This window comes from Podarcis bocagei (genome assembly GCF_964188305.1).
Source record: "Podarcis bocagei genome assembly, chromosome: 2".
Taxonomy (NCBI): domain Eukaryota; kingdom Metazoa; phylum Chordata; class Lepidosauria; order Squamata; family Lacertidae; genus Podarcis; species Podarcis bocagei.
The window spans coordinates 32,253-93,200 of NC_138126.1; the positions used below are offsets into that span (position 1 = coordinate 32,253).

Here is a 60,948-nt window from a genome sequence, read left to right on the forward strand (position 1 = left end):
AGGGACTTTGTTCAAAGACATGATTACATTAAAAAAAACAAAAAACCTCTCTCAAAGGTGGCTGAAGACAACCGACGGATTACAACTGGGGAATATTTCACACAGGAAACCACATCTGTTTGCATGGATTTTTGTCATATATGGATTTATAAAAGTGAAGGTGAATCTTTGATCTTTGTAAGCTTCCCTTAGGGCTCAGGGGGAGCAAGCTTGGATTGTAGAGGGACCAAATAATTATTAACTGTGAAATATATCCCACGGTATTGTCTGTTACAGAAGATTATTTGGTTTGGGAAAATATCAGTTCATTGAAAGACATGAAAGACCACTGTGTCTTCATTTTAACTAAACAAAAGAAAGGTGGAAGACAGCCCAGAGTCCTGGAAGATAAGACGGTGGAATGAGAAGGGACTGCGCCAAAAGCAGTGGATGGACAACAACAGGAAGAACAAAATTTTCCTCTTGCATGTTAATTTACATATAGTTCCATTAAATACTATGAAAGTCGCATACCAGTGGCTGTCAAGATAAGATAAAGGATTAAGATTGGTATGATATTGGGAATACATAAGAGAGAGAAAAGCAGGAACAAGAAACAAAAAAATTCTCCTGACAAGCCAAAACATGGGAAGTCTCTTTAAATTATATCATTCAGAATGTTTAACTGCTTTTATTATTTGTACAGTGGTACCTTGGTTTAAGACCAGACTAGTTTACGACCATTTTGGATTACGACCAACTCAAACCCAGAAGTGCGTGCCTCGGTTTGCGACCTTTTTTGGATATTATGAACCAAGAGTTTGGATTTGGATTTGAAGAGTTTGGATTTGATATCCCGCCTTTCACTCCCCTTCAGGAGTCTCAAAGCGGCTAACAATCTCCTTTCCCTTCCTCCCCCACAACAAACACTCTGTGAGGTGAGTGGGGCTGAGAGACTTCAAAGAAGTGTGACTGGCCCAAGGTCACCCAGCAGCTGCAGGTGGAGGAGCGGAAACGTGAACCCGGTTCCCCAGATTACGAGACTACCGCTCTTAACCACTACACCACACTGGTGTAACGGGACAAACCCCAGAAACCTGAAAAGAGGCAAACATTACTTTGATACCCAGACAAGATAAGGACATAGCAAATCCTAGAAATGTCCGACCGATTTCATTATTAAACTGTGACTATCAACTGCTTGCAGCAATATAAGCAAACAGACCTTAAAAAGTTATGAATGACTGAATGCATCCCCGGCTGGCAGTTAAAAGATAATGTTAGAAATCATAATATATCCAGCTGGCTCAGTGGAAGGAAGCAGTATTTTCCGGTTTCTGCCCTCAAGACTTTAGCCGTGACATTTTGTCCCACTGCCAGAAAAGCACCTCTAGCTCCCTCGTTTCTGTGGCAACGCTTTTTGGGATGTGGTTCTTTGCAGGCCCATTTGTATTTCAATAAAGGCCCATCTTTCCACTTGGAGACTTCCTCCTTTTTGGGGGGGTTTCTGTGGGTAACCGCCAGTCTAGGAAACTCTTTTTGAATTTATCCTACATATATGAGACTGAAACACTATAAATATTGGTAGAAACAACTCTACTGTTAAGTTCAGTTTACAGATGGGGGGGGGATATTCCAAAGCAGAGCCCATCTTTTTCACGGGATCCAACTGTTACAGAAATTATGGGGGGGCACATCTTTAAAGTTGTTAAATGTTACAAATATTATGCATACTTTCGACTTAACAGCTCAGGGATGTTACCTAGCTTAAAAATCATATAAAATCAACTCCTTTGCCATTTTCCTTCATTCCACTGCCAATTTGCTTCACTGGCCAAGGACTTGGAAACCACTCGGTCCCGCCATAATCCCTCAAGCGGGAGGTCACATATGCAAAGGAAGGTACTCATAGGTGTCAATCACTGGGCAAAGGCACTCCTGCGGACTTGCCCAGGTGGCAGACTATGCAGACCCAAGTTCTATTGTCCCTTTGTAGTAGGTGCTTAGAATGTACTTCCGAACACATAACCTGTATCCGCCTGTTGCCCCAACACATTCCTCCTAGTTGATCATGTATAACCCTCCCCTTTTCTGATGTAGGAATGATGTAGCGATGATGCTTAATGAACTGTACGCTGGGATAAGATGGAAACTTTTAAAAGTCCTTGTCACCCCATCCTCGGGATTCAAAATTCCTCTTTGAACCTGTTGCGCAATAAACTTTGGTCTACAGCTATTTGCTCCAGTTGGTGGCTGGACTCCTTCCTTTATTCTGGCTCTGCCCAACCAGCCTGGGGACTGAGCAGCCTTGCACATAGATTTTTCCATAACACTTCTTAAACTTGGGAATGTCTGCATGTGACCCCATCTCTACAGCTCACATAAACACCACGGAGAAGGTGGCCGGAGCCTGAAACGCAGGACTCAGGGATGCTTCCCCAGTTTCCCCCATGGAGACCAGGGACCCCATCTTCTTCGGAAGGGGCCTCCGAGGAGGAAGCCAGGGCAGATATAAAGTTCCTTTCCCCACTTGTTAGGAGCCCGAGCTCCATTTGGGGTTCCTCCTTCCGCACCCCAAGGTTCCACCAAGGCCTTGGGGAAGGAAACTGAGGCAGGCTCTGCTTGCTCCCCAGGGCCCTGGGCAATTTCCCTAGAGTCCCCCCACTGCCTCCTGAGACCCGCTGTAGGCTTATGCCTTTTACTTTGCCAGAGAATTGCTTACCCGCGTCCCCAGGGCCGAGAAGAGAATAAAAAAAATTCCAGGAAAGTTTCTTCTTTGGAGAAAAGAGTTTTATTGAAATTCTGTGCACAGAGTTAAGGTCTGTACTCAGAGACAGCCTGCTGGATAGTTCCTAAAAATATACTGGCTGTAAAGCAAGACACTTCAACAGACTTTCTTATACCCGCAGACTTGCTTGCTAAACACATTTTATTGCTTGCTTAAACATTTCTGTCTTTCTGCTAAGCCAAGCACTCCCTCCCACCTCCTTGTACACGTGTCTTCTTTTGCTAGCAAAGCATTTCCTTCGTATCTTCTTCTTATCTTGCATTACTTAAAAGCAGAAGTAGAGCAGGAAACATCTTGCTTGTGGTTTTTTGGTTAACAGCAGTTTCTGGCTGGGCAGGAAGCGACCTTCTGACCTGTAGCTAGCATCAGCAGTTTCAAGTAGCTGGTTTAGGCAGAAAGCGGCCTCATGACCTGTCTGTTAAGAAAGCGGCCTCATGACCTGTCTGTTTTTAGACTTTTGCAAGCTACTGCTTTTTACCCTCCTAGCAGAGTGCAGGAATTTACTATGTGTAGATAATATATGAGAGCAACAGAATAAAATATTGAGAGAAACTTTTCCCATCTCCCTTTACTCCGTCCTCTTCTTTTGAACAATCTATTACTTAGATTCGTTCTGGGGTAGGGGTCTATATTCTCTAATCACGCGAGGTCCCATCATGCGAGACATCATCTTTCCCATCATATGTTGCAGGCATTGCATTAAGCAGGGTATACAGAAGCAGAAAAGCAATAGAAGCATTATTGGGCCTATTCTTCCCACAAATACGATACCGTTCATGCCAACAGAAATACGAGAGCATCCATATGACAAGGGCGGTACATATCACTCCTATCCACCAAACCCAATATCTCCATGGTTCCTCCCACCAATATTCAGGGGGTGTGCTCATTGTTGAAGAGCCCACTGATATTTGTGCCCGACTACCTGTTGAGCCTCAAGGATGAGAGCCCACCGGTGAGCTGATGCTCCCACTATGTGGGCCAATTTTTCTACTAGCCCTGTTGGGTGGATTGAACTCTCGTGCTGTCTCCCTAGTGACCAGAGCATATGGAAGCTGAAATCCTGGGGTGGCAATTCTCACTGGCACTTGTTTAGTAATTTCAATGCACACCTGGCTAAGGCTCCCACCCTTGCAATACTTGCATTAAGATAGGTTCTGTCCCATCTATGACCTGGGTTAAGAGTAGGACCTGGTCTATCAAATGAGGTTGGTACAGTGCTCTACCTTCCAGATAACAGTTGACTACCCTCCCACAACAGCAAGAGCGGTCCAGAACTAGATAGATTTCGATCGTCTCTGCAGCTTCCCGTAAGAGCACTGTCCACGCGTGCTGGTCAGTGGTGTGGGAGAGGAGCCACAACGGGGTAGTGGGGTGTCTCAATACGGTAATCTCATCAAACCCCAGTTTCCAATAGCCAAGGAGCACGCCATCTCTTACCACCGGCAAGACGAACCAGTCGTAGCAGAGGCCAGCAGGCCAATAGGGTTGGTATGGTTCGGTAGGGTCAGGGCAAGAAGACATAGAGCAAGTCAATAAAGAAAATAAGAGAGAAAAGAGAAAGTCTTTGTAACTGTCCTTGTGATGATTAGTCGCAGGATCGCGTTGCCCGTGGCCTAACGCTTTTTTCCTGGTAGCGTCAGACACAAGGTGATGATCAACTTCAGAGGGTCAGCAGGATTTCTTTTGCAAGTCCAGACACCCTCCTTCAGATGCGTGTGATGTACCCAGGGGATCACCTCGACTACTTTCACTGCAGTTGGGGATGAGGGGGTCGCCAGACGCTGTCACTCAGAGGAACTGGTGAACCGGCTCAGCGAGACTGCCGCGGGACTGCAGGTGTACGCTCGAGGGAATACCTGGAAAGGAAGCAAACACACACAACAAACACAGGGATTGCACTTGTTCTTGGGTGATGTGATCTCCCATCTGCCCCAAACTGGCGGGGATGTCTCGGACGAAAGGGGTTGGCCTGCCATATAGAAGTTCAAAGGGTGATAGTTCTCAGTCTCTTGGTTGGCGCACAGGGCACATTTTGGGATATAGCAGCAGTTAGATATAGCAGCAGTTAGTTGAGGTAGAATATTCTCCCAAGATGTGCTTTAGCAGCTGGGCCTCCCAAATGGGTGGACTCGTGGTAGTTCTTTACAATTGTGCTGGCCAGATGTTGGGGCACAAAAACATGGCTGCCTGGTCCTTCCTGGAGCGTTGCTCCTTCTTGGCTGGTCCACTGCTGTTCATCAAGGGTGTAACGTGGTTCCACATCGTCTGGAGTGAGTTCTGGTACCAATATCAAAAGTTCTGGTGGTGCCTCTAAATTGGCTGGAGAACAAATGTCTACGTTGGGGGCGCTGCCTGCGGGCGCCCCTCCCATCCAATTCTTCACCGTGCGTAGAGATATCAGCCTCTGGAGTGATATCAGCAAGGCAGTCGTCACTGGAGGGGATCTTCAGGATGCTGAGACACAGTCCAATCTGAAGCAGCTTTCCCCACTTGAATGTGGTGGACCCAAGGGGTGGTGCCAGCGATTTTCACAGCTGTGGGTGTGGAGAGCAGATGGGCCCTTCCAGCACGGTTGCAGTGGTGCCTGGGACCAGTCTTATCCACACCTCGTCACCTGACTCAAACTGGTCACGCAAGGAGTTCGGGCCTGGGTTGAGAGAGAAAATCTCGAGAGAGAGACTGTACATAATTGTTCAATTCCACATCTTGAGCAGGGATAGGTGAAAGCATGCACACATAAGGAACCGGTCTTCCAAACATCACTTCAAAAGGGTGACAAGTGAATACGTTTCAATGGGAGGCTACAAACTCTAAGCAAAGCCAAGGGCAACATGGACACCCAATCAGACCCTGTTTCTTGGGTCAATGGTTTTTCAAAGTCCTGTTCTTCCTTTCCTATTTTCCAGAACTTTTGGGGCCTATATGCAGTACCCACCATCTTCCTTCTTCACTGGCAACAGTGGGGTGTTTCACTGTGATTGGCATTGTTTCAAGATTCCATGTTGAAGCAATCGCTTCAAATGCACCCACACTCCTTCAGCTGCCTGTCGTGGGATGGGGTATTGGTTTTTTATCTTCCGCCCATAGTCCAGGGTCAACATCATGAAGCAGGCTAACAGGGAGGATTCCCTCCTCTTCTTTTACCATCATCAAGCATCAATGGTCTCACAGGGGTATTTCTAAAGAAAACTCTCCTGCTGGTCCAGTTGTCATCATTACTTCCCCCATTGGTTGGAAGGAAATCTGGGCTTGTAATTTTGTTAACAAGTCTCGGCCCAATAAGGAATGGGACACTCTGGTATATACAAAAAATTGTCTAGGCAGCAGGTAACAGACTGCAAAAACGGGGCCTTTTGTGATTTACCTGTGGCTCCAATTATATTAACCACTTGGTTTGTGGGTTTTGTTACAGGCACAGGTAAGACTGAGTGGGCAGCTCCCTTGTTCACCTTCTCCTACCTGTAATAAGGTAGCTAGGCTAAGGGCTGTGGTAACCTGAAACTTCAGGCGTGAATGTAATAACAGCATCTGGCACTTCCTCTTGGAGGGGGGCAACCTCTGTTCTGTTGGGGTTAGCTTCTCTGACAAGTATTCGACAGGTTGCTGCCAATTTTTCAGTTTCTGGCATAAGACTCCCTTGGCTACCCCCCTGGTCTTCATCTGTGAACAGGGTAAAAGGCTTCTCGGGGTTTGGATGCCAAGCACTGGGGCTTGTGGTAATGTCACTTTGAGATCCTGAAAAGCCTGCTGCTGTTCCCTGCCCCATATAAAAAGGATCCTTCTCTATTCCCCTAGTTGACTCATGCAGGGGCCAAGCAATGCTTCTGTAGTTAGTAGTGAGTCCAGGGGATATTGTTCATCATCATAAGTGGGATTATAGGTTTTAAAAAAATCCCTTCAAACAATTTTACAATCTTTGCTGGATTCTCCTCAAAAGAGGGGTTCTGATTTCTTCAATTACAAACATCTGCACTTGAAAAGGGTATATGCTGGACTGTGCCTCCGCTTGTCCAGCTGGGACAGGGGCTGGTGGATCATAAACCCTCTGAAGGGGCATTTCTCCGGCTGCCTGATCCTTCCTGGTTTTCTCATACTGTCTGTGAGACATAACTCTCTTCGCCGCCTGTCCCCACTTACGTTGCCATCTCTTCCTCTTTTCAGGGGTGCAGCATTCTGCTGCCTCAACTAACAAGGGGCTTACATCCAACTTCTCCCTCAAATGGCTTTGCAAACTCCTTTAGTCTCTTTTTCTGTTTTTCTGTCCACATTTTCTTTCCTTGATTTATATCATCTAGTGTCTTCCTAAATTCTTCCTCTTCTTTCGTCTCACTATCCTCCTTCGCAGGTCCTCCTCCCCCTACACCAGCACCTCCCTGTGCTTCTTGATCTTGGCCTGGGGGGGGGTTGGAGGGGGGCTGTTGGTGGAGTGTAAGGTGGTGGCTTAATCACTCCCCCTCCTCATCTTCTGGGTCTTCTAACACCAGAGGCTTCACTGTACAAATCCTGTTCTGTGTGTTGCTGTCACAGCAAGACTTTAGCCATGGTAGATTCTTTTTTTTTTTTTTACATTGGTCTTCCATGTAGAGATATAGGGGATCTGGTCTGGGTGGACATTTAATATATTTTGCCACAGGGGGTTGATTTGCCACAGGGGGTTGATTAATTGCAAATCAAAGCCACGCAGTTCCCTGGGTTGGCAAGTCCACCTCACATAAAGTTTTGAGTCTCTGTTTTTCAATTTGAATCATCACTCTTCGTGGCAGTTTTCCAGTTATTTAAAAAGCATTCCAGAGGAATACATTGGCTTGCTCCAGACCCTATTTTTTTCAGATACAACCGCTCCTAACTGGGTTTTCAAAATTCTCTCACACTCCACATGCTACAGTTTGTCAGAAAATGCACAACCCTACAATCGCTCGGCCAAGGGGACACTAAGCCTTGGCCCCATTCAACAATTCATCCACTGGTGTATCTGACACACAACAAAACACTTAATTCCCTCTGCCCCATTCCCTTTCCCAAACCTTTACCAATTCCTTTCCTGGTGGCATTCTTACTGCCGGGCACCCTATTGCCAACTACCAGGTGAGGCTGATCAGACCTCTGCTGGCCCTTTCCCTCGGGCCCCTAGCCCTTTCCCTCGGGCCCCTAGCCCTTTCCTTCGGGCTTACCTTTTTCCGCTGCGGACCTGTCCCCTCGGCGCCGTTCTGTCCTCTTATTCTCCCTCAACCAGATGTCTCTGCTCCAGGACGGTGTGGCAATCTCCCCCTACAAACTGGCAGGGTGTGCACCGGAAATGCGAACGCCGATCGGAGCTGTTCACCTTGGTTGAGCCTGGCCCTCCCCGGGGTCCCTGGGGTGGGGTAATTCCCGGCCAACGCACCAAGCTGTAGGCTTATGCCTTTTACTTTGCCAGAGAATTGCTTACCCGCGTCCCCAGGGCCGAGAAGAGAATAAAAAAAATTCCAGGAAAGTTTCTTCTTTGGAGAAAAGAGTTTTATTGAAATTCTGTGCACAGAGTTAAGGTCTGTACTCAGAGACAGCCTGCTGGATAGTTCCTAAAAATATACTGGCTGTAAAGCAAGACACTTCAACAGACTTTCTTATACCCGCAGACTTGCTTGCTAAACACATTTTATTGCTTGCTTAAACATTTCTGTCTTTCTGCTAAGCCAAGCACTCCCTCCCACCTCCTTGTACACGTGTCTTCTTTTGCTAGCAAAGCATTTCCTTCGTATCTTCTTCTTATCTTGCATTACTTAAAAGCAGAAGTAGAGCAGGAAACATCTTGCTTGTGGTTTTTTGGTTAACAGCAGTTTCTGGCTGGGCAGGAAGCGACCTTCTGACCTGTAGCTAGCATCAGCAGTTTCAAGTAGCTGGTTTAGGCAGAAAGCGGCCTCATGACCTGTCTGTTAAGAAAGCGGCCTCATGACCTGTCTGTTTTTAGACTTTTGCAAGCTACTGCTTTTTACCCTCCTAGCAGAGTGCAGGAATTTACTATGTGTAGATAATATATGAGAGCAACAGAATAAAATATTGAGAGAAACTTTTCCCATCTCCCTTTACCGCAGGGATCAGGAGTGGGAGCGACTTCTCCTGTTCAACTACCGCCTGAGGGGGAGGAACAGAGGTCTTTGCCCATTTGGGGGGGCAAGCGAGGGCCATCCAGAAAGGGCTCCTGGGACCCCGAGTTCGAGAGGCAAGAAGGGGAGTCTCCAGCCTGACCTTTCCCCTATTCCTGCAGGTGGAGCCCTTCTCCTAGCACTGACTCATGGGGTGACAAAGGTGTCTTTGGCTGGGGAGGATAAACTAAGCGTCCCAGAATCCTTTTCGTGAGGCGGAGGAGAGGATGGGCTCCAAAAGGATGCCTTCTTTGGGGGGGAGGGTTAGGAAGCCAAAATCAATAGATGGGGGGGCGGTTCAAAGAGGGCTTGGAGCCCCCCTCAACCTGGCAGAGAAAAACACCAAGGAGCCCCCCCCACTCCCCCCCCCGGCTGCTGCTCTCCTCTCTCTTCCCGGCTCAATCCACCCACTTCCGGGTTCTCTCTTGCCCTCACCCAATCGCCATGCACAGAATAATAATAATAATAAAAAATTTTATTTATATCCCGCCCTCCCCAGCCAAAGCCGGGCTCAGGGCGGCTAACAACAATCAAATAATCAGTCAAATAATCACACAATCTAAAATATTTCATTATAAAAATTAATTAAATCAAATTGATGGCAACCAATTAAGCAGAATTATGTGCAGGTTGCCAGAGGAGGGAGTCAGGCTGCGCCCTGACCAAAGGCCTGGCGGAACAACTCTGTCTTGCAGGCCCTGCGGAAAGATGTCAGGTCCCGCAGGGCCCTAGTCTCTTTTGACAGAGCATTCCACCAGTTTGGAGCTGCAGCCGAGAAGGCCCTGGCTCTAGTTGAGGCCAGCCTAACCTCTCTGAGGCCTGGGACCTTGAGGATGTTATTATTTGCAGACCGTAGGTTTCTCTGTGGGGCATACCAGGAGAGGCGGTCCCGTAGGTACGAGGGTCCTAGGCCGTATAGGGCTTTAAAGGTTAAAACCAGCACCTTAAACCTGATCCTGTACTCCACCGGGAGCCAGTGCAGCTGGTATAATACCGGATGAATGTGCTCTCGCAGCGAAGACCCCATAAGGAGTCTCGCCGCGGCATTCTGCACCCGCTGGAGTTTCTGGGTCAGTCTCAAGGGCAGCCCCACGTAGAGCGAGTTACAATAATCCAGTCTGGAGGTGACCGTCGTATGGATCACAGTGGCTAGGTCAGGACGAGAGAGATAAGGGGCCAACTGCTTAGCTTGGCGGAGATGAAAAAATGCCGCCTTTGTTATAGCTGTAATCTGCGACTCCATAGAGAGGGAGGTATCGAAGATTACACCCAAACTCTTAACGGCCGGTGCTGGCACTAATTGCACCCCCGCAAGAGATGGGAGTTGCCCCCTCGATCCCATATCGTCCCGCCCCAGCCAGAGGACCTCTGTCTTCGAAGGATTTAACTTCAACCGGCTCCCACGTAACCATCCAGCCACAGCTTCCAGACATCTGGTCAGTGTGTCTGGGGCCGAGTCAGGATGGCCATCCATCAACAGATAGAGTTGGGTGTCATCAGCATACTGATGGCAACCCAGCCCAAAACTCCGGACAAGCTGGGCGAGGGGGCGCATAAAGATGTTAAAAAGCATCGGGGAGAGAATTGCACCCTGAGGCACTCCACACACCAAGGAGTGGCGTGATGACAATTCCCCCCCAAGCGCCACCCTCTGTCCCCGACCAGAGAGAAACGAGCGCAGCCATTGAAGGACTGTGCCCTGGATCCCCACGTCGGCAAGGCGGTGGTCCAGGAGTTCGTGATCGACCATGTCAAAGGCTGCTGACAGATCTAGAAGAATCAGCAGCCCTGACCCGCCTCGATCCAGCTGCCTGCGGAGATCATCTGTTAGGGCGACCAGAGCCGTCTCGGTCCCATGACCAGCGCGGAAGCCGGACTGGAATGGGTCCAGAGCAGATGTTTCATCCAGAAACCTACCAAGCTGTTCAGCAACCGCTCTCTCAATCACCTTACCCAGGAATGGAAGATTCGAGACCGGGCGGTAATTGGATAGATCTGAGGGATCTAATGATGTTTTCTTTAAGAGCGGACGCACCACCGCCTCCTTCAGTTCCCCTGGGAATATCCCGGTGCCAAGGGACAAATTGATGATATCCCCCAGGGGGCCCCGCACCTCGTCTGGACACGCTCTAATCAGCCATGACGGGCACGGGTCAAGAGGACAGGTGGTGGGCTTTCCAGCTTGGAGGAATCTGTCCACATCGGCTGGAGATATCCGGTCAAAGTGGTCCAATACTGGACCCGAGGACAGTCGAGGGGCCTCCAGTTCCTTTATTGTATCCAAATTGGCAGGGAGGTCATGGCGGAGCAACAGGACCTTCTCCGCAAAAAAGCTCGCAAATGCCTCACAGCTGTGTGTCAGATTGTTATTTAAATTTGGCTGTCCTTCAAGGGACGTTAAAGACCGGATTATACTAAATAATTGCGCCGGGCGAGAGCTAGCGGATGCAATGGAGGCCGAGAAGTAAGACTTCTTAGCAGCCTTCACTGCCATCTCATAGGTTTTCATAAAAACCCTATAAGATGTTCTTGAGGCTCCGTCACGGGCACCCCGCCATACTCGCTCTAGCCGTCTGAGGTCCCGCTTCATTTTCCGAAGCTCCTCGGTAAACCAGGGAGCCCGGTTTCTGCGGGGTCGCAGAGGGCGCTTAGGTGCGATCTCATCGATGGCTGCCAGGAGCTGGGTATTCCAGCCCTCAACAAGCTCAGTCAATGAGTCGCCAGGGGGAGCAAGGTTCCGCAAGGCTTGACGGAATCTATCCGGGTCCATCAGCCTCCGCGGGCGAGCCCAAATCGGCTCGCCACCTAAGCAGGGTGGGGGTGGAAAGTCAATCCTGGCTTTCAGAGCGTAGTGATCAGACCATGGCACCTTCATCGAAGGAGACATGATCACATCTAAACCGGCGCCAAAGATCAAATCCAGCGTGTGGCCTGCTTGATGTGTGGGGCCCGAAACAAACTGGGAGAGCCCTAGTGTCGCCATGGAAGACACCAGGTCCAGAGCCTGTGAGGAGGGAGTGGCATCAGCGTGGAAGTTGAAGTCTCCCAATACCAATAGGTTAGGGAACTCCAAGGCCCAGCCGGCCACCGCCTCCAGCAGGCCTGACAGGGTGGCTGCTGGTGCGCTAGGTGGCCGGTACACCAGCCAGACAGCCAAGCTCTCCTCGGAGCCCCACACTAGGCCAACACATTCAATGCCGGGGATCGATGGCGATGGTAGAGCCCTGAAAGAACAATCTTCCCGGATTAATACTGCCACCCCTCCCCCCCGGCCCACAGTCCGTGACTGGTGGAGGACGGAGAAACCCGGGGGCGCCATCTCTCGTAAGGTAACAGTTACCCCTTCGCGCACCCAGGTCTCCGTCACACAAGCCAGGTCAACTCCCTGCGAGATAAAGAAATCTCGCAGGGTAGCAGTTTTGTTGCCTATAGACCTGGCATTGCACAACACCAGTGAAGGAGGTGAGTAATCCTTGCTCACCCTACCCTCGTCTCTCGGGATGGGGCGCAGATTGGAAGGGGTACGAGCATATCCATATCTCGATCCCCTTCGCCTATAACATCTGCCCCCACCGCCATACCTCCCTCGCCCCTCCACGGTCGCAATCCCAAGCCTCATACTAACCTCCATTTACAAATAGAAAACAAAACAACCAAAACAATTATGCCCAAACAAAACCAATCCCCGCCCCACTCAGTGTCCACCCCCCAAAACAAAACAAAATGGAACAAACAAAAATACATAAATAAAAACCACCATTCACGGTGGTACAACAAAGTAAACAATAAAAGCACCTTTAAAACACCTTAAAATATATAAAAACATCTTTAACATTTGCAGCAGATAATGAAATAATATAATATTATAAAAAACAACAACCCCCATTTAAGGTGCTGCAAATTAAAAGCAATTAAAACATTTAAAACTATTTTGTCCATTGCTGCCGGTAGCTGCTCTGTCCTCTAAACTGTGATGGTAGTGCAGGCCCCGCCCCCTAGGCCGGATGGAGTTGGCAGGAGAGGGAGCGGTCTTCCCAGCACTCACGAAGCAGCAACAGCAGAGCCCCCTGCTCCCCTCCAATTCCTGACCGGTCTGGAAGTGAAGCTGCGGAGGAGGCCCAGGAGGTGGTCCCAGGAGCTCCCCCTTCCACAACAACCCTGCCAGGTTGGCCTCTTGCATGTCGCCCCCTTTCCAGCAGGCGAAGCTGCAGGGGCCACTCACTTCCTGGCCCTCCAAAAATGGAGGAGGCCTTGGACCCTGGATGAGCCTGAGAGGAGCCTTGAGGGGGGCAGAGAGGGGCTCTTGCCCCTTCCCAGACTTCTCCTCCAACCATTTATTGCTACTGTTTATCAAACTTGGCCACCCTCACCTCTCCTGCAGCCCTGGAAGGAAAAAACAGACCCACAGCATGCAGTTCTTTTCAAGGCGTGTTTATTCTCCAGGTTGGCTCTGCCCCACGGGGCTTACAGTCTACAGCAGAATCTACACAGAATGGGGAGGGGGGCGAGCTCTGGGCTCTGGGGGGAGGGAAGGGGGGCAGGTCCTAGTCCGTATCGAGAGAGAGGGCCGAGGGGAACGAAAGCTGCTCTGCCTGGCCGTCTCTGCAGGGATGTTGCGGGGAAACGGGCTCCTTTTGCACCCAGGTCTCTAGAGGGGATAAACCTGGGTCTGGACTGTACCACTTCAGGTCCCCCAGAGGGGGAGGTAAAGGGACACCCAATGACCCACATTCTGATTTATTTATTTTGGGGTGGGAGGGATATGCTGTTTTTGCTCAAGTCAGTCTCCCCTCCTCCAAAAAGGTTCTCTCCCACAATCCCAAAGACAACACAGGCCCCCCTCAAGAGTCTCCCAGAGCATGTGCAGAGTCTGCGGCCCAGGACCTTAGGGTTGCTTTTGATGCAATTCCTGTCCTGCGGGGGGTTCGACCAGATGACCCTCAGGGCCCCCTCCCAATTCTACACTTAAATAATTTCACAGCACGGAAGTGAGGAGGGGCAGGGACTGTCAGAAAGGGGGAATTTGCTATGCACAGATCTGGCCCCCTCCTTAAAATCACAGCTGTGAATCTGCAGGATGCGAAGCCAAGCAGACCCCTGACCCCAAAAAGGAAGGGGAAGGGGGCTTCCCACAAGGGACCAGTGGGGCAAGACTGGGCAGCCAAAGAGGAGGGAGCCAGGAGTCCGGGGGCCTACGATCCACTTTGCTCTTTCAACGGGATCCGGAGACAGGCAACAAACCAAGCCGGGAGCAGGGTTGCCCAAAGTCCGTTACTGCAGAAAGAAGAGAAATCCGTGAGATACTGACCCAATTTGGAGAGGAAACATTAGCTGGCTGGGGGTTGCAATTGCGGGAATTGCTCCACAAGAACCCTGCGAAGTAGGCAGACTGGATCCTGCCCCCCCAGCCCCCCTGCGAGCTTCATCATGGCCAGGGATGGGGGATTCGAACCCAGATCTCTCGGCCAGGGCCTAGTCTGGCCCTCTCACCACTGCACCGCACTGCCTCTCAGTGAGTGGCACAGAGATATTTTTTTAAAAAAGAATAGAAAAATGAGGAATCGAGAGAACTTGGCAGTCTTGGGTGTATCTTGGGCACTGACCTCGGATTTGGGCTTCTCCGATTTGGGTTTTTCTTCAGAAGCTGAAAAGGAGGGAAATGAAGCAGGGAAAGGTGAATGACGAGAAAACCCAGGGAAATGGACAGGAATACTTGAAAGCATGCAGAAAGCTGAAACGGAGACCAACATTTCTGAGCCGCTGGGCAGGGATGTTTTTAGCAGGCGACCAAAGAGAGTCTGGCCAAGGCGCCTGGTTAGAGCCTTGGAGCCGGGAGGGACCCTGAGGGTCATCTAGTCCAACCCCCCGCAAGGCAGGAATCTTGAACCCACAACCCTGAAATCAAGAGCCTCAGGCTCTCCCAGCTGAGCTTCTTGTACTGGCAACTGTGGGAAAGGGGAGTCAATTGGCCAGTGCCAGTTCCGCCATTCAAAGGGGTCAGGTGGTGGAGGAGAGATTCCTCAACTGTTTTTACTGTCAATATTTGCATGGTCTTAATAGATTCTGAATTGTCTCCCCCAGGAAAATATTTCTATTTTTCATTATAATAATTAGACTTGAGGGAGGCTGGGTTATTTGTTTTGGTTCTCATTTTTATTATGTACGTTGTGTTTTCATCGTGCATTTTTATGCCGCAAACTGCCCTGAGATCCACGAAATAGGGGTGCTGTGCACATTTATAGAATCCTAGAATTGTAGAATCAGAAGGGACCCCAGGAATCTCAGCTAAAGTATCCCCTAAAATATTGACCAAATGGTAAAATAGGACCATATTGATAACAAAAATAACAGTACAGAAGGGGAGGGTGGGAACAACCTTACCCCATCGGAAGAAGGACCGCAAGACCCCCAGGAGCACAATGGCGACCAGGAACAAGCCGATGGCGTCCTCCAGGGAGGGACCCAGGGACCCTGGGGGGGGGGGAGAAGGGGCAGAGGCAGAAGGGGGGGCGTCAGGGAGGGAGAAGGGGGGCGATGTCAGACCCCCACCCTGCCTTGGCCACCCAGTGCAGGTCCCAAAGCTGCACCTTTGCCCCACCCCCCATATCCTCCCCCCCATGCCCGACTTGATCAGTGCCAATTCACAGAATCCTAGTTGGGAGGGCACCCCAGCGGTCATCCAGCCCAACCCCCTTCAAGGGAGGAATCCCAGCTAAATCACCCAGGACGGACGACCCCCCAACCTCCGCCAGTCAGGAATCACACCCGCAGCCGGTCTTCTGGGCCTTGCTACCCAGCCCCCAGGGGACCCCGCCACAGACCCCCAAGTGCAGACCCCCACCTGCCACATGGAGCACGACCGCCTTCTTGACCCCCGCCTCGCCCAGCCCGGCGTGGCCCACATGGCAGACGTAGGAGACCCCGTGGTCCTCGGTCGGGACGGGCAGCAGGCGGGCGAAGCTGGTGAAGCTGAAGGTGCCGTCAGGAGCCTGGCGGTGCCCCGAGTCCCCGATGTCCAGGAAGGCGTCCTGGGGGGCGCCGGACCCCCTCCGCTTCCAGCTGACCGAGGCACCCAGAGGGAAGAAGCCGGAGACCTCGCAGGCCAGCTGGGGCCGGGCGCCGGGGGGCACGGAGAGCGTCGTGGGGTGCAGTGTCACCTGGGGGGGCTCTGCAGGGCGAGAGGGAGTGAGCAGAGCGCCCCCTGCTGACAACCAGGAGCGCTGCAGGCTCCCAGCTGCCGGGAGGGGAGAGGGGGGCTCTTGGATTCGAATCCTGAGGAAGACAGGGTCCCCGTTGGCTTGACCAAGTGGCCAGGCGCTTCTTCAGGAGCCTCCCAGGCCAGGGGCAGTCTCTCTGGATCGCTTGGTTCTTAGAAGCCTAGAATCAGGCAGGTGGAAGGGATCCCCAAGGGTCATCTAGCCCAACCCCTGCCAGGCAGGGATCTCAGGGCAATTGGGCCACTGCGAGGTTGAAGCACTCTCCCTATGTTTTTTTGGCGCCTCCAGGCCCAGGAGCAGTCTATCTGGATCCCTAGGGCCTGGCCGGCATTTGGACTGTGAGAATGCAAGATGCTGGCTCCATGGGGGTCCCTTTGGGCAGTGGACCCCCTTTCCCCTTCCCTCCGCCCTCCCTGCAAGGGAGACCCCCCGGTCGCTCACTCACCCACCACCTTGAACTCGAGCGCCTGCTGGGCGTGCAGATGGGGCAGGTAGACGGTGCAGATGTAGGTGCCCTCGTGGCGGACGGCCACGCTCCGCAGGCGCAGGGAGGCACCGCCGCCCTCGGCGTCCAGCAGCAGCTCGGCCCCCTCCTCGGCCACCGACACCAGCCGCGTGGCTCCGTCGAAGGCCAGCACCACCTTCCCGGCCCCCCGGAACTGATGGCGCCACTCCACCGAGAAGGCAGAGGCCGGCGCCGAGAAGCCGCAGTGCAGGACCGCCGGGCGCCCGAGGCGGGACTCCAGGCGCGGCGTCCGCGTGAAGACCGACAGCACCGCTGCGCAAGGAGGGAGGAGGGCGAGGTGAGCGGGAGAGATCCCCAGTGGTCTTCTAGACCAACCCCCCGTGCAAAGGAGGAATCCCAGATGGGAAAAACAACAAACCCAGGGCTGTGTTTAGCAGATGCGGTGCCAGGCTGCAAATGTCTGCCCAGCACCCCCAAATTACCACCGATAGTGTTGGGGTGGCCATTGTGGGGGGCGCAACTCTCCCCCATGCCAATGCAGGAGAGCGATCCCCCGAGAGGCCAGCGCCCTATGGGAAAGGCGGCTCTGAACAAGCCCACAATCTATTTGATTTATTCATTTAATTTCGTGGTTCTCAGATTTGGGGGGACCCCCATAAACGCTCTCCCTTTCAGCCAGTGCCCTAAAAGAGGCATGGTTTGGAGCAACTGTTTGCACGACCCAGTAAGATGAAAGCAAGATTTGAAAGAGCAACAATTACTTGCCAAATGACTCAAAATCCACTTCAAACTACTCCAAGTAGTTCAACCCAGCAGATGCATTTGATCCAGGGATTTCCGCTTTCCAATTGGCCCACAGTGCCCCCCACCCCCCAGGAGGGTGTAACCAATGACTTTGGGCACTCCCAATAACTGCTTTTCTGCCCCACCTTCTCCTCCCAGGGGCTCAAGGCGGGCTCCCTCCCCTTCCCCCGCGCTGACCCTGTCAGGTAGGCCTGCCTGAGAAGCACCGACTGGCCCTCGGTCCCTCTCTCCCAGGCTGCTGGCGCAGGGCTCTAACCGCTAGGCTGCGCTGCTCCCCTTCCGCTCGCCAGGTGGTACCTGCGGTGGTGGTGACGCTGCTGACCCCATCCTGCTGCTTCCAAGGCGGGGCCTCCTCGGTGTGCAGGACGCTGCTGACCCCGAACTCGGCGTCGGGGGCCTGGATGCTGGCGATGAGCCACTTGCCCCTCTCCAGGGCGCGGGGGCAGCCCCCTCCGCCCGCCAGCCCCTCCGCCCAGGCGACATGGGACTCTTGCGGCACGTAAGCGTTGATCTCGCAGGAGGATTCAGCCTCGCTGGCATCCGGACTCAGCCAGGGCGGGGGGGTGGCCGAGGCCTGACCGCCCCACAGGGCCCCTGAGGGGTCTGCCGGGGGGACAAAGCGGGGGAAGGTGAACCAGTGTCGGGGGGGGGGGAATGATGAGCCTTGTCTCTCCACTGCCGGACCCCCCAACCTACATCGCAGGGGGTTGGAGTGGATGACCTTTGGGGTTCCCAACTCCACCGTTCTGGGTCAGCCAGTTCACTTCAACTCGCAGAATCACAGAATTGTGCGGAGGGAGACCCCCAAGAAGGAGGGCTGAGGGGACCCCCTGGGTGTGGGGGGCGGACTGAGAGGGGGGGCGGAGGGAAAGGGCCCCTCGCTCAAGAACCCCCAAGTCTGAATGGGACACAACTCAGTCCAGGAAGGAGAGGGAAGAAGGGGCAGAAATGGAGTTCAGCATTGGAGCACCATGTCTGGAAAGCGGAACATCGGCCTGAGAAGAGACTTCTGCGTTTAATGCCCTGACCGCCTCCAAGTTGAGGCCAGAAGTTGACTTCTGCCTGAAAGACCCGTCTCCGGACCCCACCTTTTCCTCAGTAAATAGAACTTTTCTTCTTCCCTGGACTCTAAATCCCCAAGTTTCCCCTCACACAAGAGAGGCTGTGGTCAATGGCAGAAATTCACTGAATTGGCGTCATGTGAGGCGGATCCGCTATATTTAATTGGGGGTCATTAGCAGGGACATAATGTGTCTTGATGAATTGGAGGCTTGAGGGGGGAATCCGCTACAGGGCCGTTATAAAATGATCATAAAGAGTTGCAGAGTTGGAATGCATTTATACCAAATATAGTAGATTAAGAATCAACATCTATGCTTTGGGATAATAATATCACCTAGACATTAGAGAAGTATATATGGAATTGGAATTCTTAACTCTTTTAATGGTATAGTGTATTATTATTATTGTTGTTGTTGTTGTTGTTGTTGTTGTTGTTGTTGTTGTTATTTAGTGTTGTTCAATCACACTGATGTTTTAAAAAGAAAAAATGTTTAAAAATAAAAAAGTAAAGACCTGTAGGTTGGACCCCGAGGGACATCTAGTCTCACCCCCTGCATTGCAGGAATCTTGGCTCAAGAATCCCTGACATTTGGCCTTCCAGCCTCTGTTTGGAAAACCTCCAAGGAAAGCAACTCTGTCCCTGGAGGTTTAAAAACGGAGATTGGGGAAGGAGTGTTTGCCGACACTGAAGATCCAGAGAATCATTTCAGTTTCCCAGCCTCAGTTGTGGCGCCTGTGAAATGGGTATATCACAGTGTGTGGGTGGGGGGGAGGTGCGTAATAATTAACTCATGCATCAGCCCCACGGCGAAATGGGTGAAGTTTCCCAGCCTCAGTTGTGGCGCCTGTGAAATGGGTCTCCCAGGGAGGCGGAATTCAGAGGCGGTGCTTCAAGTCCCTCCAGGTGAATGAGAAGCAGGGATGGGACCCAGGGGACGGGGGGTGTCCTATGGGGGGGGGTTTCCATACCCAGGACCTGGAAGGCCAGGCCGGCCTCCACCTCCGGGGGCAACTCGGACTCCAGGGCAGCTTCTTCCAGGCGTCTCCCGGGTGGGGGCAGGAACAAGATGGCGGGGCGCTGCTTGGGGGCGCTGGACATGCCTGAGCCTCCGCCCCCAGCCTCCTCCAGGAACCAGCAGCCCAGCTTGGCCAGCGGAGACGAGGATCTGCCGAAGGACGCTCCTGCGAGGAGAGGAAGGGGAAGAAGAAGAAGGGGGGTGGGCTAGATGCCCCTGGGGCCCCCAAAGCAGCCGCAGCAGCATCTGGGTCCGGAGCAAGGGGACCCCTCCCCCCAGCCCAATCTGGGTAGACTGCCTCTGGGCCTGGAGGCTCCCCCGGGAGAGCCCTGCTGGATCCGGACCAGGGCAAGGTAGACTGGCTCTGGCCAGGGAGGCTCCATTGGGACGCAGCGGGGCCGGAGGGCAGGAGCAGCGGGGCAGCAACGGGGCCGGATTCGGGACTCGGCCAGGAAACCGAAAGCGAAAGCGGAGGGACTAGCCCGGGCCAAACCTCCCCCCCCCCGCCCTGCTTTGCGACAGGCAGAAATCCCACCGGAGAAGTTTCCCCTGCCAGCCCCTTCCTCGCCCGCTGAGTTTCTGCCTTGCAGGGGGAGGAAATCCGACCACGGGGGGCGAGGGACGCCTCCTCCTCCGCCCCCCCCCCAGGGAACCCAGGCGTCCGGCCCCGAGCTCTCCTCCTCCCGCGCCCTGCGAGGGGGGGGACCCAGGCGTCCGGCCTCGACCTACCCAGCAGCAGCAGCAGCAGCAGCAGCGGGAGCCCCTTGGCGCGGAGCGGAGCGGGTTGGGCAGCCATGAGGCTCGGCAGGGAGAGAGCAAGGAGAGGCGGCGAGCGGCGATGGCGGAGACTCCGTCCCGCTTCCCCTTTCGATTTCGGAGCCCCGAGAGGAGGGCGGGGCAGGAGGGCGGGGGGAGCTCAACGTCAAAAAAACGAAGATCATGGCCACTGGTCCCATCACCTCCTGGTAAATAGAAGGGGAAGAAATGGAGGCAGTGAGAGATTTTACCTTCTTGGGCTCCATGATCGCTGCAGATGGTGACAGCAGCCACGAAATTAAAAGACGCCTGCTCCTTGGGAGAAAGGCGATGGCAAACCTAGACAGCATCTTAAAAAGCAGAGACATCACCTTGCCAACAAAGGTCCGTATAGTAAAAGCCATGGTTTTCCCAGTAGTGATGTATGGAAGTGAGAGCTGGACCATCAAGAAGGCTGATCGCCGAAGAATGGATGCTTCTGAATTCTGGTGCTGGAGGAGACTCTTGAGAGTCCCACGGACTGCAAGAAGGTCAAACACATCCATTCTGAAGGAAATCAGCCCTGAGTGCTCACTGGAAGGACAGATCGTGAAGCTGAGGCTCCAAGACTTTGGCCACCTCATGAGAAGAGAAGACTCCCTGGAAAAGACCCTGATGTTGGGAAAGATGGAGGGCACAAGGAGAAGGGACGACAGAGGACGAGATGGTGGGACAGTGTTCTCGAAGCTACCAGCATGAGTCTGACCAAACTGCGGGAGGCAGTGGAAGACAGGAGTGCCTGGCGTGCTCTGGTCCAGGGGGTCACAAAGAGGCGGACATGACTAAACAGCAACAACAATTTATTTTTTTTTTTTAATAAAGTTTTATTGCTTTTTTCCAGGGTAAAAGAAAGGTATATCATCCATAGCACATCAAAAGCAGTTTTACAGAAAAGAAAAGAAGTTATAAGAGAAAAAAAAGAAAAGATTCACATTTTTCACATCCATTTTCATGATCGATCAGACTTCCCCACGTCCCCCATCCCCTGTTTTCTTTACAATAAAAATAAACAGCAAATTAATACCTTATTTCATATGTTTTTGTGTTTTCCTTTAGTTATATAGTCCACAATTTATACATTTCGAAATCTTAACTTAATTTTCAACATTTACCAAATTCAATACTGAAGCATGTTTTTCCAGAACATTTAGCAAATTCTTAACATTCATATAGCTTATAATATTTTTGTAAATAGTCCTTAAATTTCTTCCAGTCCTCTTCCACGGCGTCTTCTCCCAGGTCTCGGATTCTGGCTGTCATTTCAGCTAATTCCATATAGTCCATCAGCTGCAAGTGCCATTCTTCCAGCGTGGGTAACTCCTGTGCCTTCCAGTGTTTAGCTATAAGAATTCTTGCTGCTGTGGTTGCATATAGAAAGAAAGTTCTATCTTTTTTTAACACTCTCTGGCCCACAATGCCCAGGAGGAAGGCCTCTGGTTTCTTGTGAAAGGTGTATTTAAACACCTTTTTCAACTCGTTATAGATCATTTCCCAGAAGGCCTTCACCCTCGGGCATGCCCACCAGAGGTGAAAAAAGGTTCCCTCAGCTTCCTTACATTTCCAACATTTATTGTCAGACAAATGATATATCTTTGCAAGTTTGACTGGGGTCATGTACCACCTGTATACCATTTTCATGATGTTTTCCTTTAAGGCAGTACATGCCGTAAATTTCATACCGGTGGTCCATAACCTTTCCCAGTCTTCAGACATAATGTTGTATCCGATGTCTTGTGCCCATTTTATCATAGCTGGTTTAACTATCTCATCTTGAGTGTTCCACTTAAGCAGCAAATTATACATTCTTGAAAGCACTTTCGTCTTAGGTTCAAGTAATTCTGTCTCTAATTTTGATTTTTCCACCTGGAAACCAATTTTTTTGTCTTTTTTAAAAGTCTCTAAAATTTGGGCATAATGAAACCAATCTTGCACCTTTCCTTTCAGTTTTTCGAAACTCTGCAACCTCCAAGTGTCACCATCTCTTTCAATTATCTCACAATATTTCAACCAGCCAGTCTCCATATTACGAAATTTTACGGCCTTAGCCTCTACCGGTGATAACCACCTCGGAGTCTTACTTTCGAATAAGTCTTTGTATTTAGTCCAGACAATAAGTAGAGCTTTCCTGACAATATGGTTTTTAAACAGTTTATGAGACTTTGCCTTGTCGTACCAGAGATATGCATGCCAACCAAAAGCATTGCTATGCCCTTCCAGATCTAGGACATCAGTGTTTTCTAACAAAAACCAATCTTTCAACCAGCAGAGGGATGCAGCTTCATAGTACAGTCTTAGGTCCGGCAGGGCAAACCCCCCTCTTTCCTTTGCATCTGTTAATATTTTAAATTTTATTCGGGGCTTTTTGCCCTGCCAGACAAACTTCGCAATGTCCCTCTGCCACTTTCCAAAACATTCCACTCTGTCCACGATCTGAAGGGTTTGAAACAGAAACAACATTCTTGGCAATACATTCATTTTGACTGCAGCTATTCTGCCCGACAAGGTAAGTCTCAGTCTCGACCATGTTTCTAAATCCTTTTTGATTTCCGACCAACATTTTTCATAATTATCTTTAAACAAATTCAAATTTCTCCCAGTCAGGTTAACCCCCAGGTATTTCACTTTTGGAACAACATTTAATTCTGTTTCCTTCTGAAACCCATCTATTTCTGAAGGTGTCAAGTTTTTAGCCAAAACCTTGGTTTTTTGTTTGTTCAGCTTAAATCCCGCCACCCGACCAAATTCAGAAATTAGTTCTAAGGCTCTTTTTGTACTAGCTTCTGGCTCCTGTAATGTCAAAACCAGGTCATCTGCAAAGGCCTTCAATTTGTATTGTTTTTCCCCGACCTGTATTCCTTCCACCCGCTGGTCCTTCCTAATCATATTCAGCAACACCTCCAGGACAGAAATAAATAACAAGGGTGATAAGCAACAACAATTTATACCCCACCCGCACATCTGGGGGCAGGGCACGAGGCTGCTGTCTAGATGGCCTCTGAGCCGAGAATCACAGAGAATTCTGCACATGCTCTGGACCATCCGGATTCTGGGAGGGAGGGAGAGTGGCCTGCTGGCTGCGCTCAGCTTGCAAAGGGTTAAATCGAACAGAGCTGGAGTCCTAGAGAGGACAGGAAGCAGAGACAGCAGGCAGCAGGTCCTCCAGAGCAAAATCCCCTCCCTCCATGCCCAGCTGCTTCCGGCATCTCTTGTCTCCTCGCGTGCTGCCTCTGTTTCCCTCCTGGGAAGAGTCCGGTGAGTCTCCTCTCTCTTCCCCCTTGGGGTGCCTGGGGAAGAAGAAGAAGAAGAAGAAGAAGAAGAAGAAGAAGAAGAAGAAGAAGAAGAAGAGGAGTTTGGATTTGATATCCCGCCTTTCACTCCCCTTCAGGAGTCTCAAAGCGGCTAACATTCTCCTTTCCCTTCCTCCCCCATAACAAACACTCTGTGAGGTGAGTGGGGCTGAGAGACTTCAGAGAAGTGTGACTGGCCCAAGGTCACCCAGCAGCTGCAGGTGGAGGAGCGGGGAATCGAACCCGGTTCACCAGATTACGAGACTACCCAAAAATGGAAGCAAGGAGATGTGCCAACAAAAGAAGAATAGCAGATGAAACTAACGGACTTTCCAGAGATGGCAAAGCTGATGGGGAAGACCCGAAATCAGGAAGATCAAGTATTTGAGAAGGATTGGAGTAAATTTGTGTATTATTTAAAAGATCACTGCAAATAGTTTAAAACATTAGCATGTTTGTGTGAAGACTTGTAATGTGAAATTAATTTTGATAAATTATTTTTAGTATACTTTAACAGTGGGAAAACTAAAAGATGCAGAGAATTTATGTTTATTTGAAGAAACATGGAGGGAGGGAAGTCGAAAGGTTCTGATGAACCTGAGGTGTATTGTTTTGAAATGGTTTTGACATTGTATTCTTATTTGAAAAGCTAATAAAGAAGTATTATACAAAAAACCCCAAAAACCTGCAGAGCACTGACAAAACCCCCAAAAAATGTTCATACTCACATGAGAAACCATATCAGTGCCAAAGATTTCAGGCCTTCATCTGCCCAGATGCAACAAAGCATGTCTCCCCCACATTGGTCTCTGCAACCACAGCAGGCGCTGTAACTCTTCAGTGGTTTTCCCTCAATGACACACTCTCCCATTGTCTCTCAAGACAAGGGAGATGGATGCCTCACCAACAGGGAGGAACTGATCGATGAAGTAGAAGTACTGGGAAACTTGGGAGGAAGTGATCATATTCTCCTGGGTTTCATGATACAGAGGCAAGGGGAAGCGGAGTGTAATTGTGTGGGAATGTTGAGGGTGGCAGGAGAGGATATATTGATTATCAATATCCTTCCTAACTTAGCAGAGTGCATTCCTCTTCTGATGCAGCAGAAACCTGGTTGCAAACTCGTGTGAGTTTCTTAAGGCAATAAGCAATTCAATCTGGCTTGTCCAGATTGAAATATGTTCTACTATTCCTGCTAAGATCCCCTTTTAAATCCCTCCTAAAAGAATAAAGACACCACAGTCTTGTTCAAAAGTAACAAAAAGTAAAAAAAAAAACCTTCTAGTAGCACCTTAGAGACCAACTAAGTTTGTTATTGGTATGAGCTGTTAACGACTGCAATTGGTCTTACAGGATAAAGCAAGGGATGAGATGGCTAAAAATAGCTTTATCATGTATAATGAGATAAGAATCCAATATCTCAATGTCAGAGGTTAACAGTCATCAACAGGTTTACCACACCTATCAGCCAATCACCCATTCCCACCACCCTTCTGAGTAATACCCCTCCCCACCCTCTCACTATATATAAGGGTCTGGCGACTTCTGTTTCAGTGTAGCTGAAGAAGTGTGCATGCACACAAAAGCTCATACCAATAGCAAACTTGGCTGGTCTCTAAGGTGCTACTGGAAGGAATTTTTTTATCTTGTTTCAACTACAGCAGACCGACACGGCTACCTACCTGTAACAAAAAGTAGTTTTACTTACGAGCAGGCAAAGCACAGTGTGATCCCTGAAGGCAAGCTTAAAGCTTAAAGTTACAAATGTACAAACAGGTTTACCCCATATGGAGGATGACCTGGGGACTGCTGTGGCAGCTAGCAGTCCAGTCCAGGTGATGCAGGGAGGTCAAAAAGGAGAGAAGTAGAAGGTAGCAGCCTGACTTGGCCTTTTACCAGGTCTGGAAGGGTCACATGCAAGGAAGGCTGCTCCAGGCCAGGAGGAACAGGAAGTTTCGACTGGCTGGACCAAACATTCCCTTGCATGCCCACTCTAGCAAAACAAGGAATATTGTACATGGCTGCTCCCAGTGGATTATATCCCACAAATTGGACATTTACCCTGGACTTTAAAAAAACTGAAAGAGTTACTGGGGATGTTCCCATGGTCAGAAATACTCAGAAAGAAGGGAGTCCAAAAAGGATGGGGATTTATTTAAGGTGAAATATTGAAGGCCCAAATGCAGACAATATCAACAAGAAAGAAAAGTGGGAGGCATCTAAGGAAACCGATGTGGCTGCATAAGGAGCTTACAGATGAGCTGAGAGTTAAGAAGGGGATGTGTAAGAAATGGAAGGAAGGGGAAATCACAAAGGAGGAGTAGACACGAGTAGCCAACAGTTGCAGGGTGAAGGTCAGGTTGGCTAAAGCTCAGAATGAGCTCAGGCTTGCAAAAGAGGTTAAAAATTATAGGAAAGGTTTCTTTTACTACGTCCAAAGAAAAGGAAGAGCAAGGAAGTGGTAGGAGAAGAAGGGGGTATGCTATTGGGTGACCAAGAGAAGGCAGAACTCTTCAACACCTGTTGTCTTCATCCAAAAGGAAAGTGATGCCCAAGCTGGTGATAATCAAATAAATGATGTAAGGAGGGAACTGCAGCCCAAGTTAGAAAATGAGGTAACAAGAAATGAATTCAGATCTCCAGGGCCTGATGGGCTGCATCCAAGGGTACTAAAGGAGCTTGAGGATGTACCGTATGTTTCGCACCACAGGACGCACCGGACAATAGGACGCACCTTGTTTTAGAGGGGGGAGAACAAGAAAAAAAAGTTCTCCCCCTCTCTGCCCAGCGCCCCTTCAGTGAAGCGGCAGGAGGCGCTGCACAGAGAGGGGGAGAATTTTCCCCCTCTTGTTTTCCCGCTCTAAAACAAGGTGCCGTTTAAGGTGTGTTCAGGCGGCTACCTTGGAAGCCTGGAGAGCGAGAGGGGTCGGTGTGCACTGACCCCTCTCACTCTCCAGGCTTCAGGTTCCTTTCGACCTGCTCTTTGGGGCTGGCGGGGGGGAAGCCCACCACCAGCCCCAAAGAGCAGGTCAGGGAGCAGCGGAAAGGTGCAGCTGAGAGGCTGCTGCCATAGTCGCGCGTCACCTCTCCAGCTGGGAGAGGGTCGCGGGGCTATGGTTTAGCCCCACGCGCGCTCTCCCGGCTGGAGAGGTGACGCGTGGCTATAGAGGCTCCAGCCTTTGTTACTAATCTAGAGGTTGAAGGGAGAAATATTCAGAAACCAGAAGAAATTAGAAAGTGTTTCCAGAAATATTTCAAAAAACTGTATACGCAAGGGCCTCAGGAAGTGTCTGAGATAGACCAATTTTTAAAAGCTAATGGTTTACCAAAACTATCTCAGGAGAAGAGATCAATCTTGAATTACAGAATAACACAACAGGAAATCGAGGGTGCCATTCAGAATATGCAACTAGGCAAATCTCCAGGCCCAGATGGACTTACCTCCAAGTACTATAAGACATTAAAAGACTATTTGATACAACCACTAATGGAGGTTTGTAATCAGATTATGGAGGGGAGGAGGGCACCGGAAACGTGGAAAGAAGCTTTCATCACATTGATACCCAAACTGGAAACTGAAAAGACCCAGCTTAAGAACTACCGTCCCATCTCACTCCTAAATGTGGATTACAAAATTTTTGCGGATATTTTGGCAAGTAGGCTTAAAAAGGTGTTAAATGAAGTAATTCATAAGGACTAGGCAGGCTTTCTCCCAGGCAGACATTTGTCTGATAATACTAGGAACATTATTGATATTTTGGAACTTTTGCAAACCAACATTAATACCAAAGCAGTGTTAATTTTTATTGACGCGGAGAAGGCCTTTGACAATATTTCTTGGAAGTTTATGAAGAAAAATTTGGAAGGGATGGGAGTGGGACGGGGGTTTGAAAATGGCATAGAAGCAATTTATTCAGAACAAAAAGCTAAGCTGATAGTGAACAATGTGGTGACAGAAGAGTTTAAAATTGAAAAAGGAACACGACAGGGGTGCCCTCTATCCCCCCTGTTATTTATCTCAGTCCTGGAGGTGCTTTTGAACATGATCAGGGAGGATCGGTTGGTGCAAGGAGTACAGGTCGGAGTGAAACAATATAAACTGAAAGCTTTTGCAGATGACTTGGTTTTAACATTACAGGAGCCAGAACCCAGTACAAAAAGAGTTTTAGAACTGATTCATGAGTTTGGTCGGGTGGCGGGATTTAAGTTGAACAAACAAAAAACTAAAGTTTTGGGGGGAAACTTGACACCTTTAGAAACAGATGGGTTTCAGAAGGAAACAGAGTTAAATGTGGTCAAAAAAGTGAAATACCTGGGGGTCAACTTGTCTTCCAAAAACTTGAACTTATTTAAAGATAATTATGAAAAATGTTGGTCAGAAGTTAAAAAGGATCTAGAAACCTGGTCAAGATTGAAACTTTCCTTGTTGGGTCGAATTGCAGCTATAAAAATGAATGTATTGCCAAAGATGTTGTTTCTGTTTCAAACCCTACAGATCGTGGACAGAGTGGAATGTTTTGGAAAGTGGCAGAAGGATATTTCAAAGTTTGTCTGGCAGGGCAAAAAGCCCCGAATAAAGTTTAAAATATTAACTGATGCAAAAGAAAGAGGGGGGTTTGCCCTGCCGGACTTAAGGTTATATTATGAAGCGGCAGCCTTCTGCTGGATGAAAGATTGGTTGCTTTTAGAGAACACGGATGTCCTAGATCTGGAAGGGTTTAATAACTCGTTAGGTTGGCATGCATACTTGTGGTACGACAAGGTAAGGACCCACAAAATGTTCAAAAACCATATTGTCAGAAAAGCAATATTTATGGTCTGGATAAAATATAAAGACTTACTAGAAGGTAAGACCCCGAGGTGGTTATCACCAGTGGAGGCCAAGGCCCGAAAAAACCCCAATATGGAGGCCGGTTGGCTGAAATATGGGGAAATAATAGAAAAAACTGGAGACAATTGGAGGTTACAGAGCTATGAAAAACTAAAGAATAAGGTGCAAGATTGGTTTCATTATGCTCAAATTCAAGAGGTTTTTAAATTGGATAAAAAAACAGGATTCCAGGTGGAAAAATCGAAACTAGAGACAGAACTGTTAGAACCAAAGACTAAGGTACTCTCGAGAATGTATAACTTGCTGCTTAAATGGAACACTCAGGATGAGACAGTCAAATCAGCCATGATAAAATGGGCTCAAGACATTGGGTACAACATTATGTTTGAAGACTGGGAAAGGTTATGGACCACTGGTATGAAATTTACGGCATGTAATGCCTTGAAAGAAAACATTATGAAAATGATATACAGGTGGTACATGACCCCAGTCAAGCTTGCTAAGATATATCACCTGTCTGATAATAAATGTTGGAAATGTAAGGAGGCTGAAGGGACATTCTTTCACCTCTGGTGGACTTGTCCAAAAGTGAAGGTCTTCTGGGAAATGATCTACAATGAGTTAAAAAAGGTGTTTAAGTACACCTTCCCTAAGAAACCAGAGGCCTTCCTCCTGGGCATTGTCGGCCAGAAGGTGTTAAAGAAGGATAGAACTTTTTTTATGTACGCAACTACAGCAGCAAGAATTCTCATCGCAAAACACTGGAAGACACAAGATTTACCCACACTGGAAGAGTGGCAGACGCAATTGATGGACTATATGGAACTGGCTGAAATGACTGGCAGGATCCGACACTTGGAAGAAGAAGCAATGGAGGAGGACTGGAAAAAATTTTAAGACTACTTACAAAAATTTTATAAGTTGTATGAATGTTAAGAACTCGCATGATTTGGAAAAGTTAGCTCCAGCAATAAGATTTGATGGTATGAGAAATTAAGTTAGATTAATGAAAGGACTAAGGTTTAAAATAACATTACATCTGCCCTTCGAGTAAATTGATAATAAGTAATTTAAACTTAAAATATAACTATTTGAAAGAACAAAAGAATGCATGAAACAAGGTTATAATTTGCTGATATTTTTATTGTCAAGAATGCACGGTGAGGGAGACGTGGGGAAGTCCAGTTAGTTGTGGAAAAAAGTTTTGAAAAGATGATTTTTTCTTTCTTTCTCTTTTCTTTTCTGTAATCTCTTTGTATATCCGACTTCGTAACCCTATCTGGAAAAATACAATAAAAAAATTTAAAAAAATTAAAATAATAGAGGCTCCAGCCATAGCCGCACGTCACCTCTCCAGCTGGGAGAGGGTCGCGGGGGGGGGGCTTCTTTTGCCCCACGCGCACTCTCCTGGCTGGAGAGGTGACGCACAGCTATAGAGGCTCCTGCCATAGGTGTGCGTCACCTCTCCAGCCAGGAGAGGGTCGCAGGGGGCTTCCTTTGCCCCGCGCGCGTTCTCCCAGCTGGAGAGGTGACGCTCGGCTATAGAGGCTCCTGCCATAGCCGCACGTCACCTCTCCAGCCGGGCGAGGGTTGCGGGGCTATGGCGTCTTCACTCCATAGGACGCACACACATTTCCCCTTCATTTTTGAAGGGGAAAAAGTGCGTCCTATAGAGCAAAAAATACGGTAATCTCAGAGCCTTTGTCTGTGATCTTTGAGAATTCTTGGAGAACAGGTGAGGTCCCTACAGACTGGAGGTGCAAAAGGATCTAGTAGCACATCTAGGCCACCAGCCCAAGTTGATCTAATGGACATGAGATTCTGACTAAACAACAGGGAAAACATTCTGATGGTAAGAGACAGTGGAAAGGAACTACCTTGGAAACTGTGCTTAAAACACCATCTCTGCTTAAAAGCTCTTTCATTGGCAGAGCTTGAGATCCAACAAATATGAGGGAAGTTGAAGTCTCCCACAAGTACTGCATCCCTCCTTTTGAATGTTTGGGAATCTGCTCTAGGAAGGCATCATCCAAGTCTTTAGTCTGGCTTGGCAATCTATAACAGACACCCACTGTGAAGCCACTGCTGCTTCTCCTACAATTTTTATCCCTATACTCTCAATCTGCTTTCCATGCTCCCGGTCATGGATTTCTTCACAAGTGTACACAGTGGTACCTCAAGTTACAGACGCTTCAGATTACAGACGCTTCAGGTAACAGACTCCGCTAACCCAGAAATAGTACCTTGGGTTAAGAACTTTGCTTCAGGATGAGAACAGAAATTGTGTGGTGGCAGCAGCGGGAGGCTCCTGGTACCTCAGGTTAAGAACAGTTTCAGGATAAGAATGGAGCTCCAGAACGAATTATCGTATTTTTCGCTCTATAGGACGCACTTTCCCCCTCCAAAAATGAAGGGAAGATGTGTGTGCGTCCTATGGAGCAAATGCAGGCTTTCGCTGAAGCCCGGAGAGTGAGAGGGGTCGGTGTGCACTGACCCCTCTTGCTCTCCAGGCTTCAGGAAGCTATCCGCAAGCCTTCGGAGCGCAGCGGGAGTTCCCGCCAGGCTCCGAAGGCTTGCGGATAGCAGCCTGCAGCCCGAAGCCCGGGGAGCGCAGCGCTGCGCTCCCCAGGCTTCGGGCAGCTATCCGCAGTGCTTGCCACCGCTCCCGGACCTGTTCTGGGGTCTGGGGAAGCTCGGGCTTCCCCCGCCCCAGACCCGCGGCTAAAAACGAAGCCGCACGCAGCCTCTCCCGGCTGGAGAGGTTGTGCGTGGCTAAGGAGAAAGCCAAGACAGCCAGCAGGATGGATCCTGCTGGCTGTCTTGGCTTCTTTGCTCTTTGGGCCTGGGGGAGGGAAATAAAAATGTTTTTCTTTATTCCCCCCCCCCCAAAAAAAAACTAGGTGCGCCCTATGGTCCGGTGCGCCCTATAGAGCGAAAAATACGGTAAGTTTTTAACCCAAGGTACCACTGTACTACTCCCTTCCAGTTTGGTCTGTTCCTTTTGAACAGGCTGTACCCCCGTTTCCACGTTCCAGTCATGAGTCTCATTGTTAGGGAATCATTCTGCCAGAAACAGAGGAGGTTCCAGAAAATTCATTTACATATGGGAGTGGCACTCTAACCATGCATGGCTCTGGCTGGTAGTGCCAACAAGAAAGAGGAACTATCAGTTTCGTTTTTTGCAGACGGCAAATGTCTACCCAACGAGTGCTGCCTGTAAATTCTGCTTTGCTGGGACTGCTGATGGACGCCATTGCTGGAAAGAGAGACTTTTTACTCAAAGCGTGCCATTATAGCTGTTTGCTTTCAGAGTCTGTGAGTGATTCATCTCTAAGAATAACTTCAGTTACTGTTCACTGTTTCCAAGGAAAAACTCTTCTAAACAATTGAAAGCATGTTACTGAGGTGCCTTCACACAAGTATCTACGAGCAGAGAAAGTGTAACGAACCTTTAATATTCAGTCCAGCAGGTTTCAGTAATGCCTCCTGAGTGATATTTGCCACCCTGTAGTGGAAGCGCCAATTTGTCTTGCTGAACTGAAACCATGAGTCGCTCCCTCCAGCTGCTTCCTTCTTGTACAGTCATACCTCGGGTTGAAGTTGCTTCAGGTTGAGCGTTTTCAGGTTGCGCTCCGTGGCAAGCCAGAAGTAACGGAACACGTTACTTCCGGGTTTTGCCGCTCACGCATGTGCAGACGCTCAAAATGACGTCACGCACATTCACAGAAGCGGCAAATCGTGACCCATGCACACGCAGACATGGGTTGCGTTTGCTTCAGGTTGTGAACGGGGCTCCGGAACAGATCCCGTTCGCATCCAGAGATACCACTGTAGTTTCTTGCCCTTTATCGGGTTTCTGGAGCATCGCCTCAGTTTCCTGTGCATCAATGAGGCTACCATCCCCAGTACCAGGTGTTCTTCTGTCTTCTGCAATATCATCTCCTTCCCCCTCAAGATCTAGTTTAAAGCTCTCCTCATCAGGTTTGCGAGACTCCGCAAATGTTCTTGTCACTGGCCTAGTCATATGGAACTCCCTGCCACTGGAGATTCAGCAGATGCCTTCTGGGCTGACTTTTAAAACGCCTCCCAAAGACTGTTCAACCAGGCCTACGCAGGCAGCTAAGAATACATGGTCTTTGGAGGTTTTTAATTTCTCTCTTTTTTTCACTCATTACAATTTTATGTTTGGGTTTTGTGTTCTTACATTGCTGTAAACCACTTTAGGATAAAGCAGCATATAAATATTTTTATAAACCAATAAATGATTGTCAGACAATGCGACTAGAAGTGTGTTTATTTGCTCCAAGCGAGACCTGCCATGAAGACCCCCCCCCCAGGATGGGCTTGCTCCTTGTGGGCCTCTGGGATATCTGACCCCCCCCCCCCGCGCCTCTGGCCATTCCACAGCTACTGACTCTTTGTCATTTTGCTCCCCCCTTTCATTAATATACCGGGTGGTCCTCCCCGCCCCCAGCATTTGCTTCTCATTGCTTTGGTTCTGCTGCTGATGGCACTGGATGTTCTAGCAGGCAGTGAGAGAAGCAACATGCGGTGCAGAAAGGTATCTAGCTGAAACACAGAAAACCAGTTTTAGCACCAGAACTGAGTGCACCCTCATCTTATTTTATTTTAAATAAATCTTCATGCCCTGGGCAGCTTCCGCCTCCTGCAGACTTCCAAACAAACCTTTCTCCTTTTTTGACATCTATGCTGCTCCTGCTCAGAACGGAGAGGTTGAAGAAACAGCAGGGCCCTGAATTTCTCCACCCGCCATAAACCCCCCACCATGGAAGAATTAAGTCTTTCCAGGCTTTTCCTGTACTGTCCAGCCATACCTAAAGGTAAAGGGACCCCTGACCGTTAGATCCAGTTGCGGACAACTCTGGGGTTGCGGTGCTCATCTCGCTTTATTGGCCGAGGGAGCCGGCGTGCAGCTTCCGGGTCATGTGGCCAGCAGGACTAAGCCGCTTCTGGCGAACCAGAGCAGCGCACGGAAATGCCGTTTGCCTTCCCGCCGGAGTGGTACCTATTTATCTACTTGCACTTTGATGTGCAACTGCTAGGTTGGTAGGAGCTGGGAACTCGCCCCGTTGCAGGGATTCGAACCGCCAACCTTCTGATCGGCAAGCCCTAGGCTCTGTGGTTTAAACCACAGTGCCACCCGCGTCCCACACCAGCCATACCTAGGCCGCCATAAAAAGCCAGGTCGCAGAGGGGCGACATAGGAGATCCCAAATAAACAGCCAGAAGAACTTTCTGACAGTGGAAGCGATTCCTTGGGAAGGAGGTGGGTTCTCATGGAATCGGAGAGTTGTAAAGGACTCCCAAGGGTCATCCAGGCCAACTCCCTGCAATGAAAGCCCAGGTCCCTGGGGGTGGGGTTTGCAACCAACACCAAGACCCACACTTTCACTGCCACCTCCATGGAACAATGGCGGCCAGAAGCCAGGGCTCCCTGGCACCATTCAAGGTGTTGCTTTTGACCTGCTTTTAGAATCACGGAGCTGGAAGGGACTCCAAGGGTCATCTAGTCCAACCGCCTGCAAGGCAAAAAGCCTCTCCTGGGGGGCGCCTTCCTCAACTGTGTCTGCCTTTGGATGGTGGAAGTGAGCCGCCCCAGCAAGAGAAGCCCTCCAGGGAGAGAGGCGGCCAGGGAGCAGTCAAGGGGCGACTGGTTTCTTCTGCCTGTATTTCCCTCTAGAACCTGCCGGCGACATCTGAAAAGGCCGAATGCCGGAAGATACAGGGCAGATGTGTGCAAACCATGGGACTGGCTCCCACAAGAGACAGGGATGGCCACCAATTAGGCAAATTAACGGAGGATCGGGGCCACCACCCCCCCATGGCTCATTTCTCCGTCTGTGGCCAGGAGCTCTGGGTCTGAAGGGTAGCTTCTAGCTGGGGGGAGGGTTGCGGCAGTCTGGCGCTGCTCTGGGGCTCCTTCCCTTTGGGGCAAGTGCTTCGTCGCAATGCGAGCAGGATGCTGACCCAGAGGAGCCATTGGCCTGATCCAGCTGCAGGGGTCCTCTGTGTCTCTGAGGCTTTGGCATTCCTCAAAAAGACGCCCCCTGCTGGAAGGGGCTCCTTCGTGATTGTTGGGAATCTTCTCCCTGGGTCTGAACCTCATTTCGTGGGAGAGGGCCCTCTCCCGTGGTTTTTGTGTCCTTGTGTTTTTCACTTCTCTCTCTCTCTCTCTCTCTCTCTCTCTCTCTCTGTAATAAATTAAGCTAAACTTTCAAAAGAAAAGGGGGAAAAGACCTGTCCTGCCCCGTCTCCAGGATCTCTGCTCCCTACCAATCTCCACCCCACAATTTAATAGCAAAAACAGCTTTGGGGCTGCCTGTGCAGGGAAGTTTTCAACGTGTGACGTTTGGTTCTGCTTTCATCTCTCTTGGAAGCCGCCCAGAGTGGATGGGGCAACCCAGAATACAGAATAAAATAATAAACATAGTTAGTATTTCTACATCCAGTCTGTTTCCCCCTCTGCAGTTCTGGGAAGCTTTGGAAGTTAGCATAGTATCCCAGAAACAGAAGGGACCATCAGGGTCACGCAGCCCAGCCCAGCCCAAGAATCCTTCTCTGACCAACATGGGACTCGAACCCAAGAATCTCGCGCTCCACTGAGTTATTCCAGCTTATGAAGGGGGGGGGGGTGAGAAGCCACCCTTGACAAAGTCAAGGCCATTGGGTCTGGTGAACCCAGGGCTGCTGACACTGGCTGGCAGCAGCTCTGCTGGATTTTGGACCTGGGGCCTGGAGATACTGGGGACTGAGCGCCTGCTGCCACACTAGAGTCCTGCGGTTCCCCCTGAGACGGCCCCTCTCCTTCCTGTCCTTCTGCACACAGCTGTGGGGCATGTGGGGCACCTGCAGCCTGCCGGCTCTTCTGGGAAAAGGGCGCTGGAGACCCCCTGGCTGCCTGCTGCCCTCCCTGCAGCCCCAAGGGCCAGACCCCTGGGCCGGCAGCAGGAGGGCCAGGAGGAACCCGAGGGGCTCCTCTTCCCTCCAAGCCCTTCCCCAGCCAAACCACTCCTGCCCAGGTCCTCTCAGAAGCAGCTTCCAGAAAGGCTAGGCAGCTCATTCTTACGCGGGGAAATCATAGGAGGGCAGAACAGCGGGGAGGGTTGCCGCCAGGGGCCCCAGGAATCTGCGACAGACGCGCTTTGGGGCACAGCGAGGCGGGGGGCACAGGGCCGTGTGCAGGCCAACAACCAAAATGGATGTGAGGGAGGAAGAGGAAGAGCAGGGCAAGGCCACAATGGAGCCTCCATGTCCAGAGCCAGTCCACCGGAAGACCAGGGAGGGCAGCAGCCGGGGAGGCCTCTCTCGGCCCCCCATCTCCCCCCTGGAGCCGTTGGAGGGGCTGAACGAGAGCAGCTTTCCACGTCCTCATCCAGCAGCCAGTTTGTGTGAATGGTGGGATTTTAATGTCGATTTCAAAATTGTGCATTGAATTGGATTTTAAATGGTGTCCAGACAGAGGCAGAGAAGTGGGGGGGGGGTGCGCAGACGCCACCTGGGGGCAGCAGGGACTCCCCCCCCAAGAAGGTGGGGCAGGAAGAGCAGGCCTGTACGAGGCCCCACAGCTTACATGCCTGGGAAGGGGGGACTGTCCAGGAAGGGGAGAGCCCTCTTGACGGAGCCCCCCCTCCCCATCACCTGGGGCTTAACCCTTCGCTCCCTGCCTTTCACGCCAGCCTGATCCCCAAAGTGGCGGGGCTGGCGAAGGGGGGTCTTTGGGCGTGTCTATGCCATCGCCCCCCAGCGCAGGGTGAGGTGCCCTGCCCACCACACGTACTCTGGCCCCCTGACCCCCAAACCCGCCTCTGTGCCCCCAAGAGGGTCCACAGGGATTCCCATCCCTCCATCCATCTCTGGGTGGGCCTCTCCCCCCTGCTTCTACTTGTAGGTCCAGCAGGCGGTGGCCCACCCCTGCCCCTTGCAGATCTCCTTGTGCTTGAGGAAGCAGCTCTGGACGCGGAACTTGCGCCCGCAGTCCTCGCAGGCGTACAGGTTGCCGTCGTGCGTCTTCATGTGCTCCGTCAGGTGGTGCTTCAGCTTGAACTTCTTGTTGCAGACGGAGCAGCCAAAGGGGCGCAGGCTGAAGGTCAGCATGATGTGTCGGTCCCGCTTGGGCTTGACCGCAAAGCGCTTCCCGCAAAGGCAGCCAAACTTCTTGCCGTCGGGCGCAGACATCAGCTTGACGGGCGCGTGAACCACCTGCCCGTGCACGGCGTGCGCCAGGATCTCGTTGCCATGGAGGTCCACGGGCTTCCACGAACTCTCGGGGAAGGCCACCGAGTCCGCCTTTGCCGAGAAGCCGCCGCCAGGGCCGCTGGACGAGGATGCCGCCGGGGCGCCAGGGAGCAGGTAGCTGACCTCGCCGCTCTCCTGGATCTCGGCCGGGCACAGCCCCGACACGGCCAGCGGCCTGCCCAGAGACTTGAAGAAGCCAGCCTCCGACAGGCACGAGCTGCTGCCGGCCCCGCCCAGCACCGAGGCCGAGGCGGCTGCCTCCTCAGCGTCAAAGCGCTCCTGCTTGATGTAGAAGACCTTGGGGGCCTCGTGTGCCGAGGCAAAGGACGGCTCCTTGACTCGGCTCTCCTCGGCCTTGGCCGGCCCGTCGGTGGAGCCGCTGCAGATCTGCGCCTGGTGCTCCTCATCCTCCTCCTCCTCGTCCTCCTCCTCGTCAGGAGGCACGCGGATCTTCAGGACCTCGCCGTCGGGGCAGGTGCGCCGCCGCCGCCCAGGAGCCTCGGCTTCAGCCTCGTCCCTGGAGCCAAAGTAGTTGCTGCTGCTGGGCGACTGGCTCTCGCTGGCGCGGCTGGACCAAGGCCGGCAGGCGCCGCCCTCCAGCTCCTTGAGGATGCCTGAGCACTGGTCCACCACCTGCCACATCTGGAGCCCGCTGGCCACCAGGAGGTGGCTGGGCAGGGCCTCCAGGAGCAGCTTGAGGCGCCCCGAGTAGATGAGCTGCAGGAGGTTCTCGAAGGCGTCCGGCTCGATGACGCCGGGCAGCACGATGCAGTTGGTGTCGTGCAGGAGCAGCTTGTCGTGGAAGTAGGGCGAGGAGGCGGCCAGGACGCTCTTGTGCGCCTGGAAGACGCGGCCCTGGACATGGATGGCGATGTCGCAGAACTTGCCCTCCAGCCGGTGCTTGTTGAGCGACTCCAGCAGGACGGCGGCGTAGTGAGGGAACTCAATCTGCACGCTGCGCGTCTCGGGCTCCATGGCCGCTGCAAGGAGGAGGGAGAGGGTGAGGGGCCAAGGGGGGAGGAGAGGGCACAGGGGGCTCCGCAGGCCAGGCAGCCGCCTGCCGGGGGGAAGGGAGCCCAAGGGTCATCTAGCCCAACCCCCACAAGAGGCTTGCTTTATGAACTGTATTGCAGGGGGCTGGGTTCCTTTCCAAACCTTTCTGTCTCCTCTGCTGCTGCCTTGTCTCAGAAGCCTGGGCAGCCGACCACCAGGGATTCCTGATGGTACAAGGTGTTGGGATAAAAAACCATAAAACAACATTGTGATGCCCCCCTTTGGGAACACTGCCTTCTGTAGGTGGCCACGGGCAGCCACAAGTTTGGCCAGGAGTTCCCTGTTTGACAGAAATCATATTTCTCTTTCGGAGGCTTCTGGCTGGACAAATTTTGGAGCCTCCTTGAGTCTGTTCATTTTCTAGTGCTGATTTGTGGGTTCATTTGTCTGTTTTACAGCACTGTTGCTGATATTTCACAGTGCTCCTAATTGTGTTCTGTGATTTGCAACAATGTGATTTGTTTATTTCTGTTAAAGTAAGCTGCTTTGAGCTTTCAATAAACAAAAAATGGCATGTAGGCACATTCAATAATTTACACAGAGAGAGGAATTGGTGGGGACCTCGAGGGTCACCTTTTAAAATATTTTACTGCAAGCCGCCCAGAGTGGCTGGGGCAACCATGTCAGATGGGAGGCACATAAGTAATAAAATCTTGTCCAGCCCCCTAGATAACCTTCAGGGTCCCTTCTGACCCGACATTTCTACGCTCCTCAGCTGCCGCTGCTGCCTGGCCTCCGGTGAAGCTCCAGGATCTCTCCAGCCACTGAAGCAGGACGGGGCAGGAGGAGAGTCCAGAATAGAATAAGGGGAGGGGTCTTCTTTTGCTGTTTACTTATTGACTTGTTTTCATCTTGTATATTATTATGTGAAACACCCGGAGATCTGAATGTATTTATTTTAATTCAGGAGTGTACGCACGACAATGGAGGCGTTCCACAACCGAGGTTCCACCGTAATAATATGAATCATAAAAGCGCCCTGCCTCTCAGAGACGGAGGCGCCTTGGGGGCTCTCTTGGCTTCTCTCTTCTCGCCCCATCTTTCAAGGGGCATCTCTGCCACTTCATGTGCCTATATGCTTCCCCCCCCTTCTTTCTTTGCATTTCCACTATTCACTGTTACCGTGAGATTGGGCAGCGCACAGACCTTCAGCCAGCGGGCGACTCGGGAGCCAATTATGCGAGCTCATATCTGCGCACCCCCCCCCCTATAGTCCTCCCTCCAGTCCTCCCTTCTCTTTACTGATTGGCCCTGGGCTCAGCGGCCGGCACTCTGCGCGTGCTCAGGGGCGCCCTCGCTCCGGCCCCTCCCCCTGGGAGGACGACGCGGCGCGCCAAGGGGCGGGGCCAGAGGCTCCCGAGGCTCCTCCCCCCGCCGCCTCCCCGCCGCCGCCGCCTCACCTCACCTCGCCCGCCGCCGCCGCCGCCGCCTTCCCTTCCTTCCGCCTTCCTTCCTTCCTTCCTTCCGCCCGACGGAAGCGGCTGAGCCGGAGCGAGAGGCGCCCCGCCCTCGGGCCTCCTCCGCGCCCAATCGGAAGCTGCGAGGGCGCTGGCTCGGATTGGCGCCCGGCTCGGACGCCCCGCCTCCCTCAGGCAGTTTAGCCAACCGGGGAGGTGGTCGAGTCCCGCCCCTTGTACTGTCGGCCCGCCTCTCCCGTCAGCCGGAAGAACAGGACCCGGATGCGGATCTGGACTCTGATTGGCTGCGCTCTTCGACTTAGGCGGGAGCTGCTTTGATGAGTTCGCAAACCAGCAGCGCAGGGGCGGGACCGGGAGAAGCGCTGCGCCTTCCCATTGGACGCGTCTCCTGGGTGGGAGGGGCGGGCAGGAGGCGGCGGCCCTTCCTGGTCGCCTGCGCAGCTTTCTAGTCCTCAGCGAGAGCGAAGGAGGCTGGCTGCGGGGGGGGGGGGGCAGGGGCTCCCGGAGCGAGTCAAAGGAGGCGAGGACTCTGAGGACTCTGTACTAGTAGTTGTTGTCTATAGACCCCCCTCATCCAAACATCACAGGGGCGATTTGAAAGCAAAAGGAAAACGCAAAAGAAAATCTCTTGCAAGCTTTGTCAAGGGACCCCTGACCATTTGGTCCAGTCGTGGCTGACGCCTCACCTTCGCAGGAGAACCAAGTGTCCCTGAGCATGGTCGCCAAACTGTTACCGGAAAAATCCGAGGGCTCCCTTGGACAAAACAAAGACACCAACCAGGATCACTTGGAGCAAAACAGCAGCCTGTAGGCTTGGCCTTTATTGAACTGTTGCAACAGGGCGCTCCCCTCACTTGCAGGAGAGAGGAAGGACCCAGAAAGATGGTGTGCAAGGCCTTATAAAGACTTTTGAAATTCCCACCCTGTAGATCAAGCCCACCCCCAGAAACATCACACCTACATCACAGAAAAGGCGGTCCAAAATAGAAATTTTAATATTGTTTTTCTCCTTTTTTGTTTATCTCCTGGCTGGCAGGTTACTTGATTGGATTTCCTGGGGAGCCTGGCCAGTCTTTTTTAATGATAAATACTTAGTTCCTGGGCCAGGTCACAGGCTCGCACCCTATTCAAACATGAGGCATACCCTTAAGACAGGATTTGTGAAGGAAAAGACAATGGGAAGGCTTTTCCAGTTTGACCTTGCAGAGAAAACATTTGTTCAGTTTAGGAATCAAAAAGGTTCCAGGTTGGACTTCCTGTGCTGATCTATATATGTGCTTGGTTGGTACACTTATGAACATTATCATATATTTAAGAGCATAAAATTCCTATTACAGGGTTGCGGCAAATGTTATGTGCAAATGGCTTTAGATACCTCTTAGGTCCATATACCATATATTCAAGCAAAAAACAGCAACAATTTGTTATTGACATAGGATGGACATATTGGCTGGACATATTCTTATGGAAATTATGGGGGGGCACATCTTTAAAGTTGTTAAATGTTACAAATATTATGCCTGAATGTATTCTTTCAACTTGACAGCTTAGGTAAGTTACCTAGCTTTAAAAAATCATAAAATCAACTCCTTTGCCATTTTCCTCTATTCCAACGCTATTTTGCCCTTGGAAAAGGGACTCCAGGAAGTGCCCAGAGGTGACAATTGCTGAGCTGATTGTTTACAAGTGATGGATGAAGTTTATTCTAGTAGACCTGATTTGAAGGACATGCCAAATCCTGCCTGGCCTTCCTGGTTTGTGGATGGTAGCAGCTTTCTGGAGGGAGGCCAGCGAAAAGCGGGGTACGCTGTAGTAGCCCTGGAAGGGGAAATCATTGAAGCCTCCCCACTTCCCTCTTCTTCATCCGCTCAGCTTGCTGAAATAGTTGCTCTAACCCGTGCACTATAGTTGGCTGAAGGCATAGACATTAATATATATACTGACTCAAAATATGCTTTCCTTACCCTGCATGCCCACGGAGCACTTTGGAAGGAACATGGCATGCTCACGTCAAAGGGGAGCCAGGTGCAGCACCCCCAAGCCCTTATGGATCTTTTAACTGCAGTATGGGCTCCCAGCCAAGTGGCTGTGATACATTGTTATGGACATCGAACTGGACTAAGTGATACGGCCAGGGGCAATCGCCTAGCCGATAAAACAGCTAAACAAGCAGCTAGACAAGAGGCACCTGCTTCCTTCCTGGGATCCCTGATACCAGAGAAGATTGTGGATACTAGCCTTAGACCACCATACACCACACAGGAGCGACAAATGGCAGAAGCTGAGAAGTTGGCAACTACTGATGAGGGATGGTATCTTACCCCTGACAACCACCTATGGGTGCCAGAGTCCCTAGGCCCCCAAGTTGTGCGTCGGTACCATGACTCCTGTCACGTGGGGCCCGATGCTCTGGGCAAAGATCTTGGGAGCTGTTACTATATATCCAAGGTGTACCAGTTAGCTTCTCAGGCCTCGAGGCGTTGTGTCCTCTGCCAGAAAAATAATCCCAGAACAGGACCCTTACCTCCTTCTGGAATTCAACATCAAGGGACAGCTCCCATGGGGGACTTAGTTATTGATTTCACGGAACTGCCCAGGTGTGGCTTATACCATGATGTCTTAGTGGCTGTCTGCACTTACACAGGATGGGTGGAAGCTTGGCCCACGAAATCAGAATGGGCTTCAGAGGTCACCAGGTGCCTGCTACGTGAAATAATTCCCCGTTACGGCCTGCCCCGGTCTATGGGATCTGATAATGGCCCTTTCCCTTCCTCACCCACAACAAACACTCTGTGAGGTGAGTGGGGCTGAGAGACTTCAGAGAAGTGTGACTGGCCCAAGGTCACCCAGCAGCTGCAGGTGGAGGAGCGGAGACGCGAACCCAGTTCCCCAGATTACGTGACTACCGCTCTTAACCACTACACCACACAGGCCACTGCACTGCTGCCAACGAAAGGGCAGGGAGGCTTGAGAGGGAGGAGACGCCCTGAAGTGGAACCTGTGTACGCAGCTCACCGGAGGAAGACAGCAGAAAAAGCCAAATTCAGCAGTGGAAGAAGAAAATTTCATAATATAAATTCAGAAATATAAACATTTATTACAAAAAAAGTATCAAGACTTTAAAAGACAAAAGAGTAAGAATGGGAGTCGCTATCCGAGATGCAGAAAGACCAGCCGCCTCCGCCGCCCTCACTTCCGCTGTGTCGCTGTGCCAATGACACAGTCATTCACCTGCAAGGCAAGACCGGGCAGATTTGGGGGGCCAGAAACTGCCGCCACCTCCTCCATCCAGCTGCGGTCAGGATGCCCCTTCCGCAGAGGAGATTCTGCAAGCAGCCCAGAGAAAGGGACACCCCCGCCCCCCCCCCCCCAGCCGGATGCTGCAGCCACTTACCTTTCTGGCAAAGCGAAGGGAATTGAGGGACTCGGCAAAGTTCTCCTCCGAGGGCGAGATGTTAACAAACATCAGCCTGGGGGGAAAGGCCAGAGGAGAGGGTGAGGAGAAACAGAGGCTGCCTCAAGGGGGGTGCATGGCCCCCCTGTCAGAGACCTCTGGGTTGAAAGGGGTCATCTAGCCCAACCCCCTGCGTTCCTGGCAGGACAGCGCAGACCAGGCCTCAAAGGGGAGGGGGAGCCATCAACTCCCTCCTTGCCGACTCACATCTTGGAATTGCCGCCTAAGGAGTTCTGGAGGAGGTAGGTCAGCTTGCTGTTCCGGTAGGGCACATGGGCCTCCTGCAAGGGGGCAAAGGAAGCGGACAAGAAGGGGTGCAGGAGGGGGAAATGTGTGGGGCCCCTCCTCCCCACTTAGGGCAGGCCGGTTCCGCCAGCATCCTGAGGCTGTCCCATTCCTGATCGAATTGTAGAGCTGGAAGGAATCACAGCTACACAGGCCCTGATAGGTGGGCACCCCACACGTGAGACAGCGCTGGACGCCACATCCTCACCCTCGCAGAAGACCAGCGCACTGCGGGAGGCGGGCTGTGGGGCTGCAAAGGGCTGCCCCATGGCTGGCCAGGACTCCCCCCCCCCCGGAGGCACACGCGACCCCCCTCTCCTGCCTACCTTGTTGCTGAGGGCGGTGATGACCAGGCCCAGGTTGGAGAGGCTGCTGTTGATGGCCTGGGTCTCCTTGAGGCGGTCGCCGGTGGAGAGGGACCTGTCCAGGCGCTCGCTGCCAGCAAGGTCCACCAAGCTCAGCACGGCTGCGGGGGGGGGGGGGACAAAGGAGGGGTGAGGGTGGAGGGAGAAGGGGGGGTGCTGGGGACCAGGGACCCACAGAGGGCCTGGCCTAGAAGAGGAGGGAGAGCAAGGGAGCGCCTCTGGGCCAGGGCAGGGACAGAGGCCTCCGGCGAAGGGTTTCGGCAGGGGATCGTGGGGCCGGCTACACTCACAGGAGGTGTGCAGCTCCCGGTTGGGGTTGTGGCCCTCGATGCGCAGCTGGAAGAGGCTGTGGCTGCGGGACGAGCGCTCGTTGAGATTGGTCTTGGCCACCGAGCGGTTGGCTTTGGCCCTCTGGAGCAGCTTCAGCACCTGAAGGGGCAAGCAGGGGGCAGGAAGCGGAGAATGGCAGTCGGAAGGGACCCCCGAGATCCTCTGGCCCTAGCCAGCCCCTGGCAAGCAGCGTGAAGAGGCTAGCCGGGCACATTCCCCCCCTGGCTATTGGCTACTTGCGACCAAACTGAGATGCCCGGGCGCCCGATGGCGTTGGACATCACCGCCTGGAGGGGCAAGCCTGGGAATCCTCGGAGTGAGACGGTTTCCACACACGAGGACCTCGTCCTATAGAATTCTATCCGTTACACAATCAGAATGAGTATCAGGAACCAAAACGGTTTCTCTCAGCAGCCTGAGCAGAAGCAGTGAACAATGTCAGTTCATTGTTCTCACCTGACTTCACTCCCCCGCCCCCACTGCCCCACTCTCAGTTGTGAAGAATATTATTATATTCTGAATGTACCGTTAAGAAAAAGAAGTTGGAATAGGCCAAGATATGTGGACTGCCCCAATCCCAGCTCAAGGGGGTCATCGGAACTAGCCAGATGTTAAACTGAGAATCAGTCAGTCAGGCCATCATTTGAAAAATAAGACTTTAGAACGCCTGGCCCCAAAATGGCAACGAGACACTCCATTTGGGTGAGTTTAAGCTTGGTTTAAGGAGCCGCTTGGTGCCTAGCTTCTATATTGGAGTTTCTACCATTGCCTGCAAATAGAAAGGGAAGCGTGGTGGGGAGTTCTTCCTCTGGGAACTCTAGGGCAGGCAGAAGCCCCATAAGGAGCCGAGGGGCCAAGACCCAGGTGATCTGAGCTCTCCAGAAAGGCAAGATGGCTCAGGCCTTCATGCAGAAGCCTCTCAGAGAACGGCACAGTCGGAGGGGAGCCCCCAGGGTCATCTAGCCCAACCCCAGATTCCTCCCTCTGCTCCTCCCCTCAGAGGCTTTGGATGCAGACACACTCTGGCTGCCTTGTCCCCAGACCAAGGCCCTAAAATGGGTCACAATGGGGCTGGTTCTCTGGCTTCTGCCTCTCCTCCACCCCTTGCAAGCAGGCTGGTGGCCGGACACAGTGCAGAGAGCGGAAGAATAGTAGTGTTGGAAGGGGACCCCAAGGGTCATCTACCCAACCCCCTGCACCGCTGGAACCCCCCTGGAAAATCCCAGACAGCTGCCCCCCCAACCGCGGTACCTCTTGCTCCGAAGCAACGGGGACGTAGCAGAGGTTGGGAACGTGCAGTTCCTCCGTGCACTGGCTCACTCGCCGGATCTCCAGCTCAGAGCCCCGCTCAGGGCGCAACACCAGCAGGTCCCGCAGAGACTCATTGTAGATCTCCAGGAAGTTGGCAGTGAAATGGTACTGGGAGGAGACAGGCAGAGGGGCAGGATCATACCAGGGAAGGCAGCTGGGGTGGCGCGTGCCCAGCCAGCACATCGCTCCCAGCTCAGACTCTGGGACTAACTGGCATGGCTATTCCAAGATGGCCTGCAGAGGAGGCTTCCAAAGGTGAGGCCTAGGAGTTCAGACAGGCCAGCCCTCGGGTGTTCAGGGGATCTTGTGAGGCTGAACGGAAGGCCCTGCAGAAAAACACTGGCGGTCTCACCATCCTGTGGGGCGGGTGAGGGTGAAAGAGGCAGCCCCCTCCCCGAGTGCTCAGAGGGCTTGGGAGAACCTCTCTCACCAGCGCCCTCTCTGGGAGCTCCCAAGCCCAGTGTGAAACCCCCCTGGCAATTGCAGCATGGCGAGTGAATGCAGCGGGGGTCTCCACCCCCTTTGGACACCTGCATCCGCTTTCCCTCTCTGCCCCCACCTTCCAGCCTTTGGCCTCCATCTCCCGGGCTTTCCTGAAGATCTGCTGCACTGCGCGGGGGATCATGCCGGCCGTGGAAGGGTCCTGGCAGTCGGGGCCCTCCATGGTGTACGTCTTGCCACTCCCCGTCTGCCCGTAGGCAAAGATGCAGACGTGGTAGCCGTCCAAGGCCGACTGCGGGGAGGAAGGGAAGCCGTCAGGCTGGCGTCCACCAGACCCCACCTGCCCCCAGAGGGGGAGAGCCGCCCTATGTGAAATTTCCAGACCATCCTTCAGCCAAGCTCACAGGACAAACCAGCCAAATCAGCCGGGTAATCATCCCCATGATCATCATCATCATACAGTGGCACCTTGGTTGTCGAACCGAGTCTGTTCAAAAACTAAGGCTGCCAAAGAATGTTGGGGAATTGGAACACTTCAGCGTTCAGGAGCCAAAGTGTACGAGTACGAAGGCGTTTGAGGGCCAAGATACGACTGTACCATACTCAACATAATAACAAACTAGAAGAACTGGGCCGCTTCCCCCCTTAATGTATTTATTCTATATATTTATTTGATTGATTTATGTGCTCTTCAGGGTGGTTGACAGAATAAAATGCTTTTCCTTACCTGCACAAGCAGAGAGATCTCCTCAAAGACCTCCTCCTGGGAGCTGGACGGAGGGAAGACCTGGTCAAAGTTGAACTCATAGACAATGTCCTCTTTTCGCTCCCGGCCAACGTGGGACTGGCAGAGAATCAAAGAATTGCAGAGTTGGAAGGACCCACAAGGCTCATCTAGTCCACCCCCCAAGCAAGACTTGAACCCACAACTCTGAGATTATGAGCCTCTACCGACTAAGTGGTGACTCTCTCGCACACACACACACATCCATCAGCTGGCATTGGGTCTCTTGGCCTTGGGCCGACCATCAACATTTGGGTTTCTCCTGCTCCTGCACCACCCTGCTGTAAAAGGTCATTGCAGGAACAACACTGGCTTATTTGAAGAAGAAGAAGAAGAGGAGGAGTTTGGATTTGATATCCCGCTTTATCACTCGCCTTCAGGAGTCTCAAAGTGGCTAACATTCTCCTTTCCCTTCCTCCCCCACAACAAACACTCTGTGAGGTGAGTGGGGCTGAGAGACTTCAGAGAAGTGTGACTGGCCCAAGGTCACCCAGCAGCTGCAGGTGGAGGAGCGGGGAATCGAACCCGGTTCACCAGATTACGAATCTTAACCACTACACCACACTGGCTCTCGGCAGGCTTTGCGGCAGGTTGAGACTTTCTGACGTCCCCTGGCAACTGTGACAGCCCAAGATGCCACCAAGACTTTGACAACCGCCTTGTCCCCCCACCCCCAGACTGACCTCCTCCGCCTTGGATAAGACAAGGCTCTTGCTGTCGTCTGGCGGGAAGCGCAGGTGGCTCATCCCCTGCTTCTGGGCCTCCTTCTCGCTGCTCAGCAGGGGGCGCACGCGGCAGAAGACACGGATGTTGCCCTGGAGGGAGCGGGGAGTCGTCAGCACCCAGCCCCACAAAGGGACCCCCAGCGCCAGCCCCCCACCACCACCGGCCCACCTTCAGCTCCTGGACGGCGTTGTGCAGGGAGCGCCGCTCCATCTCCGACTCGTGCAGCTTCTGCTCCAGCTGGACCTTGCGTGCCGCCAGCGCCTCATTCTCCTGCGCCCGCCGGGCCAGGCTCTCCTGCGCCAGGCGCAGTTCCGCCTGCGTCAGAGAAACCCCAGGGCCAGTGAGGGACGGGCCACCTCAAACCCAGAGCCGCCCACCCGCCCTCTCAGCCAGGCAACAGTTCAGGGAGGAGGCGGCAAATGCTGGCTTCCTCAGCTGGGAAAGGAAAAGCACCTGCAGGAACAGACACAGCAGAGCTTAGCAATTCCCCCAGACAAATATCTAGGGCCCTCTTGCGATGGATAGAAAAGGGACTTGTGTGAGAAACAGGGTGTGAGGCTGAGGAGAGGGGAAGCGCTTCCCGCGAGAGCTGAGAGGGATACACTTCTCTGTATGGGGGGGGATTGAAGATTAAGATATAATTAGGAGGGCTAGACACATAAAATTGTGTGTTTTATTGTGATTATTACCCATTACTGTTGTGATTTTTATTTATCTTCTTTCTTTTTCTCCTTATCTTCCCACCTTTTATTGCTTTTTTCTGTATTTCTTATTATCTTTTATTAAAAAATTCTTGATTTACAAAAGTGTTTGCAATGTCTTTCTCTCATCTTATTATCTTTTTTTAAACTAGTTTGGTTTGTATTATATTATATCTTGAAAATATTTAATAATTTTTTAAAAAACATTTTTTTAGGTATCTAGCTCTCTTTTCTGGGGCTGAGGACCCTTAACTGTGATCTTGATTCTGGCATTGTGGAATCAGAAGGGTACCTACGGGACATCTAGTCCAACCCGCTGGAATGCAGGCGTCACAAGCAGATGTTGGCTAGTCCCAAGGATTCCTCACCTCACCTTGGGATTCCAAGCACCATTAAAGGGTGGGTGGAAGGGTCCCCAGCCCCCCCTCACCTCTCTGGCCTCCAGCTGGGCAGCCAAATCCTCCTTGGCCTCCCTGGCTTTGCGGCCAGCGGTTTCCAGCTCCCGGATCGTCTGGCTCTGGCTCTTGACGGTCTCCTGCAGCTGCTGCTCCTGCTTCACCAGCTGCTCCACCCTCTGCAGGCTCTCTGTGGCCTGCGCTTGGCAGGTCTGCAGCTCCAAGGCCAAGGCACTGCAAAAAGAGGGTAGGGCAAGGTCAGATCCTGCAGCAGGAGTAGCAGAAGGAGTCCGCCATGCCCTTCTCAGGCTGCTGCTCGCTCACCTGTTCCGCCCCTCCAGCTGCTGGTTGCGGGCCCTCGCCTGCTTCAGCTCCCCCTCCAGCTGGTTCAGCTGATGCCTCAGGGCCTCATTCTCCCCGGCCAGCCCCTGGGCCTTCTCCTTGTAGGTCCCCACTTTGGCCCGCAAGTCGCTCACTTGCCCCTTCAAGTCCCAGGGGGCCCGCTTCTTCTCACCCCCGCCAGCAGCGGCAGGAGCAGCGGCTGCCAAGGGGAGAGGGACAGAGAGAGGACAGTGTGAGGGTCCCGGTGGCGGCTCAAGGATGGCACAGGGGGGGCACCTCCCTCCCTTCTCTAGGCCTTACCTGGCTTAGGGGCTGCCGCAGCCACCGTCCGACAGGCTCCTGCTGGGAAACAAGGAACGAGACATGAAGCAGTGAAAGGATTCCCAAGGGGACCCTGTCTCCCCTCCATTGCTCCATGAAATATCTCCAAACATGTGGGGGTTCCCTTCCACGGGTTGCGCCTAAAGTCAAAATCACGTATAGCTGAAATATGCTGGATTTAATGGTGGGCAGGATTGCCAGAGCATTTTTCCCAGCCCCTCTCCAAACTTTTTATATTGTTTCCTACACTGAATGCACACAAGTTAAAGGGGCACCAGATGCAGGATTACGGGGAACCCACATTCTACACATCTGAATCAGCTTGCCAAAACTAAAATGGCTTCAGCAGGTGCCAAAAAGAGTCCAGCAAAGATAGCTGCCTGGTGTTGTGAGAACATAACTGGATCAGGCCCAAGGGGGCCTGTCTAGCCCAGCATCCTGTTCTCAGTGGCCAAACAGTTTCCTGTGGGAAACCAGAGAGCAGGATTCAAGTCCAAGAGCCCTCTCCCTCTTTGTGGCTTCCAGCAACAGGTATCCAGAAGAATTTCTGCCTCCAACCATAGAAGCAGAGCAGACATCACAGCTAGTAGCCACTGATTGCCCTCTTGGACGTGCATCTGTTTAATCCTCTTGTAAAGCCATCCAAGTTAGTAGCTATCACTACCTCCTGTGAGAGGAAGTTCCATAGGTTAGCTATGCAATGCCATTGTTTTTTATACAGTGGTGGCTTGGTTCTCAAACTTCATCCGTTCCAGGATTCCAAGACTCCAGAAACCATTCGCAAACCAAGGGACGGCTTCCGATTGGCTGCAGGAGCATCCTGCACTCATTCGGAAGCTGTGTCGGATGTTCAGCTTCTAAAAAACGTTCACAAACTGGAAAGCTTACTTCCAGGTTTCCGGCGTTCAGGAGCCAATTTGTTCAACAACTAAGCCGTTTGAGAAGCAAGGTACCACTGTAATGGAAATCAATACAACAATATTTATAATATTTTTGAAAAATAACACGTATGATATACAGGTACAATATGGCACCCTTGACAGGGACGCTTCTGCAGCCCGCTGCCTACCTGTGGTGGACGGCCCTGCCACACCCGCAGTCCCCCGGGTCCGAGTGCTCGACCGGCGACGCCCCCCTGCCAAGAAAGCGGTGTTACAGCAAAGTCCAGAAGGGCTCCCCAGGTTCTGCCCCGCCCCCCCCGACCTGAGCTTACCGGCCTGGCGGTGGCCTCGGAGCCCAGGGGCCGCTGGCGGAGGCTTCGGAACGGAGGGGGCTGCTGACACAGGTCCTCCCCGCTTGGTAGGGTCCAGGGGACCCCGAGCCCGTTTCTGGGAGGAAGGAAAGGGCAGCCATTTGTTATTCTCCAGGACCAGGCTGGATGCCCTGCAGGGGTCCCTGACCCCCTCACTGATCCTATTCAACGTCCCTCTCTGCTGGAAATGGCAATGCCCCATTCGCACCCCCCATGCTGCAGAAGGGAGGGGCTTGGGAACTCACCCGGTCCACCTTGGGGGGCTCATTCTCATCGCTGGCCGGGCGCTTGAGGCGCAGCCCAGACACAGGGAGCCGGGAGGGGGCTTTCGGCAGCAGGAAACTTTTTTCCTCAGAGTTCATCTTCTGCTCCCTGAGTGGTAACTGAGGTGGGGAGAGAGAAAGAAAGAGAAGGTCGTTGAGTTCATTTAATGAAGAATCTCAAAAGCAGGGTGGAGGGGGGTGTCGAAGCCCGAGGCAGGCAAGAGAGAGGCGCCCCCAGACCCCCGGAAGTGACTCACGGGAGGTGGACCATCCATCAGCTCCAGGCAAGGCCTTCAGGGAGAGGCAAGACACCTTCAGCCGCCAGTGGGAGGCCAAGGAAATGAAGCCGAGCTTGCAAGGTCAAAGGAGGCCCAGCTAGTCCAAATGGCCCCCAGCACCAAGGCCTCGAGATAGGCTGCCTCGGGCCAGGAGGCTCCGCAGGGGGCCGGTCCACTGTCCCGCAGACCCTGGGGGGGCCGGACTACACGGGGAGGGGGGGGGGAGAACGAATTCCTCTGCCCCACAAAGAAGCCAGAGATGCCTTCTCAGCGAAAGGACACATTCTGCGCATGTCAAAGCGCGCCGATTGCCGGCCCCTCCGCGGGCCGGATGGAGAAGGCGAGGGGGCCGGATCCGGCCCGCGGGCCTCAGGCCGCCTCCCCCTGATCTGCTGGGGCTTGGCTGGTCCCTCCCGCCCGAGGAAGGGGCCCCTCTGCCGCCCGCGCCCCGAGGCCTCACCGGCGCCGCGCTCGACGCCCCTCCGGCTCCTCCTCGCCGTCCTTCTCCCTCTCCGACCCAACCGCCGTCGATTCAAACGGACAGCTCCCGTCCTCCTCCGCGGCGCCGCCCGGCAGCCAATGGCGAGGCGGCGAGAGGAGGAGACCAATCCGCGCCGCCCGTCGCGCGGGCCGGACCCGCCCTCTTCGTCTTACGCCCACGGCCGGGCCGCGTCGCCGCATAACCTCGCGCCGGCTCCGCCCCTAAGTCCCTCCTTGGCGCACGGCCCGAGCGGAGGACGCACTGCGCACGCGCGCCGCGAAAGAAGGCGCCCGAGACCGCCTCCGCCGGAAGGAGCGTCGGCGGGAGGGCGAGCGTGAGTGCGCGCGCGCGCGTGCCGCAGGCGGCCACGCCCCTCCATGGCAACGGCCGCGGCGCGCAGGAAGCGGGCGGGCGGGGGCGGGGGCGGGGCCTGCGCCGGAGGGGCGGGGCCAGGGAGATCTATGGGGAGAGAGATCAATGTCGAGCGAGAGAGACACAAACAAACAGGAGGGGCCCCCCCAGGGGAGGCCGGCGGAGCGCGCCTTGGCAACAGGTGCAGCTTCCCCAGTTGAACACCCGCCTGCCCCTCTGCGCAGGTGGGGCGGGGCCTGGAGGGGAGGGACCCCCAATCTCCAGAAGACCCCGAGTGACCCTGGCCCCCTTTTCCCTCCCCCCCACGAAGGGGCTTCGGGGCCTGAGGCAGGTGGGGGCACACAGGGCCCCAGGCCAGCTCCCCCTTCCATTCCAGGGACGCTGCAGCGGGGCGATCCCCTTGGAGGGGGCCGGGGGTCCTGGCAATGGGGGGACCCCCAGGCGCTGCCACGGGCCCGACTGGGAGCTGGGGGGCGGTCTTTCCCCCGCTCGCCCCCCCCAGCCCGGCGGGGGCGTGCCGGGTCCGGGTGGGGGCGCTGGGGGGGGCTCGGCCGCCCGGCCCTCGGCATCCCCCCTCGCGGCCCCCCGCTCCGGCTGCTGCGTCACTGGCGCTCCGCGGGAGGATGGAGCCGCAGAGGGTCCCGCTCCGCCGCCCCTGAGACCCCCGGCCCACCGGGGAGGGACCCCCGCCCCCCGCGGGTAAGGGGCGAGGCGAGAGGGACCCCCAGAGCGGAGCCGGCAAGGGGGGCGCCCCCGCCCCTCCCCCAGGTGGGGGCAGGACTCCGGGGGTCCTCTGCGGGCGGAGCCTGACCCCCGTCTCTCCCCCCCCCCGCTGCAGGTGGGGCGCAATGTGATGGCGAGTGAGCCTCCCGCCACCCCCGCCTCGGCCCGGCTGACCCGGACGAGCGCCCGCCTGACCTCGGGGCCCTGGAAGCGGCCGGCGGCCGGCAGCGGAGGGGCGCCCCCCTCGCCCTGCTCCCCGCCGGCGCCCGGGGGCCCCAGCGCAGCCCCGCCCGGCTGGCCCCGCTTCTGGGAGGGCCAGGATGTCCTGGCGCGCTGGACCGACGGCCTCCTCTACCTGGGCACCATCAAGAAGGTCAGTGGCTGCCCCTCCCCTCGGGGGACAGGGGGGTCCGCCCCCCCCCGGCTGGGGGTCTCTGCTCACCCTCTCCCCCCCTGCAGGTGGACCCCCTCCGGCAGGTGTGCCTGGTGCAGTTTGAGGACGACTCCCAGTTCCTTGTGCTCTGGAAGGACATCAACCCAGGTCAGTGGGAGATGCCCCCCCGCCACCCTGGGCCTCCTCTTTGGGGTCCCCCACAGTCTCCACCCCCTGCAGGCCTGGCTCCCCACCCCGTCTTGTTCTGTAGGGATGACCCCAGTGCAGAGTTCACCTGTGGAACTCCCTCCCACTGGCGAGATATCAGCGGCTCCTAACCAGGATGGTTCTGAATGGCCGGTTCCTGGAAGCCGCTTTGGGGGGGGGGCATTCCATGGCTGCCCAGGGTGAGGAGGGGAGGCTGGATCAGAGGAGAACCCCCTTTGGCCCCATCCAGAAGACACTTCTCATTTCCCAATGGAGCCTCCAACTCCAGAGGCAGTCTATCTTGCCTCTGAGGCTCTTGGGGCAGGAACCCAGCTGCCCTTGGGGGGGGGACTGGCCCCTCACGCCCCCCCTGCCTTTTCTCCTAGCGGCTGTGCCTGGGGAGGAGCAGTCCTGTTGCGTCTGCCACTCGGAGGCCGTGAGCCCAGACAACCGGCTGGTGCGGTGTGAGAAATGCAGCCACGGTAAGTCCGCCAAAGGAGCCCCACAAGCTGCCCCTGGTGCCCCCCCCCCATTGCCCCACTGATGACCCTCCTTCCTCTCCTTCCCCCCCCCCCCCGCAGCCTACCACCAGGAATGCCACCTGCCCCGGGTGCTGAGCGATGGGGCCTGGACGTGCCGGCAGTGTGTCTTTGCTGTGGCCACCAAGGTAAGAGTGGTCTCCTCTGCCCCACAGCTGGAAGGGACCCCCAGAGGTCCTCTGTCCCAGCCCCGCGCACTGACTCTGCCCCACGGCTTTCCTCCTTCTGCAGCGGGGCGGCGCTCTCAAGAAGGGGCCCTACGCCAAGGCCATGATGGGCATGAAGCTGGTCCTGCCCTACCAGCTGAAGGCCCTGGAGTGGGACGCCGAGCACCTCGCCAACCGCCAGCAGTGCTACTGCTACTGTGGGGGCCCCGGAGAGTGAGTCTGGCAGGGGCGGAAGAGGGGGGCTTGCGGGGAGGAGGGAGGGCTGTGTGCGGGGGGCGCTCAGCTGACCGGCCCCCTCTCTTCCTCTGCCTCAGGTGGAACCTGAAGATGCTGCAGTGCCGCGGCTGCGCCCAGTGGTTCCACGAGGCTTGCACCCAGTGCCTCAGCAAGCCGCTGCTCTACGGGGACAGGTGAGGGGCAGCCCTGGGTGGGGGGGGAGGGTGGGGGTCAGAGGGCGAGGGCATCTTGTGACTGACCCCCCCCCGGCTCCACCCGGCAGGTTCTACGTCTTTGAGTGCTGCGTCTGCACGGGAGGCCCAGAGAGCGTCCGGCGTCTCCCCCTGAGATGGTGAGGGGGCGCTTTGGGGCGGCAGTGGGGCATAAGCACAAGAAAGCAATGCAGCGGCCTGGCCCCAGCCCAGACTCGGTCACGGGATCGGGCCCCCCGTTGGGCAGGACGTCCCTGCATCTTGGGGGGCTGGACTGGATGACCCTCGGGGTCCCTGCCAACTGTGATTCCATATAAAAGCAGTTTAAAGAGAGCCAAAGGAAGGTGGGTCCTTAAAAAAACACAACCCCACATCTTGAGTGTATCCTGATCCACTTGGGCCCTTTAATTAACAGCTTCCTGCTTATCACTTGATTTCCAAATACACCGCTTGGGATAATTGGGACACGCTTGGTAACTTAGAATAAGTCAGTCAGAATTAAGCAGCTGATCTAGAAAGCAAAGAGAGAGCAGAACGGGGAAGGAGGTTTTGGCGCCAGAGCGAAGGAAGCCGCCACCTCAAGGGCCAGGAGGCACCGGGAGGGAGTGGGGGGCCGGGAGGGTGGGGGGCTGCGCTGGCTGCGCTGAGGGATTTCCGCCTCCCCCCCCCCCGCAGGGTGGACGTGGCCCACCTCATCCTCTACCACCTCAGCATCTGCTGCAAGAAGAAGTACTTTGACTTTGAGCGCGAAATCCTCCCCTTCGCCAGCGAGAACTGGGACAGCCTCCTGCCGGGCGAGGTGAGAGGCCGGTGGGGGGAGGGATCCTGGGGGCGAGACTCTGAATCTCAGGGTTGTGGGTTCGAGTCCCATGCGGGGCAAAACATTCTTGAATTGCAGGGGATGGGACCTGATAAAAGTCTAGGATCCCTTTAATGTTGGGGATTGGCAGTGTGGGCCAGGAGGCAGGATCCGCCCCCTGTGGGGCACCCTGGCCTGCGGGTGGCGGGGGTCTGACGCTGCCCCTTTCCCCACAGCTCTCGGACACCCCAAAGGGGGAGCGCTACAGCCAGCTGCTGAACGCCCTGACGGGACACAAGGACAGGTGAGGGGGTGCAGGCCTGGCATGGACCGTGGGACCCCTGGGGGGCTGCGGGTGCCGGGTTCAAGAGCCGCCCCATCACAGCCGCCTCCTCTGCAGGTTCATCTCCGGGAAGGAGATCAAGAAGCGCAAGGGCCTCTTTGGGCTGCACTGCCGCGTCCCCCCACCCGCCCCCCAGGGGGCCGACGGCTGTGGGGACGCGCCCAGGACCCCCTTCATCGCGGGCAGCAGGTGAGCAGGGGGTCCCGAGGGGGTGGGAAAGGGGGCAGGGCCTCCCCCCGCCTTTGCTCCTCCGGCACCCCCTCCGTGCCGTGCAGATAAGGAGGGTCTCTTACAGCTTCCTTTCAGGGCAGGGCAGGCGTGGGAAGGGGTCGGAGCGCCCGAGGGCCGGGCGGCGGGGGCCGCCGCGGCAGCAGCCACAGCGCCGGCGCAAGGGGCAGCCGCCGGCCCCGAGTGGCAGCGGGGGGCAGTGGGCGCAGCAGGAGGAGGAGGAGGAGCAGCAGCAGCGGAGCACCCGGGAGAGGGAGCGCCTGGAGAGGGCCCTCACTCAGGTAGGCCGGGGGCCAGGAAGGGCGGGGGGACCGGGGGGGCCCTGCTGCGTCCCTCTCAAGAGCCCCCTCCCCTCTCTCCGCCCCCAGGAGGCGGTGCAGCACCCAGTCAGCGCTAACCAGAGCTACAGCGGCTACGGCGGCACTTCCAGCACCTACAACTTCCGCCGCACCGACGCCCGCTGCCAGGAGAGGTGAGGGGCAAGCAAGGCAGCCCCACGGCGGGGGTGGGGGTGGCGTTCCCCGCCCCACGCTGACGGCCTGCCTCTCTCTCCCCCACCCTGCAGCGCCCCGATCCGGATGTTTGCCTCCTTCCATCCCTCGGCCAACACTGCAGGGACCTTGAGGTGAGCGGGAGGGAGGGAGGGGAGCGCCCCACTTTCCCCAGGGGGGCGTGGATGGAAGTGGGGGGCTTCACTGGGGAAGCCTGGTCCAGCACAGCCCCCGGCCAGCCCAAACCCCCCAAGAGGCCGCTCTCCAGCCTGTGGGGTGAGCGGCCTCACGAATGGCTGTTTGACCCTGATGGGGAGGGAAGGTCATCTGGCCCACCCCCTTGCCGTCAGACAAGGTGCCCCCTTTGAGACACCGACCTCTGCCAGGTCAGGGCGGCCCCTGTGAGCCCCCCCCCTCCAGTTAGGACCTGGAAGACCCGCTCAGCCATGCAGCGGACCAGGCGGCCTAGGAGTCAGCGATCATTCCTCTGGCCCACCTCACAGGGTTGTTGTGCGGAGGCAACGGGAGGCAGGAGGAGGGGGGGTGCCTCTCCTTCCCCAGAGGTTGGACGCCCGTCTATCCGGGACTCTCGTTCCTGCTTCCCGCACTGTGGGGGCCGCTGGAAGTTGTAGCGCTGGCCGTCCAGGGCAAGCGGGGTCAAGCTGAGGTTCGGGGTGACTTTGGCTGCAGCAAGTGACCCCCCCTTTCCTTCTGCAGCACCAGCAGCGGAGCCCCCCTCGACCCCGGTGACGCCGCCCCTGCGGAGCGGGGCAGCCCAGAGCGATCTCCGGCGGATGACGGCCCCGCCCCCCGGACACTCCTGCGCCGACACTCCGCGCCGCCGGCCCCCAAGCGGCCCCCGGCGGCTGCCCCGGCCCCCTCGGCCCTCTGCGTGGCCCCCGGCGGCCCCACCAGCTCGGGCTACTTTGGACCCATGGGGCGGCTGGCGCGGGGGGAGGCGGTGCGCATCCTGGCTCGCCGCGTCACCACCGAGGGCACCGTGCAGTACCTGGTGGAGTGGGAGGGGGGCAGCATGTTTTAGGGGCCCCAAAGCGGGACCCAGAGGGGCCCCCAATGTGCCTGGCCAAGGAGAGAGCAACAAGTGCAATTCTGGGGGGCAGGCCGTGGGGCGGCTCCCCCTACCCGCTTGAGGAATGTGGACTGTGCCGTTTCTTGCTTTTGGGGGGGCAGGAGACCCCCAAGTTTATTCTATTTGCTGCTGCCACTGCTCCCCACCCCCCATATCGTCTTGGACCCCAAAAAGAGTTTGAGTCCTGCTTATTTTTTTACTGTTTGTTGGTTAAAGGTATTATTTAAAGAGGCCTGAGTGGGAGAGAGAGAGAGAGCGCCCCCCTCGGCTGCCCCCCAAACACACACAGCCCCCCCCCCTTGCGCCTGTAGTACTGCCTCTGCTGCTGCTAGACTGACTGTTGTACAAAGCACTTCCGAATAAAAGAGCTTCTGGGCAAGACTTTGCCGCCTGCAGCTGCTTCCTGGGGCCCAAGACAACCCCCCAAAAAAAACCCCACCTAAAAGCATCAGAAGCACCTGCCGGATCAGGCCCGTCCAGCCCAGCCTCCTGGCCAAAAACCCCAAGCACTCGAGATAAGACTGCTGCTGGCCTGGAGGCTCCCTTGGCAGGCCAAAGGCAGCCCACAGGCAGGACTGCTGGGGTGGCAGGATCAGGAGGACGAGGCTCTGAATCTCAGGGTTGCGGGTTCGAGCCCCACACTGGGGCATTGCAGGGGGTTGGGCTAGATGACCCCCAGGGTCCCTGCCAGCTCTGCCAGCCCACGCTTCTATTGCTCCTCCTGTGTTTTCCAGCAACTGGCGATCGGAAGAATTGGCTGCCGCCGACCGGGGAGGCGGAGCGTGCCCGCCATCACTGGCTCCAGTGGGAGGGAGTTCCGCAGGTTAACTCTGCTGCTTGAGGAAGGGCTGCCTTTCGGAGGCAGAGCCCAGGGGGGCAGGATCCCGCCTGGCTGGCTGTGGGGCGGGGAGCCCTGCCTGGGGCTGGACAAGAGCCCGTTTAGGGGGGCCGGCGGAGGAGGGACGTCGCATCATTCCCGAAACCTGATCTTGGCGCAGCTGCTTCGCGGGTCCAGTTTCGAGAGATCAGGGCAGTTTGCAGGCCGAAGCCTGCCTGGCAGAGACCCCTCCCCGGACCCCCACCTCCTGCCCCCCGGGACAGATTCAGACCACACCACCTTGGCTTTCTCCCCACCAGGCAGGGGCAGAGAGATGTTTATTTCCGCTCTCCTCCTAAAATCTCCTTCTTGGCGTGGGGCGCCCCCCAGCCCCTCCGCTTCACTCTGGGACAGTCTCCTCGACCCACTGCAGGTAGGGAGGGTTCCCCTGTTGGATGGGGACAGCGATCACCTCCGCCACTTCGTAAGGGTGCACCGACCTGCAGGGGCGGAAAAGGGGGCGTCACCTCGCAGCGGGGCTAGAGTGGGGGTCCTTCAATGTGTGTCCCCCCGGCCATCCTCACCCCCAGCGACTCACCGGACAAACTCTGCCAGGGCCGAGGCACGAGAGCTGCGCGTCTTTATCATCTGTTGGGGGGAGAGGCAGGATCTGAATGCAAAGCGTTCATCGGCTGGAAGTGTCGCCCAGTGGTTAGAGGGGATGCTCTGAGCAGCCTCCCAACGTATTCTGGGCTGCTTCTGCCCCCTCCTGGCTTGGGGGGGGGCGCCAGGCTAGAAATCCCTCCCAGGTGCCCAACACAGCACCTCCTTAATGGGGGGCTTCCCTGCCCCCCAGCACAGTGGAGCAGTCCAAGGACCAGACGGTGCAGCTGGGCGTTTGGAGGCCGCTTTCCCCCTCGCCTCTGTGGACCTATAGGGAGGGGGGCAGGCGGGGGCCGAGGGACTCACCAGCAGCACCTCCGAGTCCTCCTCAATCTTGCCCTTCCACTCGTAGCTGCAAGAGAGATGGGGAGGCAGCGGTGGTGCAGTGGTTAGAGCATCAGGCGAGGGAGCCTCGGAGCCCCGTCTTGGCCGTGGCCTGCCCCACAGGGCCGTTGTGAGGGGCAGCAGAACCACATATGGCGCCCAGGAAGGAAGGGTGGGCCATGCAGAAATGTGATGGAATAAAAAGAGGGTGTGGCTTGTGATGCCCCCCAGGAAGGGGGGGAGCCCTTTTGCAGAGGGTGCAAAGGGGCCGGGACCCAGCTTTCCCCCCCTGCGGAGTTCCTGGTGGGAGTAATTGAAATGTATATAATAAAAAAAGGATGTAAATATAATAACGAAATGAAATTGCACAGGAAGGAAACCCCCCAAATCCTGGAAGGGACCTCAGGGGTCATCTAGTCCAACCCCAACCCTCAGCCTAGGTTTGGGGAGGTGGGTGGGTGGTGTACCCCCGCCCCCTTCTCTGGGGTGCCCTGCCGCCTCGCAGCCCCACCTTGGCCCACGCCTGAGCTGGCCGGAGGGTTGGCCCTCCTCACTCACATGGAGGTGATCTGCGGGACGATGTTGACGCAGGCTGCCAGCTTCTTCTCCACGACGGCCCTGCGGGGTGGGCAGGCGGAGGGAGAGAGAGAGAGACCCTCAGGGCCGGCCAGGAAGGAAGGGAGCAGCAGATCGGAGAGGGACCCCCGGGGTCATCCATCCCAGCCCCCCAGGCGGGGCTCACCTGGCAATCTCCTTGGCGACGGTCTGGTTGGGGCAGGTGACGAAGGCGGCCGAGAGGGTCCCGGGGCGGTAGGGGCCCCCGGCGGAGGCGGCCATGGAGGAGAAGAGCTGGCAGGCCGTGCGCAGCAGAGGGAGCATCAGCAGCGCCAGGAGAAGGACCTGGGGGAGGAAAGTGGGGGGCTTGGGGGGCGTGGCGTGGACCCCGTTACCCTCCCCCAGGCCTGCACTGAGCCAGAAAGCAGCCCCCCCAGCCAGGCCGGCTCTCTGCCCCCTAGAAGGCGTGATGGGGGGGTCTGGGGGCCCCACTCCAGCTACTTACACCGCAGGCGCCTCGGGCCATCTGCGCTCGGCTGCTCCGGCCTGGCATGGGGGCGGGTGGGGGCGCAAGGGGGCACCCCCGAGCCCTCCCCTCGAGGGACGTGCCTGGACCCCGCCCCTTTCCCGGGGGCGCAGGCAGCCACCCAACCGGGGCAGCGTCCCACCGCCGGCGCCGCCTTCACCGGTGGGACTCCCGCCTGCAGAGATCAGGGTTCGGGGGCTCTTTGCAAGGGATCCCCGGTTCTGCTTTTGGGGGGGGGGCCTCCCCGGCTCTCTCTCCCCCTACCTGCTCTCCGTCGCGTCCGCGCCACGTGAGCACGAGCCCCGCCCCGCTCTCCGCCCGGCCCTCTGACGTCATCGCCCCGCCCACGAACGTGAAGCGCGCGCATGCCCAGTCCGGTCCCCCCTTTGGCCTGTCTCTTGCGCGGCCGGCCTGGGAGGTCTTCCTGCGTCGCCCCAAATGCGGCTGCCCCCCCCCACCCAAAAACATGATGATGGCTCTGCTCTGGCCTTCCAAGGAATGGGGGGGGCAGAGGGGCCTCATTTTTCATAATAATTCGAGGTCAGGGAGATAAATACTTATAGCTTAGGGCCCCCTAAAAGACCAAGGGGGGAAAACGAGGCACATTTCCAAAATATAAGATAAAAAACAAATACAATAAAAACTTCCAGTTACAGATAGGTAGCCGTGTTGGTCTGCCATAGTCAAAATAAAAAAATTCCTTCCAGTAGCACCTTAAAGACCAACTAAGTTAGTTCTTGGCATGAGCTTTCGTGTGCATGCACACTTCTTCAGATATCTGAAGAATAATTTTATTTTGAATAAAAACTTCATACAGCAACAGTGTTTTGTGCTGCGTCAGCTCCTATTTTGTTATGTGCAAATGGCTTTAAGATACCTCTTAGGTCCATAAATTAGCATATAGCATATATTCAACACAAAACAGTGACAATTTGTTGTTGACAAAGGACAGCTGGACATATCAAGGGCCCCACAACCTTCAGGAGCTTAGGTAAAGGGTAAAGAGACCCCTGACCATTAGGTCCAGTCGTGGCTGACTCTGGGGTTGTGGCGCTCATCTTGCTATACTGGCCGAGGGAGCCGGCGTACAGCTTCCGGGTCATGTGGCCAGCAGGACTAAAACGCTTCTGGCGAACCAGAGCAGCGCACGGAAACGCCGTTTACCTTCCCACCGGAGTGGTACCTATTTATCTACTTAAACTTTGACATGCTTTCGAACTGCTACGGGAGCTCACCCCGTCGCAGGGATTTGAACCGCTGACCTTCTGATCAGCAAGTCCTAGGCTCTGTGGTGTAACCCACAGCGCCACCTGCATCCCATCGACAAAGGACAGCTGGACATATAAAGGGCCCCACGACCTTCAGGAGCTTAGGGCCTCCTCAAACCTAAATCCAGCTCTGGTTTGATGTTATGTTATTTCATATATTGGAATAGAGTGTTATAGGAATTCTAAGGTCTTATATATAAAAAATAAAT

General features: G+C 54.4%; 5 protein-coding genes across 8 annotated transcripts; 1 reads left to right on the plus strand and 4 right to left on the minus strand.

Annotated features, from left to right (window-relative positions):
• Positions 1 to 13,307: 13,307 nt before the first annotated feature.
• On the minus strand, positions 13,308 to 20,332 carry LOC308581923 (tapasin-like). 2 transcript variants are annotated; one of them, XM_081184700.1, is made up of 8 exons: positions 20,187 to 20,332; positions 19,411 to 19,620; positions 17,677 to 17,982; positions 16,555 to 16,887; positions 15,734 to 16,060; positions 15,274 to 15,363; positions 14,496 to 14,536; positions 13,308 to 14,166 (listed from the first exon to the last, which is right to left on the minus strand). In XM_081184700.1, exons 1-8 carry the CDS (start codon positions 20,251 to 20,253, stop codon positions 14,164 to 14,166), a joined length of 1,377 nt encoding a protein of 458 aa, XP_081040826.1. In that variant the 5' UTR covers positions 20,254 to 20,332; the 3' UTR covers positions 13,308 to 14,163. The 2 variants fall into 2 exon arrangements, with proteins under 2 accessions (XP_081040826.1, XP_081040825.1); XM_081184699.1 differs by having other exon boundaries at positions 19,411 to 19,623.
• A 15,651-nt stretch (positions 20,333 to 35,983) lies between these two features.
• On the minus strand, positions 35,984 to 37,601 carry ZBTB9 (zinc finger and BTB domain containing 9; the record flags this gene model as incomplete). Its single annotated transcript, XM_081184701.1, has 1 exon — positions 35,984 to 37,601. The coding sequence occupies one exon, from the start codon at positions 37,599 to 37,601 to the stop codon at positions 36,270 to 36,272; it is 1,332 nt and encodes a 443-aa protein (XP_081040827.1). The 3' UTR covers positions 35,984 to 36,269.
• Positions 37,602 to 38,344: 743 nt separating this feature from the next.
• KIFC1 (kinesin family member C1) lies at positions 38,345 to 50,969 on the minus strand (the record flags this gene model as incomplete). The annotated part of the gene is made up of 19 exons (XM_081180645.1): positions 50,805 to 50,969; positions 50,325 to 50,418; positions 50,050 to 50,187; positions 49,766 to 49,880; positions 49,622 to 49,687; positions 48,532 to 48,573; positions 48,214 to 48,430; positions 47,925 to 48,123; positions 46,962 to 47,108; positions 46,751 to 46,882; positions 46,011 to 46,127; positions 45,402 to 45,575; positions 44,783 to 44,950; positions 43,492 to 43,630; positions 43,163 to 43,302; positions 42,759 to 42,832; positions 42,488 to 42,567; positions 39,286 to 39,485; positions 38,345 to 38,443 (listed from the first exon to the last, which is right to left on the minus strand). The coding sequence occupies exons 2-19, from the start codon at positions 50,340 to 50,342 to the stop codon at positions 38,345 to 38,347; spliced, it is 2,265 nt and encodes a 754-aa protein (XP_081036771.1). The 5' UTR covers positions 50,343 to 50,418; positions 50,805 to 50,969.
• A 388-nt stretch (positions 50,970 to 51,357) lies between these two features.
• On the plus strand, positions 51,358 to 56,967 carry PHF1 (PHD finger protein 1). Of its 2 annotated transcripts, none has more exons than XM_081185327.1 (15): positions 51,358 to 51,422; positions 52,037 to 52,294; positions 52,381 to 52,462; positions 52,888 to 52,983; positions 53,083 to 53,168; positions 53,272 to 53,420; positions 53,522 to 53,617; positions 53,707 to 53,775; positions 54,311 to 54,434; positions 54,671 to 54,738; positions 54,835 to 54,966; positions 55,073 to 55,286; positions 55,374 to 55,477; positions 55,571 to 55,630; positions 56,214 to 56,967. In XM_081185327.1, exons 2-15 carry the CDS (start codon positions 52,052 to 52,054, stop codon positions 56,536 to 56,538), a joined length of 1,848 nt encoding a protein of 615 aa, XP_081041453.1. In that variant the 5' UTR covers positions 51,358 to 51,422; positions 52,037 to 52,051; the 3' UTR covers positions 56,539 to 56,967. The 2 variants fall into 2 exon arrangements, with proteins under 2 accessions (XP_081041453.1, XP_081041454.1); XM_081185328.1 differs by lacking the exon at positions 51,358 to 51,422 and adding an exon at positions 51,760 to 51,897.
• A 737-nt stretch (positions 56,968 to 57,704) lies between these two features.
• Positions 57,705 to 59,807, minus strand: CUTA (cutA divalent cation tolerance homolog; the record flags this gene model as incomplete). Of its 2 annotated transcripts, none has more annotated exons than XM_081185329.1 (6): positions 57,705 to 57,903; positions 58,002 to 58,051; positions 58,373 to 58,418; positions 58,949 to 59,008; positions 59,133 to 59,290; positions 59,736 to 59,807. In XM_081185329.1, the coding sequence occupies 6 exons, from the start codon at positions 59,805 to 59,807 to the stop codon at positions 57,804 to 57,806; spliced, it is 486 nt and encodes a 161-aa protein (XP_081041455.1). In that variant the 3' UTR covers positions 57,705 to 57,803. The 2 variants fall into 2 exon arrangements, with proteins under 2 accessions (XP_081041455.1, XP_081041456.1); XM_081185330.1 differs by lacking the exon at positions 59,736 to 59,807 and adding an exon at positions 59,451 to 59,581.
• Positions 59,808 to 60,948: the final 1,141 nt, after the last annotated feature.

Excerpts from the sequence above, each read along its gene's own strand:
- PHF1 (XM_081185327.1), top strand. The coding sequence starts at position 52,052 with ATGGCGAGTGAGCCTCCCGCCACCCCCGCCTCGGCCCGGCTGACCCGG. Across the intron at positions 53,618-53,706 it reads CCGCTGCTCTACGGGGACAG|GTTCTACGTCTTTGAGTGCT; the intron begins GTGAGGGGCAGC and ends TCCACCCGGCAG. Across the intron at positions 54,967-55,072 it reads CCCTTCATCGCGGGCAGCAG|CTTCCTTTCAGGGCAGGGCA; the intron begins GTGAGCAGGGGG and ends GGTCTCTTACAG.
- LOC308581923 (XM_081184699.1), bottom strand. The coding sequence starts at position 20,253 with ATGGCTGCCCAACCCGCTCCGCTCCGCGCCAAGGGGCTCCCGCTGCTG. Across the intron at positions 17,983-19,410 it reads CCTGGCCTTCCAGGTCCTGG|ACCCCTCAGGGGCCCTGTGG; the intron begins GTATGGAAACCC and ends TCCCCCCGGCAG. Across the intron at positions 16,888-17,676 it reads CAGCGTCACCACCACCGCAG|CGGTGCTGTCGGTCTTCACG; the intron begins GTACCACCTGGC and ends CTCCTTGCGCAG.